Genomic DNA, 69,678 nt, shown 5'->3' on the forward strand with positions numbered 1-69,678 from the left:
AGGGCTCACTGGCTGGAAAGCCTTCCTTTGCCTCTTACCCTGGGACTCACGAGTCTTCTGATTTTTCCGATCCTGTTCTCGCCTCGGCAAAGTGTCACTACCCCCGTTCTAGCTCCCGCACGGGGGTGCTGTGCGGCATATTGCTCTCTGTGTAGAAGCGCGTCACTTACCGCCGTCCATGCAGATGTGCGTGTTGTTTTGGGAGCCGCACCTGGGTCTCGCCTGACCTCTGAGTCCCCGTTTTTGCTGAACGTTGACCTTTCTCAGCTCGTCTATCAGCTTCCCTGTCCTTCCCGGCCCTGACACCTGGGCAGGAGTTTCCGAAAATAAGTTCACTTTTGTCCATGGCTTATTTGTCTTGGGTTTTTAAACTAGTCCCAGTTACAGGCCTTTGGGGTGCGGTGTTATCATAGCAGCTAATCCCCTGCGAGCAGACGTGCTGGCTTGAAACTCAAGGGCCTCTGCCTGCAGCTGACGTGGCTCCCTCAACACCGTCCCCGGGAGAAGTCGGCCTGACCCTGCCTTCGGAGCTGGTGACCGAGGTGCCTGAGAGTATAGCTCACAGAGAACCAACCACAACAATAACAAAACCCACGGCACACGAGCAGCAAAGCAAGAGGCTTTACAACGTTTGCGTCTTCTTCCTCCAAACGCAGGCTCCCTCACTCTCCGTCCCTGTCAGGACAGGTAGGTGACGGAGTCCAGTTTGTTCTGAACTGTGGGGGCGTTAGAATTGCTGAGTCACAAGATCAGGTTTTAGACACGGGTTCTCTATTTCCACGCTTCCCTCTCTGACTCCACCACGAACTTCTCTGATTCTAGTCAGTTCAGGAGGTCAGCAGGCAGGCCAAGGTGGGAGGGACCAGGCCCTCAGCCCTCAGGATTCATGGGGACAAGGAAAAGGAGTTAATAGAAGTGGAAGAGATAGGGGGAAAGGGTGGAAGGACATCTTACTGAGAAAAGGAGGAAAAGTGGAGGGGAAAGAGTCAGGATGGAGTAGGAGGGAGGAATATAAGGGTCAGAGGAGAAGACCCCTTCTCCAGCCTCCTGTTGAGACAGAGCGGGAACAAATACTTCGGAGCAAAATCAGCCGTGCCTGCATGTCCTTGGTTGCTCCACGTGTGGCTCTAAGAAGCCAGTGAGTCCAGACTCCGTGGTCCCCGTTCTCTGCCGACACAAGAACCCAAAGCTGCTGGTCCTGTTCCAGCCAGCAGGGCGGTGCACCCGTCCTCTCCTTGAGATCTAGAGCGTCACGCACGTGCTGGGGGTTGAGGAAGGGCAGGGAAGCCCTGGAACGATGCCGGCAAAGGGGACTTCCGGTCCCTCTATGCAGGGAGAGGCTGCGATGGAGGGATGGGAGTTGAGACCATGGCGGCACAAGGCAAGGGTTAGGTCACTCACTTACTGGCTGAGGGGCTTCTAGGCAGTGCTCAGTGTTTTTTTAAGCTGTAAAACACACCTCCATCTTCGTGCCTACCTATGGTTATTGAGTAACGGCTGCAAACCCTACAGGGTCTTGTGTATCTTTGATGGCACTTCCCGTTGCCTTACGTTTAAACTAGAGGCCCGATGCATGAAATTCGTGCAACATTGGCCTTCCTTCCCCAGCTGCTGCCACCAGCTTCCCTCTGGCACCCAGGACCCAGACTTTTCTCTGGCACCCAGGACCCGGGCTTCCATCAGGCACCTGGGACCCAGGCTTCCATCAGGCACCTGGGACCCGGGCTTCCATCAGGCACCTGGGACCCAGGCTTCCCTTACAGCCCTAGCTTTATCTGAAAGGTCGTCCAGAAGGACGTCCAGAAGGATGTCTGGTCTAATTAGCATATTATGCTTTTATTATCCTAGACATTAGAATAACTTATCTTCCATAGTAGGTTATGTGCTCATGGAGGGCAAGACGCTTACAGACTCATCACCTGGCAGGGCACCTGGAATACAGCAGGTGTAACAGATACCTGCAAGCGAGAGCTACTAATTCAGTAACGAGGAAGGGAGGGGCTTTCTCTCAGCCATGCGGGGTCGCTCTCTAGAAACCAGAACGCGGGCCCTGGAGCGGGTCCGCTCCCAGTCAGGCTTGATGTGGCGAGTGTATTACTTCCCCAGAGACTGAGAAATACCTGGGGACCATTTGCACATCCCTGATTTTTTCATTGTCGATTAAGGAATAAACTCAATTTTAACCTATTTTTCGATTAAACATACTTTAGTATCTTAAGACAAATGAAAAAAATGAAATCTATACTGATCCTACTGTCAGGGAAGAAAAGTTTCTCCTCTATCCTTCCGGGTCCTTCCGGCTGGTTTAAGAATTCAGTTGACATGAGACAGACTAACTGGAGAAAGTAAAATTTAATTTCATACATATGGGAGTTCCACAAGAATATGGGGTCCCAGATAAGGTCAGGAAATCGGGGCTCATAAACTAGTCTGGACTAAGAAGAGGCAGGAGCCCGGACTTCCAAGGGGAAGAGGTAATTCACCGGGAGATAGAGAGACAAGTGTTTGGTAAGCAAATGCTCGCCGGGCGATGCAGAGACAGTGGGGCAGAGAGAGGACTTGCTCCAATGGGCCCTGCTAGGTTCCTTCCTGCCTGCTGCACCTAATTCATGTTACACTGTTGTTATCTTTGGTGAAGGGTCTCTTCTAAGAATAGGTCCCCCATCTAAATTCTTTTAGGTGGCCCTAACTGGTTTGGCTCAGTGGATAGAGCGTCGGCCCGCGGACTGAAGGGTCCCAGGTTTGATTCCGGTCAAGGGCAGCTGATCGATGTTTCTCTCTCATCGATGTTTCTAACGCTCTGTCCTTCTCTCTTCCTCTCTGTAAAAAAATCAATAAAATATATTTTTAAAATAATAATAATTAATAAATTCTTTTAGGCAATTAGGGGGCAGGTCAAAATTTCTTCTTGAGTCTTTGTTTCCTAAAAATAATAGCCTTGGATGATCCTTATGCCATGTTGGGTGGCAAAGTCCTGCTCCTTGATACCACTCAGTATAACGTAGAAAATTACACCACACACACACACACACACACACACACACACACGCACACACACACACACACACTGTGGTAATGTTAGTGTATGTGCAACACCATTCCACTTGCAGCAAATGGATATAAAAATAACCATAAACAATTTAAATGTAGAGTAGATGTAAGCTTATATTTTTAAATAGTTGCATTTCTCGTCTGGCTGAAAATACCATAATTTTCTAGTCATTCCGATGTTTGTTTGATATTTTAGTTGTTGCCAACTTTTCACTGTTAAGTAAACATTCTCTCTTGCATAAGAAATCATTATTTTTACTCTTTTTAAAAATCTGAAGCAATTTGTTGATTATGTTCCATGCCGGGCACTTTGCTTGCAGTGTGTCACTACCTGTTTACCGCCATGAGGTGTGTATTAAACCCCCCTGTCGCACAGAAAGACATGGAAACCCCAGGAGTCGGGAGCTTGGCTGAGGCACAGCAGGTGAACGCAGAGGGAGGGTTTGTTCTCCGATCTGCCTGACTCCCAGGCCCCTGTTCTTCCAAACACCCATCTCGTGGGAGCAGGACTGCAAGGTCAGAGCACTTCCTGGCTTAGGGCTCAGCCACTCTCTCCAGGCTGCTCTCCAAACGCCCTGTGCTGTTATTTAAAGGCCCACGCCACCCCCATAACATTGTCTGACTTCATTTTTTAAGCTAAGAAATTCAAGACCGAAGCCACTGTTTTTATTACCGCCTAGCACTGCTTTTACTCCGAATCCATCTTGAACTTGAGCGTGACCTGCCTGGAGCGGAGCGTCGATTCTATGACCTCTGCCCTGAGCGCTCCTGTCCCTGGGTCTCAGCCCTTCCTCAAGGGTGAGCACTGTGGTTTCCTGCCCTCCACCCCACAGTGGAGAGGAGTCACACCCCCTCCTTTGTTGACTGTGGCCCCTTCATGGCCTTCGTCGCTGAGAAACGTGGCAGAGCGTGCTCTGTGGGAATGAGAGACAGAGGGGCGCTCTGCTCCCCGGCTCCCTCCCTGCGTCGGCGGCAGTCCTGGGGCGAGTGTCTGGAGTAAAGAAGCGATCAACCAACACCAGGAGGTGCAACCACGAGAGCGGGGGCACTGGGAACATCCACAGAACCCGGGGCCACAGTCCACTCTTCCCGTTGGAAATTCAGGGTGACTTCCATGTCCATTGAGTGCATGGGAAGGGGTCAGAGAGCATGGGGCCCCTCCACGGGTTCCTCGCTGAGCGAGGCCCCTGGAGCCCCCGGCTTCTGCCCTCTGCTCCACCGGCCAGGCGGGCGCTGAGCGTTTGCTATTAGAACAGTCTCGCTGGCCGGCCCTGTGACGCCCTGCGGGTTCTACATGTGCTCACATACAACAGCCACACACGGCCGCTGCGGTCGCTCAGCCGGGGTGGAGTGGTATCTTGTTATTGAGGCTTGTCTGGGGTTTTCTCTTGCACCGGGCTCTGTTGTAAGCTTTGGAAACAAATGAACTGGTTTATCTCTGGTCCAAAGAGGATTTTCCCTGCCGCTGACCGTGCTGCTCAGTCAGAGCCTCGCGTCCGAATGCGCGAGTGTCCGCCGTGGAGGAGGGCCGTGTGCCCTGCGCGCGTCCCCGGCACTGGTGGCAGCCCTGGCCTGGCCTCACCAGGTGCTTCTCCTGTGAGGAGCGAGAGAGGGGCCGCCCTTAGAACAGAAAGCCCAGCTGCCATCTTCTGACTCCTGGGGCGTGAGAGGGCGATGGCGACGGCAGGGCGGACCCCTTCCCTGGGAGGAAGCCGGGACGCCTCCTCTTGCTGTTTCCTACAGAAACCCGAGGTGCTGGCAGCCCAGCGTCCCGCTCGCACTGGCGATAACAACGAGAACCACGCGGTCATGCGTGTACCAATTGTTACCATTTCCCACCCGCCCCTTTCCCGCGCCTGACAACAAAAAACCTGCGCTCCAAGCTGCCGCGGTGACCTCAGGCTTTACCCATCGCCTGTGTGTGAGTGCAGAGCTACTGGGACGATCCGTGGGCTTCATACATGCGCCTGTGGAAAGGGGTCTCTGTAGTGCGCTGGAGGGGGGGGGGGTGTCATGTGTCTGTGCAACCAGACGCCCCTTGCTACCCCACATCCATGATGCCATCAGTGGTGCACATGCGATGCTATCACACACGATTGCAGACATGAGATAATACGCCATGGCCATCTCCCAGCACTGATATACAGAGTGGCCAGATCGTTATGATCTTTGAACGCATAATAATCTGGCCACTCAGTGTGTGTGTGTGTGTGTGTGTGTGTGTGTGTGTGTGTGTGTGTGTGTTAGAGGCCCAGTGCATGAATTCGTGCATGGGTAGGGTCCAGCCAGCCTGGCCAGGAGGAGGGGACATGGGCAGTTGGCTGGCCTGCCTGAACTCCTGGTCAAGGGGACAATTTGCATATTAGCCTTTTATTATATAGGACTAGGGGCCCAGTGCATGAAATTCGTGCACTGGGGAGGGGTCCCTCAGCCCAGCCTGCCCCCTCTCACATACTGGGAGCCCTCAGGGGATGTCCTACTGATGGCTTAGGCCCTCTCCTTGTTGGGAGCGGACCTAAGTGCAGTCTGGTCTCCCTTTGCAGGAGGTGACCAGGCTGATCAGGGGAAGGTGCCAGCCCCATCACCTCGCTGCTGCAGCCACTGCCAGTCACCACAGCCACCAAGGTGTTTTCATCAACACGGACTCCAGTCCCTTCACCATGAAAAAATGACAACTTTCTTTAAGCATTTTCAAGATGTGTCTTTCATAGGATATGATATTTCTTTCTTTATTTTTCTTTTTATCCTCACCTGAGGATATGTTTCCATTGATTTTTTTCCCCTTCCCTCTGATCCCAGGCTCTGCCCCTGCCCAAGCCTAAAGCCTTTAGGCTTGGGAAGGCACCCCCACCCCCACCCCTCCAATGGCCAGCTGGGAGTGACCTGGGTGCCAAGGAGGTTCCTGGGACCCAGGTATGTATGCAAATTAACTGCCATCTTTGTTGGGTTAATTTACATACTCACTCTGATTGGCTGCGGGCATAGCAGAGGTATGGTCAATTTACATGTTTCTCTATTATTAGGTAAGATATACACTGAGTGGCCAGATTATTATGCGTTCAGAGATCATAATAATCTGGCCACTCAGTGTAGACGAGGGGCTATGCCACGTGCTTTCTGTGTAGCGTCTTGTGTACTTCCCACCAGCCCATGAGGTAGGCTCTGTGGTCATCCCTCTCATTTTCCTCATGGGCTCACTCAGCCACTGAGAGACTAATTAGCTTGTTACTACATGGTGGACCCAGGGTTTTAACCCAGACATCTTAATTCCAGAACACTTGCCCTTAATTGCTAGTCACACTGTCTGCCTTGAGGAAGTGAATGAATACCATAAGTTTAATATAATTGGAAAATGTGCTGTAAATGTCACGGATGTGCACATGTTTGCCAAGCTTCGGGAACCCATATGCTCAGGCTATGTATGTACATATTTGCATTGATCTCAAACAGGGCCCGTGATGGGTGCTAGGAATTCATGTGGTGTGTGCAGCGTGGGTGTGTGAGTGAGTTCTCAAATCTGGACAAAGATGCTGCCATTGAAGATCAAGATTGTTCCGCACGAGAGGAGAGGCAGGCGGAGGGTGGGCGAGCTGCCCTCCGCTCAGCCTGCTCCCGCGCAGTGACTCTTACCTGCGTGCCCTTGGCTGACCTCCCCAAGCCTCGCCTCTCTCAGTGGACAGCGGGGATAACGAATAGCGCATTAGATTGCTGAAGAGTCACTGAGGTCACACCTGGCTCATAGCAAGTGTGCAGCCACCGTGAGCTACTTTTATCAGGATCACACTGGACAGCGGTCTAATTTAGTTATAACTTCCCACCTAAGCATAGGACCTGTGCACAAACGTCTCTCTTTGCAACATCTCCCCTCGGAAAACAAATGGTTCCCGAACCTGCGCCCAGCACCGGCCCCTACGAGGTGCTTGGTGCCAGGAACATGGGACAGGCTCCTTCGTGTGAGCGGAACACGGGAGGACGCCGTCAGTGAAGCCGTCACGGGCGGCATGGAGGGGTTTCGCCTTCAGAAGTATGTGGTGGCCTCTGTAAATCTAAAACTGTCCTTTTGTAAATTTATTTTTCCATCACAGTTGACATACAATATATATTAGTTTGGGGGTTACGATGTATTGATACGACTGTTCTTCAAATAAAGTTTATTTTTTAAAGAGTGTGTGGTAAGCCCTAGCCGGTGTGGCTCAGTGGACAGAGTGTCAGCCTGCAGACTGAAGGGTCCCAGGTTCGATTCCGGTCAGGGGCACGGACCTTGGTTGCAGGCTCCTCCCCGGCCCAGGCCCTGGTCGGGGATCATGCAGGAGGCAGCCAATCGGTGTGTTTCTCTCACATCGATGCTTCTCTCTGTCTCTCCCTCTCCTCCACTCTCTAAAAACCACGGGAAGAGCATCCTCGGGTGAGGGTGAACAATAAAAAGGGAGCGTGAAGAGCGGCTCCGGCAGCAGCTGCCTAGGCCCCATCTCTCGCTCTCCTTTCACTCCCGGCCCGGCCCCCATGCTGCCTCTGATGGAGCCAGCGGTGCTCAGTGACATGAGGTGCCTGAGTCCCTCCCCTCCCCCGGGCCGGGCCAGTCCTGGGAGCAGGCCGGTGAGGGACTCTCAGTTAAGCAACAAGAGTCCGTGATAACGTGATTCTAGACCCCGCTCTCCCGTAACGCATGGGCTAGCTTCCTCTTTGCAGCACAGCAAACAGCCCGAGGAGCCCCTGAGCTAGTTCCTCGTCTGCAAAGTGGGGCGGCTTCCTCTCGGTTTTCCCGCTTTGAAACTGAAATGGGGGGAGCAGCCACTCGGGGAACAGAACGGTGGCTCAGTGTAGGGCTGTCAGCCTGGCAGGCGTCCTGCCACAGGCAAGGGTGGAAGAGAATGGTTGTTTTCCGGGGTGCAGGGAGCCCCGCAACCCAAGTGGCCGATTGCCCTGCGGGGGGCTGGGAAGTGGCTTGTCTGGAGGTCTTTGAAGGAGAGAATGGTTCATCTGGGGCCCTGGCCAGTAAGAGGAAGAGGGTTGATGGAACCGTTTTCTTTAGGGTGGAGAGCTAAGCAGCTGTTCCCAAATGCACTCTTGTTCCTCCGTGGGGTGCTCCCTGAAGAGCCACAGTCCCAACGCCCTCACCTGCGGAACCTGCGCTGTCGCTCGTCAGGAGCGCATGTACCGGGCAGAGGCCCGTCGGGGTGCCTCCGGGGCCCCCTGGGTGCAGGCTGCGTGCGCGATCACCCATCACCGGAGGGAGGAGTGGCCACGCCAGAGCTGGGCCTGAGGGCGCGGGGGGCGCAGGCCGACAGGCTCTCCGGGCCTCCCCCCCCCCCAGGGCACGGCGGCAGGAGCCCCTGGGTGCAGGCTGGGCGCGGACGGCACTGGCCGCCTCTCCTAACCTGGCCTGTCCTCCGGCTTCCCGTTCCTCACCCACTTCGTCCCCGTGGGACGGAGCTGGTGCCCCGGGCCCAGGGGCTTGGTGATAGGTGGCAGCGAAGGGTGGGACAGGAGCCCTGCCGTGGGGGCATCTCAGTCGGGGGAGGAGGACGTTGCCGGGTGATGTGGTGGAAGGTGCCAAGGGCGGTGCTAAAAGCGGTGCGGCCGTGCGCCCAGCGTGTTTCATCCTGGGAAGGACGGCTTCAGTGACCACGGAGGACATTCTCACAGGAAGGGAGGGGGTCATGGGGGACAAGGAGAGCAGCGAGAGCCTGTGGGGGAGCCGGGGAGCCTGTGGACCGGAAGTGCCCTCCGGAGCCCGCCGCTCTCCCCAGCTCGGTCTCTGCTGGAGCATCACTGCGGAGGGGAGCTGACTCTCTCTGGTTGGGGGCTAGCAGTCTGGCCGCTGGAGGAAGTGGCTGACTCTGAGAAGGCTGTGTGTGAGGGAGGGGGAGCGGAGGAGAGAACAGGAGGGAGGAGAAGGGGGAAGGGGCGGGGAGAGGGAGAAAGAGGCTCGTCATGTTCACCTCAATGAAGCCTTCGTGAACTTAGGATGCTGGGGGGCTCTGCCTGCAGGCCCGGGGGCCAATGCGTGCTGACTGGCTGCTCCTGGAGTGAAGCTGGGAGATGTAGTCATGGTGGATGGAGCGGAGATGTAGTCATGGTGGATGGAGCGGAGATGTAGTCATGGTGGATGGAGCGGAGATGTAGTCATGGTGGATGGAGCGGAGATGTAGTCATGGTGGATGGAGCGGAGATGTAGTCATGGTGGATGGAGCCCGATGTGCTGGCTCCAAGGTCCAAGGACTCCAGAGCCACCTTGCACAGAATGCGATCATGTGAGCAGACTTTGCCCTGCCTAGCAAGAGCTAAGCCACGCCTTACAGCATCCTGGACACAAGTCAGCGCTGCACTGGAAGCTAAATGAGAACCGGAGACCATAAGAAGCCACTTTTAAAGGCCGTTCAGGGCTTGCTAAGCCACTATTTCAGCAGGGGTGGCAAGCCTCATTTTAAGCGAACCCACCTGTAAGAGGCCCGCGGTCCCTCCACTGTGCGCTGGAGCACCGTGGGGACAGCCTGCGTGACAGGAGCCTCCTCCAGGCACCACCTGCAGAGCCCTGCCGACGCCCTCAGAGCTGCAGGCTGGCTTCCGAACAGGTAAGAGGGACTGGAAACACTTCGGTGCTCATTAGGAATTGGAACGACACCGCCTCTGTTTGTTGCAAATGAGAAGCCGCTTCGGTGGCCCGAGTGTGCCATAAAAAATATTTCTTGCAAGTATTTCTAGCAAGTGAGTTCTGCTAAATAACTGGGATAGCGTTTCTTTTTAAAATATTTAGAATTCAGTAGGAACCCCCAAGAAAGTTGATGTCAACTTTGTGGCATGTTTTACTTAAGGAACAAGTGAACACTGACTGGATTAAACAGGGAAACCAAGTGGATCCATTTGCAGAATCAGAATCCCAAATATTAGTTCATTTACCAAATTGCAAATCAAATTAAAGTCTTCACCAAAAGTGACAGAATCAGTTTGAATGGGACCGAAAATTATGGTTTACAGGAAATCAAGACAGACTCACACAGTGGAGTGGAGGAAACACTGGGTTTGGATTCAGAATACCTGGGTGTCAACATTCAAACCTGTAGAGAGTTTTTGTGAGTTTATCTGAGCCAACTGTCGACAATTGCCAGGAAGCAGACTCTCCAGGGATCGAGCTAATACTCCAGAGAACGGCAGTTTAGAACAGCGGTGCCAACCTTTCGGACCTCACGGACCACCAGTGGCCCTCGGACCACGGGTTGGCAACCGCCGGTTTAGAAGACGTAAGTGGGTTATATGAAATCCGTTGGTGATAGGTTAGGAGGCAAGAGAAAGCGAAGGGGGCGTCCCTCTGGGAATGGATCAAAGTAAAGTGATAAACACAGAGGTGGGTACAGTATAATTAACAGTCAACAATCCTATAGAATAAAAGGCTAATATGCAAATAGACCAAACAGTGGGGCAACCGGAACAACTGAACAATCAGTCACTATGACGTGCACTAACCACGGGGGGTGTGCGCAGAACATGGCGGGCGTCAGCAGGAGCAGGTGAGCGGGGGCGCCAGGCCAAGGCAGGGCACCAGTCACTGCCATGGGGCGAGCCTCTGGTGGTTACTGAAAACTCTTTGCTCCCGCCCACCGCGGTCCTGCAGGTGCTCGCACCTGCTGCTGGTGCTGGTGCCGGGGCCGCCACTCAAACCTACCGCCAGTGCTCGCACCCGCTGCTGGCGCTGGCCCCAACTGCTTGTCGGTGGCGGGAGCGGGGCTGCTGGCAGGCAGGGGACCGGGGGCCGTGGCGGGAGGGACTGGGCCAGGGCGTGGAGGATGGGCCAAGACCTGCCCTGTGCCCACTGCAGCCTCGCGGCCCACAGTTCCTTTCAAGGTGCACGGATTCGTGCACTGGGCCCCTGGTGATCAATAACAATAAGGGGATGTGTGGTCTCCATGATGCCTGTGCTTTGAGGGGTCCTTTAAAAGAAAATTACTTTGACATTTCAAAGGTATGTTATCCTCGATGCAAAAAGGCAGGCTTAATTAAGGTGCAAATTGACCTTTGCCAGGGGAGACTCCAGCCTAGGACAGGACTAGCCACCATAAACTGCTTTTAGCTAGAAAGTTTTAATTTCAGACCATCCTGTGTGGTTACTTTACTCTCTGGGTTCGTAGGCCACCACACAGGCCGCCCCTGAGCTTGCCAGGTTTAGTGTGCGGCCCCTTTTCATCCACGGGGATTTGAATCACATCTTGATGCCTAAAGTTCTTAATCAACCTGGGCCTCAGTTTCCTTACCTCTAAAATGGGGGAAATGACCCTTACCTGATAGGATTTTGATAAGATAGGATTTTAAATGAGAAAATGCAGTGCGTGGCTCAAGAAATTTTACCGAAGCAAATTTCCCTTTGGTTCAAGTCCTCGCTACTCTCTCAGCTTTGAACTGAAAGGCTGAGAGCGTGGGGTTGGTTATTGACAGATACACTCTCTGTGCACACGTTAGGTAACACTTAAATGCATTGGGGCAAGTTCCCACGGAAAGGAATTCTACTTGGGTAAAGCAAAAAGGCCTTTTCAGAGCAAGGAACCACCCAGTTATACCTTCTGTGCCAACCTCCAGGGTCCCATGTTGGGATTCGTCCCAGTGAGGTATTCGTGTCTGATTAGCTTCTTGCTCTGTGTGGGCTGACGAGGGAATTAGGTGCAGAAAGAATGTGTTCCCACCAAAGCAGGAGGAGTGTTCGGACTCCTGGTGCCATTTGACTTTTAATTATTCTTGGAGGTAGAATGAGGCAGGATAGAAAGGGAAAAATCCCACCAGCGGGGTGAGGAAGCAGGATCCCACCTCCTCTCGCCAGCACCGCACCCCCTCCGCGTGATCAAGGGCAACGGTTAATGGCAGGAACCCCTGGTGGTCCGTGGTCTTAGAAGTCACAACAAGGCTCCCTCCCAACCAGAGGTGGAGACAGAACTTGGAACCACAAAGCTTGGCGACAACACCCCACCCCACCCCCACCCCCACCGTGGGAACAGTAAAATCCCAAGAACTAATTAATTTCGTGAGCAACGCCCGCCCAGTTTGGCCCAGGCCCGCTGTGGGTGCTTTTCGCGTCTTTCACAGCTGCGCCTGCGCCCTGGCCTTCTTTCTCTCCACCTGAATGAAACTTGCTTTATTCTCACTCCGATTCGTCCTTGACCTCTTTCCTGGGCGAGTCAAGGACCTGGCGGCCCCTGACCCCTGCGGAGGCAGGGCCAGCCCGGGGCAGAGTGGCCCAGGAACAGAAATACGACTCCCACAAGGTGTCTCATTCACAGAAAGCAGTTTGAGTTCCAGCCTTATGACCTTGGTCCAAGGTTTATCTCGCCTGTGCCTCAGTTTCTCATCTGTGAACATGGGCGGGAATGGCTGGGAGAGGAATGGGCATTGGACTGCACACCCAGTGTTCCTCTCAGGCCTGTAATCCTCAGGACCGTCGATCGATCGCTCAGACAGGCCTCCAGCTCCAACAGGGTTAATAGTCTTCCGCTCACTTCAAGGGAGTGGTTGAAGGTGTGAACAATGAAGTGCTTTCTTTCCTGACAATCAAAGCAAGAAGGTCACTCAATGGTTAGTGACGTGTCATGTTTATGGGGCCATGAAGTTACTCAACGGGCGTCTTCCTCAAAGAATGTCACCTACTAAACTCGATTAATTGAATAAAAGTGTTCCTACGTGGAAAGGAACAATCTATGTTAATGAACCGTGTTTGTAAAACAAGGATTTTTATTCTATGATCATTCCAACTCATACATTTAAAGATAATCTGCATTTTCAAACACAAGGATCGCTTAAAGCAAATTGCTTAAACCTTTCCAGTTCATAAGCTCAGAGCTATAATGGAGACTCCAGGGCTCACTCAGCATAACCATCCTAAATCCCCGCTTCAGGTATTAAAATGCCCTCAGCCCGTGGGTGGAGGGGATTGTGAGGCCAGGCTCAGCTTCTGGGGGGGGGGGGGGGGCAGGCGCTGGGCTTGCAAACAGGACAGCTCAGAGCACAGCGGCGGGGGGGGGGCGGGGGTGGGGGGGACATGGGCTCTTCGTGAGAAACCGGAACATCGGCTGTGTGACTTCCACCGCCCAGAGCCCGCCAGACGCAGAATTGTACAGGAATGAACTATTGCCAGGTGCCCCCTCAGGTGCCAGAGCTCAGGTGAGAGGGAATGGCTGCCAGAGCTGGCTCCAGGGCCGCCACAGGAAATCCTCGCTGAGCCAGCCCTCTTGAGCTCCTTCCTGTGTCATAAGAAAACAGTTCTCATTTTTTTTGAAATGTAAAAACGAATCTCCCCCTGGTGCTTGGCACACTTGCTGTTTTACGTCATCAGCACAAACTGGGCAACGTTTACAATCCAGCGCTGCCCTCGGCGCTGAGGGAGGCCGGTCCTGCTCAGCCCGGGGGCGGTGGGAAGCCGGCCTGGGTCTGCTGGCCTGTGAAAGGCGGCCACTTGCCTGGCGTGAGGGAGGGGGTCTGGTCAGAAATAAAAGGCTCCATGGTGGCTCTGGACTCGAAAGGAATCATTTCCTACAGCTTTGGCGCCGTTCTCCGTGGCGAGTTCAGCTCCAGTTCCCACTCGGCGTCTGGGCCTCTGCATACAAAGCCCTTTATCCCCGCGAAGCCCTCCCTGTTCACGTGTGAGCTCAGTGAGTATCTGTGTAAGACAGTCCCGCGTCTCCGTTTTCTAGTCCGCACCCAGAACGCACAGTAGAGATAAGGCGATGGCCAGGCCGGCGCCGGGAAGCCTGTGCCCTGGTCCTGGAGCTCGGTGCTCCCCGGGAGGACTCCCTCCGGCACAGCGGGCTCTGGCGTGCCCTTTCCCGGCCTGGAGCAGAGCCTGCGCCGTGAATGCGTGCGGAGGGGCCCGTGGAAGAAGGTTTATAGTCGAAGTGATCTCTTGCTCTCATTTCTCACCCAACGGAACACCAAGATCCAGCGAACTGTTCCTGTTGTAATTCCCGGAACACCCGCACTCTTTGACACGTCTGTGTGCTGTCTGTTGGTGGTGAGCGCTCCTTGTCCCCCCGGTGTCCGGTGGGAGCGGGCTTCTTGCGATGTCCCAGGAAGAAGAACTCTCTGAGGCTCGCATGGGAGGATGAGTGCATTGTAGGAAGCTTTATTTCTGTGGAATTGAACCCTGAGCTCCCGAGGTGCCATTTCCCTCCGCCCCACCCAGGAGAACTTTGGTCTGTGCCTTCAGCAGGGCTAGGGTTACAGCCACGGCCGAGTCTCGTTCCAGGTTGGAGCAGCGTCCAGCCCGGCACCAGTGGGCTTACCTTGAGCTCCTGCTGCAGCCGCCAGTCCATTGCATGCAGGCCACATGCAGGGCCACATGGCTATGGAGGGGACACGGGCAGGAGCAAACCAAAGGAACCAGAGCTAGGAGCCGGGAGCCAAGAGGGCACACTTCTGTGGTTGGGGGATTATGTACCCCCCAATTTCCACAGGCTTGCAGAGGCCCTGCCCCCTCGAGTCCATGACCTCTGCTCCAGGTTTGACTGGCAGGTACCTTCCCTAATCACACCAACTTCACTTCGCATGCACCCATCTCCCCTTTGTGGGGCCCCTGCCCCAGGTGATTTGCAGGGAACGGCTGGTGGCTCCCTGGGGAGGGGGAGGTTGCAGCCTCCTGGTGAAGCTGCCCAGTGGCCAGGCCTGTGATGCCTGGCCTCCTTGCTCCTTCCGATTATGAATAACTCGCTAATTACAATGTGTCACTTGATGCGTGGTCCCTCTGCCAGGACACAGGCCCCCGAGCTCTCCCTGGAACACTCTGCTCACCTTGCTTGGAGCTGCCTCCTCCGGGAAGTCCTCCGGGCACACACTGCACCTGCCATGGCTTCCACTGAAGTGGACCTGCTTCCCCGCTGCAGCTCATGCGCTGGCTTTCTGCTTCTCCCTCCCTGCGCCTCCCCCCCCCCCCCCCCCGCCCCGTCCCCGGATTTGAAGCAACCGAGGCCACGGGCACCTCTGACAGGCATTTGAGAATTATTTTGTGAAATAAATGAACAGTTTTACCGAAACTTTCAAAAACCCTTTACAGTACCCAGTATTCTGGTTTGTGTGGAGTTAGGGCTTATGAAATACTTTTGATTGATTTGCTAGATTACCAGGTGCTACCACGCTTCAATTTTCTTAGCAGATACAGGCAGAATTTCATTGTGTCATAATCACACGGTTACATTTTGTTCATTTGAAACATACATCTACCAACAATAAAAGACACACACACACACACACACACACACACACACACACACTACTTTTCACATTCCCACTCCAGGTCCTAGAACAGAGTTTAGCATGCTGTTTGAGAGAAAATAGATGTCTCTCACTCATTTTACTGCCTGATTTCTGGAAAGAGCAGTGTAATTGTGCGGCCTCCATCTATTCACTTACCCTTCACTGCACAATGACTGCGTCCCTCCGGGAGTGGCTCTCAGAGGCTCAGTGACTTCATTACAAAATCGAGTGGAATTAGAGCAGGCGTCCGCCTGCCTGGCTTCGTCGCAGCGCTGGCACCATCTATCTGTTTGAGATGTGCTAAAATGGAGAAGCGTGAGTTTCAAAGTTTTAAAGACCCAGTTAAATGAGAGCACCTGTGTGAACGTGGGGCCAGTCACCTTAAACCTGTCGTCACCTCCAGCGGCACTTTCGGTGTCGGTTTGGGTGGTTGGCGGTCAGATGGGATTCTGTGTGTGAAGCACGAGTCCCCCCTCATCTTCCATCCTCGCTCCTTGGTTTCTTCCGACTGACACCCCTGAAGAACTCTCCGCCGGCGTTGCTCTGCCTTGTCCACCTCTCAGTCCACATTCTCCTCCTGCCCCTTTCAGATTGTCTCTGCCCTGACCTGCGTGCAGATAGCTGGTATTCCAAAAGTGTGGGCTGATTGACAGCGGCCGCTGAACTGGCTTTGAGGGTCCTGCCTTCGGCTTCTCCCGTACATGCCTCACACTGTCACCAGGACCCATGTTCTTCCATGCGGGTCAATCATGTCAGCCCCGCCCCCGCCAAAAAACAAAACAAAGCAAAAAACGAAACCTGAATAGCATCCCGTTGTCTAAAGAATAAAATCTAAGCTTGTAACACTCGGTGCGCTCTGACCTCCTGCCCAGCCTCATCCCCTGTGTCCTCCCGTGTGCCGGGACTTCTCTCCCTATGTTCCAAACCTCTCCGGGGGTTTTATCCCTCAGTGCCTGTACTCAAACTGTGCCTGTATTCCAGAATGCCCATTTCTTCATTTCCACTGAAATCCACACTGTCGGGCTCACATGCCAGTTGCTCCACACGCTGCCTGGACCAGCTCCTTCCCTCTGGCTCAGCTGTCCCTCCTCCTACCCGCGCCCTGGGGGCACTTCCCTTTGGCACTTAATTAACTGCTGCCAGGCTGCGCTGCGCTCACACGGGCCTCACTCGCTCTCTGTGCCGCGCCCGCCCGCACGCCGCACTCAGGAGCTCGCAGCACGCGCTAGCTTGGCAGCTCGGGGCATTCGCCTGAATTGAAATTCAGCGTGAGCAGCCGTGTTTCCCAGCAAGGGTCTTGTAAAGGAGCTTTAGTGAGGTGTAACCAGGACGGACACGGACAGCCCTTTGTGCCAGTGCTTCTCAGGGCAGGGCCCTGTTCTACCCTCACAGCCACCCGAGGAGGAAGGGAGACGGGCTGGCGAAATCCGCGGTCGCCAACCTTTCAGACCTCACGGACCACCAGTGGCCCGCGGACCACCGGTTGGCCACCGCCGAGTTAAATAACTTATCCCCAAGGCAGCACCAGCGCGCGGAGGAGGCTCTAAAACTCCCAGGGCGTGCACCTCAGTGGCCGGCTCTTCATTACAGTGGGACCTGCAGTAGCATCTGGGGCCTCTTCCGAGGAGAGCAGCAGGTACCCGGAGCCGCCGCCTGCTTCTAGGGTGTGCCGGGGACGGGGGAGCCGCTCAGCACGCCGGTGCCAGCCTGGCTGGCACAGACTGTCCTCGCACCATTAGAGGACACCCGTGATGTCGGTCTGCGCCTCGGTGTCCCGGTGTCAAGCACAGGGGCAGCCGAGTGTGTTGGGCAAACATTGTTCTTTGACTCCTACGGGTTTTGATGAGCAACAAACCAGGGAGGCGTATCGGTGACAGTCATCCTGGGGTGACGTCACTGCTCGCCCCGGCCCCTGCTGAAGGCCAGGGAAGCTCTGCCGACCTTGTGCACCCCCCTCCCTCCTTCCCCCGCTCCCCCCCCCTGCGAGGTCCCCGCGCCTCTGTCCTCAGGCGCTGCAGCAGCTCCCCTCTTCCTCGGAAGGAGGAGCTGGGCCCGTGGCAGTCCGCTGTGTTTTGTGTAAACTGTGTTTCCAGCACCTTCTACCTCCTCTAGCCACAGGAATGAATTCTGAGTTTCCCTCTGACTCCCCAGCAGCCCGCTCCTCCCTGGAAGGGAGATGCGGGGGAGGGGTTGAGGCGTCCACTCTCCAATATGCCCCTGCCCGTTCCTTGCCCATCAATCCCTGTATCTCTCTCTCACTATGCAAGATGTGAAAGCTGCTTGTGGGGGTCAGGGAGGTGCCTAGTATCCAGTCATCCAAATGTCTGGGGCCACAAACATGTCCGTTGAAATGAACTTTGTTTTAGGCATAAATGAACTGCTTTTTTTTTTTAGGAGAGAAAATCTGGGTCTTACAGACCCACAGTGATAGGGAGGGGCTGGGCCTTTAAGAGGAAGGCCTCCTGTCCTGCCTCTGACTAGACTCCAGGCCCCTTGAGCGGGTGCAGGGGAAGCCACTCCACCCGCCTGGGCACCCGTTCCAGGGCTCACCGGGCCTCCTCCCCCAAAGGTTTTGTCTGCGCTGACGCCCCACAGTGCGCGGCACACAAACTCACTTCCTCTCGCCCCACAGGAGAGCCAGAGGCCGCATCTGCCATCCTTCATTCGGGCTGAAGACAGTTAATAACACGGCTCCGCAGCACCCTTCCCACTTCCACCATGTTTCCCGCGTCCCCCCCCACCACCACCCGCCCCCCTCAACACCCCCCCCCCCCAGCAACAAGCTCCCCACACGGCTGCCCACTCGGCTTCTTTCCCGTGCCCGGGGGCCAGACCTTGGGATTGGCCATTCTGACGTGGTGGGACGCAGACTGCTGGGAGGGATCACTGCTGCTGGTGATCGCCTGCCCTTGGCATCCCCGGGCAGGCAGGTGGGGCGGGGGCCTGCCCGTCTCTCCCTCTCCCTTGGATGCGCACCCGGGACAAATCAAGCGTCACAGCTGTTACTTTCACTTCCGTCCCCCCTGGACGTTCCAGCTGAATAATGGCTGTGCGGCTCGTGGGCCTCCGGCAGGGAGAGACAGGTGCCGGGTGTCCTGTCTGCAGAAAAGGGAGCCTGAACAGCTGAGAATAAACAACAGTTGCCTGGTAATACGAACTCCTCGCATGTAAAGTCAGAGGCCCGGCGGCCGTGGGGGGAGGGGAGGCCGGGTTGTGCTGGCCACCACCTGTGTGGGAGGCCAGAGGTGAGGTCCGTTTCCCAGGGAACCAGGGAGCAGGCTGAGAGCCCAGTGTGGGGGCACGGGGGAGGGGGAGGCAGGGCTGAGATTCTGAAACAGTCGTAGAAACTCTTTGGTCCTGATCCCCTCACACCAGCTGCTTTGGGAAATAGTTTTTCAAAACTTTGCACGTCCGTGTTTGCAATCAAATAACTGATGTTACGTGGTGATGCAGCCACTGGACTCGGCTGGGAAATGCCGGGCTACGGGGACCTGCTTTCCAGAGCCCCGCACTGGCTGGGATTCGGGGTTCTACCTGCCTCAGAGGACCCGGCTCCGCGCTGGCGTTGCCTTTGAGTGTTGTTATGTACATCCTCGGTGAAGTCCTGCCTTCCTCCTGGGAGGGTCAGACACGCATGGAGGCCTTAGAGAAGCGTGAGGTGCTATTCAGACAAACCTACGGACCCTGGAGTCCAGCAGCGGACAAGCAGGGTGCCTGCGGTCCGAGCGCAGCGATGGCTCCCGGCTGCGGGCAGCTCTGCCCTGAGGTCCCTTCATCGCTGACTTGCTGGCGCCACGGTAACCAGTGAGCAGACACAGCGGGGCAGCGCGGAGGGTGTGTTCAGAACAGGTCTTAAGGGATGGAAAAGGTATGGGCGGAAGCGAAGAGGGCGTGCAGGTGGAGGTGAGCAAGGAGGGTGTCGGGTGGAGGCGCTCTGGGCAGCGCTCTCAGCCACGGAGGCCACGTCAGCTTCCGCTGGGAGGAGGCCTTCCCTCAGGCCACCCGAAACGCAGACGATCATTCTCAGCTGCGGCTGCCCGAGGCTGACGTTAACTCTCACAGGATCTAGGTCCAGAGTCTATCGTGGGTGGAAAAGTGGCTGAAGCGGGTGGGAAGGAGCTGGCGAGAGTTCTTCCTTTCAACAGGCATTTCACTCAGAGGGCTGGCCCGGCTCCGTGGGTGAGCGTCGACCTATGAACCAGGAGGTCACGGTTGAAGTCCTGGTCAGGGCACATGCCCGGGTTGCGGGCTCGATCTCCAGTGTGGGGCGTGCAGGAGGCAGCCGATCAATGATTCTCTCTCATCATTGATGTTTCTCTCTCTCTCTCCCTCCCCCTTCTTCTGCGAAATCAATAAAAAACATATTAAAAATAAATAAATAAGATCGGAGTGCTCACCGTGAACTTCAGTGGGGCCTGCTCCCCTGTGACCCTCCCTTCCCCCAAAGACCAGGGAACCTTTTGGCCCCTCTACTGTGGACCCTCCTCTCTCGTGTGTGTGTTGGGGCTTCCCGTGGAATGGTAGGATCCCAGCTTCCTGCTCTCCTTACGCACCCCCGTCTCCTCCCCAGGCAGCCGCCCTGACCTGGGAGGCCACCACGGCCCGGCAAAGCACTGTCCCTGGAGGACAGCCAGGCGCTGAGCCACCCCACGGGGCCTGGTGTCTCCGTTTCACTCGGGATCCTGGGGTCCTGACGTTTGCAGTTACAGCTCAGCCTCCTTGTCACTCCCGGAGCCGGAAGGAGTGTCCCGCTCCTGGCCAGGCCTGGCACCTGAGGGGACGGGGTTTCTCCTTTCTGCCGCATCCGGGAGCTAAAATAGAGCGACACTGAACACCCTCAGCGCCGTGGCCGGGTGTGGAGACTCGGAAATGAGATGGAGCTGACGTTTTGGGGAGTCGTTTATGGCTGGGCCTGGCCTTTGCGTTTTGGCCACAGCGTCTCTCTCCTGGGCACAAAGGACTCCCGTTTCGGCCGCCCCGGGAGGAGGTGCAGCGTCCGATGCCTTCACTCCACACGGTCACTGCAGGGCACACGGGCCCGGCCAGCCGCCACCTCGACGTCCTGCTGCACTGCAGGGACCTGTTTTCTCTCAGGAAGTTCTGTGACCTTCGGGGGGCGATTTCCCTCGGCTTTGGGGCCCTGTGAGATGATCCCCTGAACTTCATCCTGGCAGAGAGGCTGGGCACCGCCTCCCAGCCAGAAGCTGGCCTCCTGGGCGCAGAGGAGCGGTGAGCCGGCGTGTGGTTAATGGTGATTCTCCTGGGCGCCGCCTGGTCTGTTTGGACGCTCCTGTCTCTACTTCCTAGTGGGCTCTCCTTTGCAGGACTTGGTGGAGGGGCAGATGCGCTGCGCGGGGAGGGAGGAGAAAGGGCCGTGAGCCTCTGCCCTGGCGGTGTGGCTCGGTTGGTTGAGCATCTCCCCAGTCACCCCATGCATGAAGCGGTTCCCTGCTCGATTCCTGGTCAGGGCACCTGCCTGGGTTGTGGACTTGATCCCCAGTAGGGGGCCTGCAGGAGGCAGCCGGTGTTTCTCTCTCCCTCTCTCTCTTTCCCTCTAAAAATCAGTGGAAACACATTTTTTAACAAGTGGTCCGTTTTAGACTCAGTCCTGACAGCGCCAGTAGGGTGGATCACGTCTAGGGCCCATCTCCAGGGAGTGAGTGGGCAGCACAGCGTGGGGCACAACAGGACTAACCCACACTTTCTAGGGTACATGATGGGGGACATACTAGACTTCCTGTGGCCCAGTCCATCCCCTGGCAGGCGCATTTGGAATTGACTGATCCCCCAGGAATGCAAAGGGCGCCCCTCAGCTCCCTGGGCCCCGGGGCTTTGCCTCGGGGTGCTCGCCCCCTAATAGGGTTCTTGGCTTGGGCGGGGGCTACGGTATTGACAGGGTGGCTCAGGAAGGGCAGGGATCAGCCCCTTTCCTACTGGTCCTGTGTGCCCGTGTCTGTCAGACCCTGTGTCTGTCCTTCCTTGGCATGTCTGTCTGCTGTCTGTCTGTCCCCGGGAAGCAGCCTGCGTAACTGTCTCCCTTGGGCTCTGCCAGGCACCCTGTGCCCCGCCTGCACCCCAGGGAGTTGAAAGAAAGCACCTCGCTTAGGAGAAGAGAGCCAGGGAGCTGCCCCTCAACCCTGTGCCACGGGCGGCCTTGGCGCGTGAGGGCTGAATTCCTCCAGGATTTGTCCCTTCTGCTTGCCCGCGCTCCCCCCGCCCCCGGCCACACACACACACACACACACACACACACACGTGCCCTGTGTTCCCCCCGGACCCCCCTCCGGGAAATCAGGGGGAGAGATTTATGAGCGCTGCGGCCAGTCTGCCGCTCGGAGAAAGTTTGCTTGGAGACGATTGCATTAGCGGCCGGCGCGGCCTTCCCGGGCGTCCGTGTGCAGCTCCACCAGCGTCAGAGCCAGCGCTGGCCTTGCGGGACAGAGGTGACCTCCTCTCACCCCCTCGTCACCCCGCTCCTCCTCCTTTATTTTTATACAGCGTCTCGCTTCCTCTCTCTCCCCTCCTCCCTCCTCCGCCTCTTCCTCCCGCTCTGCCTCCTGCAGCGCCCAGCCCGCTCCGCCCGGCCCGCCGCGCGCGCACCGCTGAGAGTTTGCCGACCGCCCCCGGCCCGGCTGCCGAGTCCCGGAGGCACGACGCCCGCCCGCGCGGGAGCCGCGGAGGAAACCACCCCGCGGGCGCGGAGCCCCGAGGGCGGGCCGAGGACCCGCGGCAACTTAGACTCGGCGCCGCCGCCCTGCGCTCCCCCGCGGCTCCCGGAGGAACCGGTCTCCCCGCAGCTCAGCCCGCGCTGCCACGTGAGCGCCGAGCGCGCCGGGAGGGAGCGGCAGCCGGAGCGGCGGGACCCATGCCGGCGGCCAACCTGATGGAGAGCCTGCAGCCGCCCGCGCTGCAGGTGCCCGGGCCGCAGGGCGCGCCCGAGGGCAGCGCGGTCTGGTCCAGCGCGTCCACCCCCTCGCTCCGCCGCCGGCGCTTCAAGCTGCGCCGCGCGAGGAACGTGCTGGAGCGGAGCCTGGAGGCCGGGCTGGCGCGGGAGCTGCCCCTGCCCGGCGGCGAGGCCCCCGGCAAGGAGCTCCTGCAGCTGCCGGCCATCGAGATCACGCCCTCCAGCGACGAGGACACGCCGTGGTCCAACTGCTCCACACCCAGCGCGTCCCCGCGCCGAAAGCGCTTCCTCCTCCGCAAGTGGCTGCGGCTGCGGGAGCGGAAGGAGTTCGGCGAGAGCAGGTACGTCCAGGTCGCCGCCTCCTTCCCTACCTCCCCTCTCCCCCAGCCGGGCCCTGGGCACCCCGCGGAAACTTAGGGGGGATCAGAAGCCCTCACCCCACGGAGCCTCGGGCACCCAGGCGCCTGGCACCGGGCTGGCGGCACTTGAGCTTCCACTCTTGCCACCGTCTCCCCCGGGCCCAGGCGGGCAATGGCTGTAGTGCCGTCTGTCTGTCTGTCTGTCTGTCTCCCTGACACATTTGCCAGGGCTCCCCGCTGCATCATCTCCCTGATCCTCAGCAAAACGGGTAACAAACCACAGCAGGTGATACTGCTCCCCTCACGCCGTCACTGTGCGCCTCACTCTGATCCTCACACTCTGAGTTAGGGCCTCTTGCTCCCACTTCGCAGATGGAGACAGCAGGAGGGGAGAGGCCTGACGTGGCTTCCCCGTGGACTTGCATTTCTCCTATAATCTCCACTTCAGTTTTTATTGTTTTATTCGGGCAGCGGCAGGTTGCCTTTCTTGGGTGTTTAGACCTCTCGGCCTGCTCCATGCCACGGTGGTGTGTGCCCGGTCAGTGTGGCCTCTGAGGAGTGGGGTGTTCGCTTTCCCTGCACAGAGAATCCTATAGACCGGCTCTGCCCAGCCTTGCCGGAGCTGTGCTCAGCCAGCCCACCGCCTCCACTCGCTTTCAGACTCGGGCCCTGTCTCGGACAGGGTGTGCCCTGGTGCGGGGTACCTGAGCAGCCGGCCGCCTTCCCGGGACTCCTCCTCCCCACCCGGATGGTTTCCCTCCCCAGGGCTCAGCAAGCACTGACTGAACGTTCCTGCGAGCAGCCTGTCTGAGCTCAGGGTGCTGTGCTCCAGGAGGGAGTGGGGGAGGGCGGGGGAGGATGAGGGGCTGTGGAGGTTGAGAACCTGGGAGGAGCCTGGGATAAGAAATTAAGACGTGTGTGTTTCACTGCCTTGAAGAGATGGAAGCATGCGTGCCACGTGGTACCGATGGTACCAGAAAAGACAGGAGAAAGAAAGGAAGAAACTCAAACCACAAGTACAGATGGGCCGCAGGAAGCGTAGGGAAAGGACGAGGGGGGGGCCTGCCAGCAGGAACGGGAGGCGACCAGGACAGAGGGAAGAGCAGGTGAGCCAAGGAAAAGGGGAAAGTATGAACCAGAAAACGGCAGTAAGTACTCCTCTATCAACAAGTGACTAAAAGCTGAAATAAACCAACAAGCAGAACAGGAACAAGCTCATCCATGCAGAGAACATTCTGGGCGGCCAGCTGGGAGGGGGTGGAGAGTGGGTGGGAAGGTGAAGGGATGGAGAAGTACAAGTGGATGGCTGCAGGCTTGTCCTGGAGATGTACGAGCAGCACGGGGAACAGAGCCGTAATGCCCCAGGAGCTATGGATGGTGTCCGATGGGAACAGGGTTATTGGGATGATCACTTAGGAAGTCATATTCTGCCTCATCCCTGGGAGTACGCCTGAAACTAACACAATATTGTATGCGAACTGTAATTGAAAAATAAAAAATGATTTAAATAAAAAGTTAATACTAAAAAAAAAAAAAAGAGGGCGAGCCACGTGTCGTGGAGGGGACATGGCGGAACCAGCGGGTCACACGGATGAGCATGCTAAGCCGCCCAGGGTTTCTCTTTGCCTGGCACCGGGCCTGGAGGTGGTGGTCCCCGCGGATGCGGATGGAGAGCTTTGTTCCGGGGCTTTCTGTGGACCTGGGACCCCAGCCCTTTCTGTCTGGAACCACACGTCCGCTCCACATGTCCTCTCCACAGCAGAGGGAAGCGGGGCCCTCCTGGTGGGAACTAACCCTGAACTGAAATAGTTCATGTGTTTGCCAGCTCTCCCTTCAAATGTGAGAGACCCTAAAGGAGAGCCTGTTTTGGTCTTGCGATTTGGCCACGTAGGCTGAGGACAAAATACGGGGAAAGAGTCCTGCGCCGCTGGCCAGGCTGGGGGCGGGGGTGGATTTGGTTAGATTTGAGGAAGGGTCCCTGGTTTTGAGAATTGTCTAAGGATTCAGTTTAATCTTCATTTCTGTTGGAGTAGGGAAGGGTTTAAGACAGTTCTTTTAAATGGTGGCTTGTTGTAGTCGGAGAATGTATGCAGTTTGTATAAAAAGATAGACTGGATTCAAACCAAATTTGTTCAACTTAAATCTCTACTCTTAACCATTATTATACGGCCTCCTGTTGGAATCTATCTGGATTGTGGTTAAAACAAAACCCTATCTTTTTTAAAAATTTATTTTTTATTGATTTGAGAGAGAGAGAAACATTGGTTGGTTGCCTCCCAATGAGGAGCTCTGATCCTCAGATGGGTCCTCACAGCCTGACGGGGGGATTGAACCTGCAACCTTTTGGCTGTACAGGAAGATGCTCCAGACTCCCGAGCCAGTGGCCGGGGAAAAACCTGTCGTTTTTGGTGCTTGGAAATGGAAGGCTTCTCAGAAAGAAAAGAAGCAATCAAGTACGCATGCCCAGCAAGGGTCCCGGAGAAGGAGCTGGTGTTGAGAAGCAATAGAACTCAAGGAACATTGGTCTTAGCGTCAGGAGTCTAGGCTTCAACTTGAGTTCTGTCATTTATTAGCGGGGAGGCTTGGGCACCGCACTTGAAGGTGCGTTTCACCTTCTCCGTCTGTGGGGCCATCTGTCAGTTCATGGGAGGTCTTAAGAGTAAAACACGTGAAATGCTGTGTAAACTTGTCCCTGCTGTGCAGGGTGAAGGAGGGTTGTCCTGTCTGAGTGTGTCACATGGAGTGGCATGTGCCTGAGAGCAGGCGGCTATGTACTCTCCGTGCCTGGAGCCACGCCTGGGATCCTCACAGGATTAGGGGGATTAAGCATACCCGGCCCAGCCTGGCATCTTCCCTCTTCACGTCCCCACCCCAGGTCCCCCCTCCACACACACAGAGGAGCCCTGTTAGGCCTGCCGCGGTGTTCTCTCTGATCTGGGAGGAGGCAGGGCCCGAGAGGGCCACAGCTTGTGGGTTTTAACTGCTAAATTGAGCATAAAAGAGGATCAGGAGACCCCACTCCTCTCCTGAACCCCGAGAAGAAAGGAGTGGAGAAAATGGTGACGTATTAGTGCGGTTTGGGGACCCAAGGGTCCAGGAGCTCAGCACCGAAACGCTCCCAGTCCCACCTGGTCTGGCTCCTCTCCGCACCTTCATTTCCGGCATGCACTTGGCCCTGCTGTGACCCAGGGATATTGGCTGGTGAATAGATAGTAACGAGTGAGTGGATGATTCCTTGCTCTGCAGTGTCTGGAATGGAATTCTTTTTGTTCATGAGTCAGGGGAAATTTCCTTGAGATGAGTCCAGAGCTGAGGGAGCTGAGGTGTTTTTTCCCCTTTATTGAGATTCTAGTGGCCCAGTGCACGAAATTCTTGCACATTAAAAGGGGATTAATTAGAGGAAATACTTTAATATTGCTATTTGCCCTTTCTCTGTAATAGAAGTGTCAGAGATGAAAGAAAATTAGTAAAATATACATGAAAATCTTCCTCCTGTCAGAGTCTGGGGCGTGCTGCGGGACCCAGAGTCAAGTCCCTGCCCATCCACATGCATCTCAAAATTGTGTAAGACCCAGACCCAGCCGACCCCATCCCCATTGGGCGAGATCCAGACCCGGCCGGCCCCACCCCCGTCAAGCCCCACCAGGTGGGGGGCGTGGCCTGAGTTCCCCCAGCCTGGCGCCAGGGTGGGGGGTGCGGCCTGAGGTCCCCTGCCAAGCCCCATGGGGGCAGAGGGGGGCGCAGCCTCAGGTCCCTGCTGATTGCTCATTAAGGCTCGTTAGGGGAACTTGGCCTCTACTGTGGGCGCCGCCATCTTTGTGGCAGAGTGATGATCAATTTGCATATTCCCTCTTCATTATATAGGATAATTTACATACCGTGCAATTCACTCCCTTTTACAATATGCAACTCAGTGGTTTTTAATATATGTACAGACATGTGCAGCCATCACCACAGTGAACCTTAGAACACCTCCTTACCTTACCAACAACCTGTGCCCTTTAGATGTTACCCGCATCTCCAGATTCCTCATCCCCCCCCAACCCCCATCCCTAGGCAACCGGGAATCTCCTGTCTGTGGAACTGAGTTTTGAATGGGGACCCAATGCCTCTTAGTGAAAGCAGTTTGGGTATTTTGGCTTCAAGATGGAGATGGATGACAAGTGTGGTCTTGCTCGGGGATGTGGCAAGTGAGGGTGGGGAGGTGAGGGGCTGACAGGACAGGAATTATGCAGAGTTTGAATTTCCATCCGTCAGTCAGCCAACAAAGGCGCCCCGAGCTTCTGCAGGCAGGGTGCTGTACACACAGGTCAGCTCGTGGGCTCTGGGGCCCCGGAGATACATAACCTGAGTGGAATTTGAAGCAACTAATCGTGCTGTTCTGTGTGAACTGGGCGGCGAGTGGAGGCCACAGCTGTGCCCTGGGACTATGCTGCCACCGTGGCACTCGATGGCTCCCGTGTCTGCTGGCCGTGCCTCTGAGCCCTGCAGGCGCCGCCGAGGCGGTGAGGCCGGCAGGCTGTGAGGACCGCGGTGTGTCTCCGTGGCCCGTGGCCGGCAGGCTGCGAGGACCGTGCTGTGTCTCAGAGGCCCGTGGCCGGCAGGCTGCGAGGACCGTGCTGTGTCTCCGTGGCCCGTGGCCGGCAGGCTGCGAGGACCGACCTGAGGATCGGAGCTCCTCCGACTCGGGACCGTGGCAGGGTCGGAAGTGAGACGGAGCTGCATCTTCCAGGATGGCATCTGCACCCCCTGCAGGGGAGGGAAGCTGAGCAGGGGTGAAGACGTGGGAGAGGGTGCTGATGCGGGCGCCCAGGAGCGCTGCTCTGCTTCCCTCTCTCCAGCACCCTCTGTAGGACCCCATGGGCTCCATCTCCCGTTGGTGGGTCTGTCCCCGCTGCCGTGTAACCTGCCACGCCTGCTCACAGTCCAGCAGGCCAGCGGCTGGAGGGTCTTGTCTCCCTGGAGCCTCGGCTCAGGCTTAGCTACACCTCCGACCTCAGGGGGTGCCGCTTCGTGATTCCGCCCAGCCTGGCAGGCCCGGCTACCTGCCTGGTGCGGCCTCGCTGGAGGGTGGGCTTGCAGGAAATGCATACATGTCGTTGGTTATTTATCTCGGTTCTCCTCCCCCTCCTCTTACCTATAGAGCACATGTGCTTCCGGTTTCAGCTCAGTTTCCAGGGGAGGGGGACCGCGTGCTCTGCCCCTCAGCCGTGTGCCTGCCTGCCGGGCGTGAGAAGCACAGGAAGTGTGGGAGAGAAGAAACCTAACCCAAAGCATCAAACAAATGCTGGGGGAGCCGGTGATTTGCGAGCAGATTGAGCAATCAGTGCCGGGTAAGGTTCAACTAGCAAAATCCCCACCAGCCCCAGGGTTCCTTGAGGCCGGGGACTGGGCCTTACTTTGTGCCAAGTTTTCTGCTAAGCGCCCTAAATACACAATCACATTTAATCCTCACCACCACCCCGCAAGGTGGGTTTTAGGGCCGAGAATCCTGAAGTTCAGGGATAATTTGCTCCTGGCTGAACCAACAGCAGCAAGAATGAGATTTGAGCCAGACGCTATACCATTCCCCAGGGCCTGGCACTGCGCCGGTGTTTGCTCACCTGCAGGTGGAGGGGAGGTTCTGCAGGAAGGTGGAGCAAGGTCAGAGGGCAGGGTGGCCGCTGAAGGGGAAGCGTGGAGGAGGGTCGTGGCCACGCACCGCGCTGGAGGCAGCCACGGGCCTGGGCGGACTGGTCCTTGGGGAGCGGCTGGCCTCTGGCTGAGGGGGTGGACACAGAGAAGCAGAAATGGGCCCTGTGGACTCCTTCTCACTGGCAAGGTTCCTCCTGGCGTTGGTATCGAGCGTTTCCATGGTGGCTATGCACTCAGGGTGCCAATTACATGTCAGGCAGGAGACGAGACAGGCGATCCTGGGGCGTGTGAACAGGTGACAATCCTGCCTGCTCGGTCACTCTCTCCCGGGCGTTATCTGTGCGCCAGTTGCTGTGATGGTCACAGGTCATTGCTTCTGGGGTAGCTCTGCCGTTCTCGTTAAGGCGTCTGAACGGCTAGGCCGCTGCGGGGGAGTTTCCTTCCTGGCCCCAGTGCTCACCACGCCCGCCTGCCAGAGCAGAGCCGAGAGCCGGTGCTGCCGGTGGCTGTGCGCAGGGGGCTTTTCTGAGCCGGAGCCCCAGCCCGTGGTGACTCGCCAAGGGGCTGCTGGACCTGCTGTGAGGGCAGATACAGCTTTTACACATCTGTGGGGCCTGTGTGCGCCTGCCTTTAGAGCCGAGGCACCGTCCGGCTCAGAGCCGGGAGAGCTTCCCTTGGGTGCACCAGCGGAAACCGAAAGTGCCTTCAGGTGGGAGGGGGAGGCCGAGGGAGATGCTTCGAGCTGGCGAAGGAGACACGGGCAGTGGCCTGCCACCCCATCTGCACTGCGGGCGCCGTGTGCCACCCCGAGGCAGTCCTGCTCTCATTACTCTGTTTTCAGACCCCGTGTCTGGATTTCCGATTCAGAGGGCACAGGGCAGAGCCATCCCCAGCCGTGCGCAGCCAGGACCACTGAGGAGGCGGGAGGCGGGGACCACAGCCTTCACCCGGGGCCCTGCACGGTGCTTTGGGCAGATGAGGCGACCTTTGTCCATGTTCTGATCGGACGAGATGGAGAATGAAAACCATTGGCTCCGTCGTGGAGGCACAGCTGGTCGCGGCCTGGAACTGCGGCCTCTCTCCCAGTCTGGGCCAGTTTCTACCAGCACATCCCTGGAGCGCTGCCGTTCCTCTGAGGGCCCCCACGTCCACACAGCCACGCGGCTGCTCCCAGCCGGGGCCTCTTGCCCCGTCTGACCACAGAGTTTCCTCTTGCTGCTTCTGGTTAGCAAGTTCAGGCAGGAAACGAGGGCACTGAGTAAAGGGACAAACAAAACAAAACAAAACACAGCACAACACCACACAGCTCCCCACCAAAATCAACGAACAGCCGCCTGGTTTTCCCCTTTTCTGGAACCACGGAAACGGCCTTTGCCTGGGGCCTGGTGTGGGCATGGGTGGGTGGTAGCCTTGCGAAACGTGCCCCAGCGATTAGGAAAACACTGAGAGGCGGGCCGGTTAGGTGAGGGACACCCTTTTCAGTCTCTCCCAGGGTCTTCCAGCTCGATGATTAACGTAAATTTTTATGTTATAAAAGAGTGAACATTGTGCATGTAATAAAATAGCAAGTTAATACACAATTTTTGGATAGTGGGGAGGAGGAAAACAGTCGATCATTTTATCATGCTAACCCAACTAGCCTGTTCGGTGTTCCTCTCTCCCTGTTATTTGTTCTCACTCAGATTTCCTCCCTCCCTCCCTCTCTCTTCCTTCCTTCTTTCCTTCCTTCCTTCCCTCCTTCCTTCGTTATTCCTCACCCGAGGATATTTTTCCATTGATTTTTAGAGAGTGGAAGAGAGAGGGAAAGACAGAGAGAAATATTGACGTGAGAGAAACACATGGATTGGTTGCCTCCTGCGTAAGTCCCGACCAGGGCCTGAGCCGGGGAGGAGCCTGCATCCAGGCATGTGCCCTTGACTGGAATCAAACCCGGGACCCTTCGATCCGTAGGCCGACACTATCCACGGAGCCAAACCAGCTAGGGCTCAGATTTTCTTTTTAATTGAAGGACTTCTTTTCTTTTCCATCAACTGGTTCCTGCAGAAGGTCAGGGAGAGCGCAGGCCCGTGGGTGAGGAGTGGCAGGTCTGGAATAAGGAGCAAAGGAGTTTCTGGAACTGCTTGTGGAGGTGCCATCAGATTGGGATGCTTCTCCAGCGTGGGGAGCCCCTCCTCACAGCCGAAGCCACTTAGCCGCGGCCTCCCATTCTCCGTAACCCAGGCCTGTCCTGACCCCGCACCCTGCTCGGTCCGACGGGCCTCGTTCCCAGCTGGCTCAGGACGCTCCGACGCTCCTGGCCTTCCCGCTGATTCTCAGGCTGGACGGCGTGGCCGTGGGAGAGCTCTGCACCGGGGCTGCTCCGGAGCGCGGCTGGCCCTGGCGTGGTGACAGCGTGTGCTGTCTCTACGTCTGTAATGAGCCACGTGGTCCGGGCACGGGAACGTTTCCGTTAAGAAACAAACAGAAGACACACACGCTCCCGGGAAGGAGATCGCGCCCCCGGCCTTGATTACGTCCGCGTCTTCAAGCCGTGTGGTGAGAAAGCCCGACCTGGATCGCACCGAGTCCTGAAGTCCTCCAGGGTGCGGTCCGAACTCCTCCTCCTTTGTTTCGTCCTCGGCGTAGCGGAGAGGATAGCTGCTCACCGGGCTCTGGGACTATTCCTTAGCAGCCTCGGAACTGGTACCGCGGGCTGTCCCTTCCAGATTCTGAGGGAAGCCCTGGCTTCGTCCTGCCCACGTGGACTTCCCTGCTCTCCCAGCGGGGACTGTGCAGCCCTGTGGGCTTCCTGGAGGAATCGGCAGCCACACACGTGGAAGACAGAGCAAGTCTTAGGCGTGAGCGATAGGAACTGGCCTGCCCATTCAGAAAGCTCTCAGGAGTCCTCTCCCTCTCGGCGCTTCTTCGTGCTCGAATCGCTGCCCAGAACGTCTGTATCGCCGACACGCCTTGTCCTTAGCCTCGGAGAGTGGCGGGAGGTGCTAACTCGGAGCAGTCATTCTCATAGGGCACAGCACCGGCTGGTCCTTCGGGCACGGGGCGGGGCCGGGTGCCTGTCTTTTCAATATTGGGGTGCTTTGGTTTCTCACCCCAGGCCTTTGATTTCTCCTGCTCCTCCTCCCCCTCCTTCCCACTCCCTCTCTCTCTTCCTAAACCCACACACTCTCCTTAAAGGGCATTCTGTCCGCTCCCCTGGCTTGGATCATTCCTGAATGATGCTGACTCACCTGTATCTCAGACTCATCTCCTCTGAGCCTGAGGCCCATCCATCCAACGGGCGAATGGGCATTTCCACAGGAATGTGCTTCACAACCCAGCTGGCCCATCCCGCTTGAACCCAGCAGCTTCCCCTCCAAGACAGTCCCTCTCGCTCTGTTCCCTGCATTGAAATAGGGACCCGTCATGTCACAAGGCTTCCCTGCCTAGGAGGGCGTGTCCTTCACGTCTGTCCCATCTCCGGCCGCCAGCAGCCGGGTGTGGCTCGAGCACCGTCCTGTCCGTCTGACTGCCCCGCAGCCCTGCCCCCGGTTCCAGCCCGGCAGCGCTCTTCAGGGCCCCCTGCTCCCCCCTCCCCCCTCGTTCACCCACCACGTGCCCAGGACTTGGCCTCCCGCCAAAGCGACCTTTCAGCACCGTCCCTTCCCGGGTCTTCGCAGACACGCTCCCCCGTAGAGAATGAACTCCACGCTGTGACACGGACCCAGGGTGCCCCCCTCAGCCCTCCTCCTCCTCCGACCTGGCTTCCTCAGCCTCCCCCCGGACGCAGGCAGTCACTGCAGGTGTGTTCCTGACCTGGGATCGTTTGGTGACGCTGCACCCTTCCTGGCGGGCGAGATGTGAGGGCGGTCGCCGTACTCAGTTTTGTTTCATTTGCCAAGCTCTTGTCTGGAACGCAGCAGGAGCTCAGTAAATATGTGTTTAGGGAATGAACAAATAATCAAATGAATAAAGGATTTTCATGAAATCCTATTAGAGATCACTTTGCAAAGCAAGACGCCCTGTGGAAGCTGAATGACTGCACCTCGTCGTGTGCGTTTCTGTACGTCTGGACTGTTGGTATTGGATTGTCTGTCTGTGGTTGGCTTCCTTCATGCTTTTTTCTTTACGCCGCCCGTGGCTTCCATGAGACTAAAAATGCCCAGCGGTCCAAGACGCTAGTCCCCTAGGGGTGGTCTCCATGGAGAGTCGGACTTGGCGTGTTAGGTGGAGAGGGATCATCTGTCCCAAAACAAGGCCTCCGACTGCAGGACCTCATTGGGAGCAGCTCTGCGGCTGATGGCCGACCGGGGGGCGAGGGGAAGCGGGGGCGGGGAGGGGTACAGTCTGCACATGGTCTCAGCCCTTCCCACCTTTGAGGAACATGTTACTTGGGCACATCCCGTCGCTGAAAGGGACTTGGTTTGCTTTCCACACTTGGAAATGGGGAGCTGTGCAATGAGGTCTCGCCCCCGATGTGAAGAAGCGATGGATGGAGGGGCGCTGGGGCTGGCGGGGCGGCTGAGTCCTCCCCGGAGGGTGGGCCTCCGTGTCCTCAGGGCGGGCTTTCGGGCGCAGACGTGGTCCCTGCTCTGACCTGGCCCGGGACCCGGAGACGCGGGTGTTCGCTGACCTCGGCGCAGCTGTCGGCGCCAGAGCAGCTGTTCTGGGGTTTGGCTCTGTCTCCTCTTCCAGGGGAAGCCAGGCCGCAGGGTCGCCAGCCGGAGGGCCTCCGTGTGCCGTGTAAGGACAGCCGGGAAGCCGGCCACCGTGCCCCTCACGGAGCCCCGGAGCCGGGAGCCCGGGCGGAGGGCAGAGGAGGGGCACTGACCCTGGCCGCGGGGACTGGCAGGAGGCAGAGCCGGCGTCCGGTGCACACGGATGGAAGTCCTTCATCGTGGTCTCCTCATCCAGGAGCACTTGGCCCTTTTGAAAGTGACCTCCAGGCCTGGGCACCGAGTGTAATTACTCCTTGTGTTTGCCCAGCACTTACCACGACGCCTGGCACCCGGGCCTTCCCGGCCCGTGCCTGTGGCATGACGAGCCAGGCCTCCGTCTGTTCCGGCAGCCTGTGGGGCAGGGACAGTGAGCCTGCCCGCGGGCGCGGACGGAAATGGAAACCTGAAACGTGCCCGCGTTCACGGCCCTCGGGAAGGACGCTGGGCTGTGTCATTGGAGGGCAGACCCTTTCTGTACCGTACAGACCATGGGACATCCGACCCCCACTGAGGTTTCTGCGCACGTGCCGAGCTTGCCTGGCCTCTGCGCCTGATGGCTTTCCTTTCGTTCATTTATTGTCATTTCATTTGCTCAGCAGCAGAGTTGTGTTTATTACCCCAGCATCTATCAGGCAGTCCGTGCAGGTCGCACAAATGCACGTAAGTTCTAAAGCGTGACAAGTGACGAGGGGAGCGCGGTGCGGCGGCGGCGGCGGCGGCCCCGGGGAAGCCTCCTGGGCGCAGGGGGTGGCCATCTGTCCTGGGGGAGCAGAGCCGTTTCCGCTCAACATGCCGCCTCGTCCACTTGTTTCCCAGAACAGGCGGCGGCGGGCAGCGCTGGCGGGGGAGGCCCGCCCTGGCCTGGCACCTCCGGCATTTGCTTCTCTCCTGTCTGTCAGATGAAGGACCATTGAACTTCCTTTGGTTTGTGAAGTGACCCACGTCCCGCGTGGTTCAGGGTTCGGGCTCTGGAAGAGGGGCCGCACCGCACGCAAGTGACAGAGACGAGACAAACAATAATTTGGAAATATTGGGGGACCAGGCGGGAGCCCAGCTCAAGAGGAAGGACTCCGCTTGGGCTCCGGCCTCGCCATCCTTTTATTCAGTTTGGGACCCACCTACAGCCCTTAGGCAGGCGATTTCCAGTAACAGGCAGACTACCTTATCAGGAAGGACTTCCAGGACTGCCTGGTGGGGAAGTTGCTTCAGTGTACAGCCCTGACCTTGGCCAGAGCTCAAGGGTCGCCAGCCTTCCGGCCTCCTTGTCCACACCTCTCTGCTGGTGAAGACAGTGGGCAGATTCCCACATGGTTTTTCCAGGGGAAACTAAAGTGTTGTGTTTTACTAGCACTGTTCATGCTAAGGATCCAAAATTGAGGCTCTTTTGGTTTATTATCTGTACTTCTGAGCTCATTTCTCATGGCCCCCGAGCACCTAGGGCCTTGGAGCTCCCGCCCCCAGTTGCCTGCGAGGCTAAGGCCCTGTGGGTGCCGGGGCTGCTGGGAAAGAATGGACTTTCACTGTCGTAAGGAGCTCAGCTGGGCGCTGGGACGGGGAGCAGGAAGCAGCTGGCACCATGCAGGTAACTCAGAACACACCGGTTAAGTGGGTAGGTACCTGAGAATGAGCGAATGGTCGTTTAAAACAAATGCTGCATGTTTAATATATATTTAATATGTAGAGATATTACACGTGTGTGTGCGTGTGCATGTGTGCACTGTGTACATGTGTGTCGTGTGTGTGTGTGTGTGTGTGTGTGTGTTTAACCCTAGGGCAGCTGAGGTGCTCTTTGGCTATGGGATGGTGATGCAACTATTGTTAGCAAGAAATTTCACTTAGCCTCCTGAGTATGATATTTATCCTAATGTCAGCAGTTGGCTTAGATCCATCTGCCTCGGGGAGACCAAGACTCGGTCGGCGCGGTGCCAGGCGAGGACGAGCTGAGCCCCGCGGGGCTGGGGATGGTATCGAAGCCACGCGTGGCCACGGATGGAGTGTGAGGATGATTCAGGGCCGCTGAGGATCCGTAGTGCTCCTGCCTCTTCCGCGGTTGCTTACCTTGAACGATACGCTGAGAACCGCGCTGCCTCTCCCCGCTGTGTAGACGGCGGCTTCCCGGGGCTGCAGTGACTCATCTCCGGAGCGACTTCAGCTGCGTCCTGGGTCCTGGCGTGGAACCCCAGCCGCTGCCCTCAGGCTGCGGTGCATCCTCCTCTCCGCCGTGAACCGGAGCTGAGAACACGTGATCATGAGGGTGAGGCAGCGCAGTGCCTGAGGCCCAGAGGCACCCACCTCTGAGACTGCCTCACCTCCCTTTCCTTTGGGCCCGGGAAAGAGGGGTTCCACACGCTGACCCTGAGGGCCCACCTCGTGGGTCTGAGGGCAGGCGCGGGGCTGTGGTTTCGTCATCGCGTCATTGCTGAGTCGTTTGGGGTTGGCAGCCCAGGAGAGCAGAGCGGCCTGAGGGTGGCTGGGCGTCCTGTCCTGTCTCAGGGCGAGGCCTCGGGCACCTCAGCAGCAGGTGGCCAGAAAGCTTGGCCGAGTCGATGTGGCACTTGACCGTGTGTGGACGCGGCGTGGCGGAAACCCTCAGGCGGGTGCCCCCGGCTGCTGCCTCAGCCCGCCGGCTGCGTCTCCCGGCCCCAGGGCTCCCGGGAGGGTACATGACCGAAGTATTTGGTTAGGACTGTGTTTATTTCTTCTCACTGGGAAAAAAGTAACGTTTTCCTGGGCTACAGGGGGAATGAGTCGGGTGGGGTGGGGCTGGGCCTAAGGCAGGGCTGAAGTGGGGGAGCAGGAAGGACTCTGGGAAACAGTGCAGCTGGCAGTGGTCCCGGAGGCCCGGTGCCCCCACTCCCTTCATCTGTCTGCAGGGTTTCTGCCGCCCCCCCATGTGTCCACCCCTGCCGGGCGCGCCCGCCCCTCCTGCCCCGGGGCCTCTGCCCGGCCCCAGGGGGCACATGCCAGGCTTTCTGGGTCCTCCTTCCCTGCAGCACGCCGGCACGTCCAGTTTTAGGGGTTTGGTTTGTGTTCATGGAGGGGACCAGGCAGGTGGGGACGTTATCAGTTGGGAAGCACAGTCAGAGAACATCTGTCCTTATTCTTGAGCTTGACCTTCAGTCGGATGGAAGATAGATGCTTGCCGCTTTTTCTCGGGTCTCTAAAGCGTTCTTGCAGGAACTACCGGGTGTTTCTAGGAATTGGCTGACTCAGTCTCCTCCGGATTGGCTCCTGACCCGAGCGGCTTCCGCCAGAGCTGGCAGGGGATTCCAGTGACCTGCCCGTGGTGGCTTCATAAACCGTGTGTACGAAGAGGCCCTCGGGCACCCGTGTGGCTGATCTGCGCTGGCCTGCCCCCAGTCCCGCCCGCGCCTGAGGGGGTGGCGCCGGCCTCTTCGGTCACCAAAGCCTCCCCTCGGGCGTCAGGCCAGCTGTCACTGCCGCCTGGAGCCTCCCTCGGCCGGGCTCCAGCTGCGGGCGCCCTGCCTCTCCCGGCACGCTGCTCTGTCCGCTGGGCTCCAGCTGCGGCGCCCTGCCTCTCCCGGCACGCTGCTCTGTCCGCTGGGCTCCAGCTGCGGCGCCCTGCCTCTCCCGGCACGCTGCTCTGTCCGCTGGGCTCCAGCTGCGGCGCCCTGCCTCTCCCGGCACGCTGCTCTGTCCGCTGGGCTCCAGCTGCGGCGCCCTGCCTCTCCCGGCACGCTGCTCTGTCCGCTGGGCTGCCGATGGCCCCTCCCCAGCTGGGTGCTGGGCAGCTGGCATAGGCCGCTTTTCAGATGGTCAGAAACTTGTTTATTTCACCGTTTCACGCCTGGCCTTGCGGCCGTTCTTTGCAAACTGCCCCATCTCAGATCAGCGCCTGCTGACTGTCAGGGCAAACGCTTGTCCCTTTTGTCCCAAGGTCTGGCTGCACTGGGCGTCCAGGTGTGCTTGCTTCCTGGCCGCGGGCTGCCTCCTGCAGGGCGGAAGGGGGAGAGGACTTCAGCAGAACCGCTCAGGCTCTACCCAGCCCCTGGCCCCTGACTCAGGCCTCCCTTCGTCTTCTCACCGAGGTCCTTCCCGCCACCCACCCTTCCCAGCTCCCAGCGAACGCTGCGGCAGCATTGTCAGTGAAAGTCAGCATTCAGGGGCAGAAAACCGGGACCGAAATCTCACCCTTTGGCTCACCAACAAGTCGCTCTTATATGTCACGTGTTCCCTTGAGCCTTTACTTTTGTCATCTTTGCAATGGAGATCAGAATATATACATATGTGTGTGTATAAATGTGTGTGTATATCTATATACACCTAGTGGCCAGCTTATTATGATCTCTGAATGCATAATAATCTGTCCATTCAGTGTGTGTGTGTGTGTGTGTGTGTATACATATACATATATATATACATATACGTATACATACACATATACATACACACACACACACACACACACATACATACACATATATATATATATTAGAGGCCGGGTGCATGAATTCGTGCATGGGTGGGGTCAGGCCAGCCTGGCTAGGGGGAGGGGTCATGGGCAGTTGGCCGGCCTGCCTGCTGGTTGAACTCCTGGTCAAGGGGACAATTTGCATATTAGCTTTTTATTATATAGGATATACCCTGAGTAGCCAGATTATTATGCGTTCAGAGATCTTAGTAATCTGGCCACTCAGTGTATATAAAAGGCTAAGTGTCTGTCTGACCGGTAGCTATGATGCGCACTGGCCACCAGGGGGCAGATGCTCAATGCAGGAGCTGCCGTGACCCGCACTGGCCATTTACAAAGAAGCGGCACCAGGGACCTGGCACCAACAAACCAACACTCGGCTTCCCCCAAGTGGGACACAGGCCCCGCCACCACCCCGGAGCGTCAGCCCACCAAATCGCAGCCAATGTTGCCAAGCGCAAAATGCGGCCCACAGCCCAGCCCAGAAATGGTGGCTGTGGTTGCTGGGTAATGATGTCACATAGCAACGCCCGGCTTCCTCTCCCTAGCCACTAGCCTCCTTGCAGTTTCTTCAGCCCAGGAGCACGACTTGCTTTATAGCCAGGTGCAAACATTTTACACTTTAACCAAATGTCTGTGAAGCATTTTCCCGTGCCTCATCTCATTTGATTCTCACAGAAGTCCTGGAGTAGGTAGATAGGAGACTCGAGCCTGTCTATAGATGAGTCAAGTTCCACAGCCAACTGGAATTGGCCTCAGTTTCCTGGTCTGTAAAATGGATTAACTGTGTCCCACTGCCTTCGCTGAGCTTTGAGGGCCAGTTGAGATACTATATAAGGAAAATGAGGGAAGAAGTGAGAAAGAAAAGGAAGGACAAGCAACACAAAAGAAAGACTGGAAGGAACCTGTAAACCCATTGTCACTTAAATAGGGAATATAGTCAATAGTGTTGTAATGATGGTATGATGCCAGGTGGGTGCTGGAAATATCAGGGAACACTTTGTAAAGTATATGGTTTTCTAACCACTATTCTGTAACTAATATAAAACCTGAAACTAATACAAAATAATATTGAATGTAAAGAAATGAAAATAGGAGTGAAATTTTTATAAATTTCAAAGTTTAAATAAAGGCTGTAAAAGAAGAAAGGGGGAGAATAAAAATAGTCTTTTTCATTTTACCACTTCATTATCTTTTCAGTACATGAAAAAGACAGTTGTCTTTATATGGAGCTTTTATAAGTCATTATCTTTTCTAAGTCATTATCTCATTTGATGTTCAGGGCAACTTAAAGACAAGATAATTATTCCCTCCACTATTCAAAGAAAGGAAATCTTGGTGTCTGGCCCCAATGATTCAATCATAAAGTCCTTATTGTAAAGCAGGGTTAGTGAAAATTTCTGTGAAGGGTCATATCTACACTAATAAAAGCCTTGGGGGTGATCAGGCCAGCAGGGGAGGGCAGTTGGGGGCAATCAGGCTGGCAGGGGAGCAGTTAGGTGTCAATCAGGCCGGCAGGGGAGCGGTTAGGAGCCAGCGGTCCTGGATTGTGAGAGGGATGTCCAACTGCCGGTTTAGCAGGATTGGGCCTAAACCGGGCAGTCGGACATCCACTGAGGGATCCCAGATTGGAGAGGGTGCAGACCTGGCTGAGGGACCCCCCCCCCCATGCACAAATTTCGTGCACCGGGCCACTAGTGTGTGTGTGTGTGTATGTGTGTGTGTGTGTGTGTGTGTATGTATATATATATATATAAAAGGCTAAGTTGACTCGTGCATGCACCATACATATAAAGCTCTCGCTGGTGCCAATCGCACATGTGTGTTTCAATCCATCACTGTCTATCGTGAATTTAGTTGGCACTTCTATTATAGAGAAAGGGCGAGTAGCGATATTAAAATATTTCTTCTAAGTAATTTCCTTTCAATGTGCACAAATCCGTGCACCAGGACACTAGTGTGTATATAATCTGCTTTCTGACCGTGGAAGGAAGTTTGTGGAGCACTTAGTACCTGGGAGGCACTGTCTAGCTGTGAAGACAGCACGTATTAGCGTGCAGTGGCCTGAATACTCGGAGAAAAGCAGCGCTGTTTGCGCTAGAGGAGGTTTCTCTGATGTCGCCGATGTGCGGTGAAGGCGTGGGCAGAGCCACCATTACCACTGTGGTCCGCTCAGGCTCGGGTCTGTCGTGGCTCCGAGGGAGCCGAGCTGCGGGTCCAGGAGAATCCGTGAGAACCCCTGAATCAGGACATGAATGCGTCAGAGGGGGACAGCCAGGCTCTGGGGGGCACGGACTTAGGGGCCTGAGGGGGAGATGCCGTTGTTGAGGTGGGGCTGTGGGGTCACGGAGAAGAGGCGTTTAGGGTGGAGGGGACAGCATGTGCCACGCGGGAGGGGCACAGCGGCTCCGTGCCCCCGGGGCTCAGCCCAGGCCCGCAGGGGAAGGGGAAGGGGAAGGGGAAGCTGGTGGCATGTGGTGAGGCCTGGTGTGTGAGGCAAAGGTCTCTGGACTGTCATTTCTGAGAAAGCCACCAAAGGACTTCACCCAGGAAGAGCGTGTTGGTGCTTCAGAAGATAGCAGGTGGTGAGGCCTGTCCGTGTGCGGCGGCGGCCTCGCCCCTGCGCACAGCGCTGCCCAACTGAGTTCAGGCTCCTCGTGCTGACGTGGGAGCGCTCACACCCGGAATTCAGCAAGTGATATAAGGCAGCCCCTCTCCCCACGCTGGCGTTAAAAATGTGTCAGCACAGTTGGGGCTGTTGCAGTAGGCTAGGGCTTCCGTAGTTAGCAAGCTGGGCTGTGTGTCAAAAACCCTCAGATCCCACCCCACACCCCCGGGTCAGGATCGAGGGCAAGTGAGGGGCAGGAGCCTGCTCATAGCACGTTTCCGGGCGATTCCTAGGCAGCCAGTCTGGCCTGGCCTCTGGGTCCGGGCAGGGGGCGTGGGGTGGGGGGAGGCTGCTAGAAAGGGCGCATCAGAGGAGGAGCAGCGGGACTTGGGGACGGGTGGAGCGGGGGCGGGGAGCGAGCTCCCCCCACTCTTTCCAGTTTCCTTGTTGGACAGCTGAGCAGATGCTGGCGCAGGTAGCGGACAGCAGGGCAGGCTGTTTGGTAGAAGAGATGAGAGTGGCGGGGGGGGGGGGGGTAGTTTTCGACGTGAGGAGCCTGGGGAGGCCGGGTGTTGGCCACCCGGGAGGCAGCGGGGTTCGGGGACCTGGTGCTGTTGCAGCAGTCAGAGCTGCGGTGGAGGTTGGGGGTCAGCGAGCCCTGGTCTGGGTGAGACTGTGGGGACGGGGTGCTGAGGAGAGGAGGGGACTGTGGTCGGAGCTCTGGGCAAGCCTTCCAGGGGTCGGAGAGCAAGAAGCGCTGAGAAGAGACACAGCAGGAGGCAGTCTGTGTGTCTCTAAGTGTGAGCTTCCTCGGAAGGGGTCCTTAAGGGCTTCCAGAACCCCAACGCTGAGCAGGAACCACACGTGCGTTTTCTGTACTCGGACCACGTGAAGCGTGGCGTGTGTGTGGCTTGAATTCTGTCATCCCGGTGTGGAGAGGACGCCACCTGGCATTCCGAGTGGGAGGTGTGTGCCTTGCATTACACACACACATGCACACACACACGCACACGCACTCACGCACACACACGTGCACGCACACGCACACGCACACATGCATGTTAACCGGGAGACGGGCTGCGTGGCGTCAGTCATCGCTCACAGTGTGGCAGCTGGGAACCTGGGTGAAGGGCTGCTGCTGTGGAGGAAGTGGGGGCGTGTGGCAGCCAAACAGAGGCTCCCCTGTGCCCTGGGCAGCCCCGACTTGCCTGTGAGAGGAAATCAACGGAAAAGGAACCTACCTCCTCCTTTTGAGCGGTTTGGATACAGGGACCGGGATCAGGATGACTGTCCCAAGTGAGGCCTGGGGTTACCTGTGGACCAAGTGGCCTTTGCGAGCCTGCAGCTCCCAGCACCGCCCTGTCCACGGCCAGGGAAGCAAGGGGTGTCCTGAGGCAGGAGGGGCCCCGGGGCTGGGGGAGGGAGGGCCAGACTGGCCGGAGGCCCACTGCCCGGGTCCGACCGATTCCCAGAGCTGCCAGGTTCTGGGCGGCACCTCGGGCGCTCTGGCTGCCGGCTGAGTGAGGCTGACCACTGAGCGGCCTGGTCAGCTTGTGCTCACTCGCTCCCGAGGGCCTGAGCGTTCGCAGTGACGCTAGTAGATGGGAATAGAACACGCGGGGAGCTGGAACGCAGCGGCGAGTCCCTTTGGCTGAGGGCAGGTGAAGAGAGTTTGAGCTGAGAAGCTGTCCCTCTCCCTTCCTCTCTGAAGTCAATAAAAAATAAAAAAAGAACAGAGCCTTAGAGAGAATCATCCATTTTCCCCATCAAAGCTTGGTTATCTGTATCCGTGAGAGCCAAGGATTGGCATGGAAACGTAAAAGTCACGGACACTTCAGAAAGGAAGAGGCGAACGAAAGAGCTGGAGCTTCCAAACTTCCTGCAAACATTTACAGAAACGTCTCCTCGGAGAGCCACGCTCGCCTGCACGCTCCACGAGGCCCCGCGGGAGGCGCCGCTTCCTCTCTTGGCGTCGCCGAGGGTGCCCGGCTGTGGCACGGTGGGGCAGAGGAGGGCGGCGTCAGGGGGCAGTGCCGGCCCGGCTGTGGCACGGTGGGGCAGAGGAGGGCGGCGTCAGGGGGCAGTGCCGGCCCGGCTGTGGCACGGTGGGGCAGAGGAGGGCGGCGTCAGGGGGCAGTGCCGGCCCGGTAGCTTTCCGAACAGTGGCTGCCTTATCCGCAGGGTCGCGGCCGTCTAACTCGCGCTGGCATCCCCAGAGCACGGGCCTGGGGCGGGTCTGTTGGGAATAAACGAATCCCTGGCCCTTCGGGAATTGGTGCTGATGGGGCTTCCGAGGCCGGGCCGGCCCGATGCGCCCGGAGGCCCAGGGTGCTGCAGCGCCGCGGGTCAGAGACGCGGAGCATCCGCAGGCCCGCGTTACGGGGCGTGTGGCCTGGGCGTGGCTGAGAGCTCGCACAGGGTGGGTTCGGGAACAGCGACAGTGTCGGGTGGAAGCAGAGAGCCGGGAGGACAGGGCTGGAGATGTGGGCGTTCCTGTGTCAGGTGCGCTGCACACCCGGCCTGTGCCGGGCGCGGTGCCGGGCGCAGGAGTGACCAGCGGGTCTTGGCTCCCACAGAACCTGAGGGCTGAGTTTGGCTCGCTGGGCCCGGAGCTAAGCCCGGCCGGGGCGGTGGCGGGTGGGTGAGCACCAGCCTTCCGGTGGGAGCTCGGGGAGGTCTGACCGTGGAGCGGGCGGCCCTCAGGGTGGCTGCCTGAGAAGTGCTGCTTTCCAGGGTAATGGCAGTCAGGTTGTGAGAACTTGCTCAACGCCAGGCACCTCCCTGAGCATGCAGTGGGTTTGACTTATTTCCTTTTTCAGCCCCAGCGAAGGCGGTTCTTTTATCCCCGGGGGTGGAGGCGGGGGTAGGGAGGAGGGGGCAGGGAAGGTTTGTGTGCAGGCGGGGCCTGGGGCCTCAGGCACAGAAGGAGCAGAACAGCGAGGGCAGGGAGGAAGGGGGCGCCAGGCCGGGAGAGCGTGTTCAGACGGGGAGGCTGAGCGGCGGGGAGCTCTGGGGTGGGCGTGAGAGGTGTGGGGTCCGAGAAGGGCGCAGGAGCTCAGGGAAGGCCTGATGGCTGTCAGTGGGGAAGAGACGATCAAATCTGCGTTTCAGGAAGGTCATGACTGCGTCAGCGTGGAGACGGGAGTGGGGCCAGAGCCTCTGACGGCCGTCCCTGCGAGGCGTGCGGGAGCACGAGCTCGGACAGTGGTGTGGGGTGAGTGGGAGGTGGCGCCGAGGAGAGTAAAAAAGTAGAATTCGAATCTGCAGGACTTGGCGAGACACTGGCGTGGGGGCACAGTTCCATCTGGGCTTCCTCTGGGACACGCAAGGGAGCCCCGCCCCGTGCAGTGTGCGGTGATCGGCATGGGGCCACTACATTTGCGGGGCCTCTTACTCCCCAGCCTTCTGTGACGTCTACTTGTTCGGGCCCAGAACAGGTCTGGGAGGTGACTTACACGCTAGCGAGCATGTCACACTCGCGGCGGCAGGCCACATGCCCCTGCCAGCCGTGCGTTTGACGTGTTCGCGAAGCGGAGGCAGGGGTAGGGAGAGGCCACGGCCAGAGCTGGAGCTCAGTCCGGGGCTCGGCCTGGGACGCTCTGTCGCGGACAGCGGTGTTCCGCCCCGTCTAACGTGGAAGCGGATGCCGCATGCCGTTCCTGGTACGTGATATGTAACTAGGAACTGAATGTAATGAATTACACTTAAGTGGCCACGTCTGACTAGAGCCGCCTCCACTCGCGGCTCGGCTGGCTAATTGGGAACCGCCAGCGCGCCCACCACCACTGGAGCCTCGGGTGGCTCAGGGCCCGCGACGCAGTGCGGCGGGCTAGTCTCCTGCGGTCCCGGCTCATCTGAGGGTCCGGCAGGAGCTACACGCCCTCTCCCCTGAACGTGCAGTGAAACCTCGCCTGACAGACTGATTCGGGCGACGGGGTGTCCGTTAGAGCCGAAGGTTTGTGATGTAATAAAGTAGGTTTTCCAAATGCGTGTGTTAGAAAACGGACAAATTAGTTCGTTTACCTGTTTCTACTTATGTAGACACGTGTGTGTGATTAAAATTAAGTATGTAGGAAAATTTAATTTCACACGAAAGTCTTCTGTATGTATCCCTGTAATTTTAAATTTATACTGAATAGGTCTAGTGAACGCGTGCACTCACCAGTCACCGCAAATTAACAAATGCACAGGCTGGGCGGGGCTTAGTGCGCGTGGGAACGGGGGCAGGCAAGCGATAACCTGCCGCAGAAAGTCACACCACCGCCTAGGTTGTGGTGTGATCGTGTGCTAGCCATTCCCAGAACGTTGCTATGGGCGGTGGCTCTAGGATTTAAGTATGTAGACTGTACTTGTGGATATGTAGTATTTATTAGGTCGGTGAAGTTACTGCGATGTTTTCCCCCGAGTATGGCCTATTTGATAAAATTTCTTAAAAGTGACAGGGACCTGCCCTGCTGGTGTGAACTTCGGCCCACGCATAAAGGGTCTCGGTTTGATTCTGGTCAAGGACACGTACCTCGGTTGCAGGTTCAATCCCTGGCCCTGGTTCAGGATACGAGTGGGAGGCAGCCAATCGATGTGTTTCTCTCACATTGATGTTTCTCTCTCTGTCTCCCTCCCTTCTTTCCCTCTCTCTAAAAAAAATCAATGGAAAAAATATCCTTAGGTGAGAGTATAAAAATAATAACAGTGAATTAATAATTTAAAAAATAACCTGTTAATTTAATTATAAGCAAACCTTGGTTAAAAGTGTTTTAAAATCAACAGGGTGTTAATTTTCACATATGACATACGGGCCAGTAATTCTGTCCGTTATATCCGAAGTCCATTAAATCGAGTGGAAGTTGAGGGCTTACTGTGTAAACATGATTGCGGTTTCCTTCTAACTGAAGTCCCTGGGCATAAAGCTGGGAGAGGAAGGATCCCCATGGAAGACCCGCTCCTGCGCGGAGAGGGTGGTGCCGTGGACGGCAAGCAGAGTGAGGCTAAAGCGGGGGGACGGTCAGGGTCAGACCTGCCCGGGGTCCAGGAGGAGCAGGTGCACCGGTGGCCGCTGGCTTGGCGCTAGCAGGGCCCCGGCTGGTAAAACCAAGGAGCGGTGGGTGCGGCCAGGTGCGGCGGGCTGAGGAAGGGCTCGGCGGCGGGGAGCAGAGGCAGTGAGTGTGGCGGCCAGGGGTCTTCGTCCTGGTGCCACAGGATCACTGAGAGGCCTTTGAGGAATGCACGTGTCTGGGCAGGTTCAGACCTGGGAGGGGCCAAGGATGGCATCGTCCCTGATGCAGCCTTGATGGACGTTTGGCAGGAGGATATTCTTCCAATAAAATGCCCTGAGGGGTTGAGAAATAAAGGATTTGAGGGAGAGAGCTTTCTTTTCTTTCTTTCTTTTTTTTTTTTTTAAATAAGCTTTCATTGATTTTTAGAGAGAGAAACAGCCATTGGCTGCTTCCCGGTAAGCACCTGGCCAGGGACGGAACCTCCAACCTGGGCCTGGGCCCTGACCAGGAATCGGCTGGCGACCTTCCTGTGCACGGATGACGCTCAGCCAACTGAGCCACGTGCCAGGCTCGCTCACTCTTCCACTCTTTCCCCTACCTCCCTACTTCCTTCCATCCTTCCATCCTTCCTTCCGTCTGTCCGCCCTCCCTCCCTCCCGGACAGGGACGTGCTGTTTACAGGTAGAAGAACCGTTCAGTGGAGAAATGTTAATGAGTTGAGAGGTATTTCACTGGGATCTGAACCATCGAACCTTTGACCGGCTATGCACCTGGCGGGTTCCCACGGGAGCCGGGAAGCGGGGAGTCCTGCTGCCTTTGCAGACAGAGGGTCAGGCTCACCGAGCGCGCTTTTCTGAGCGGCTTTTGGAAACAGGCGTGTGTGTAAGGAGCTGCAGTCGTGGGCAGCGCCCCAAATCACGTCTGTTTACTTGCCTTCTATTATTGGGCTTTCCCGAGCTTGCCAGACGGCAAACAGAAACGGTTCTTTGTTCTCTGCTTCTCCGAGCCGCCTTTCTCCGCTGACACCTTCTCTGCTGACCCTGGCGGGATGGCCCGTCACTCGCAGGGCGTGTGGCTCCGCCCGCAAACCAGCCTCCCTCTGGGGTGACAGGGTGACCAGCGCTACGTTTCCGGCCACATGATCTCAACCTTTTACTACAGGGTCTCTTCTGTCACCTTCCTCCTGAGCATTCAGTGTGTTAAATCCTCATGTGCCAAACGGGACAGGGAGTGCGTGTGCCTGCCAGGGCCCGGCACTCTGTGGGTGGTTTCTGCCATTTCCAGTCCCCAGGGAGCCACCTAAGGCCGGGGATACGCCCACACCTGACACGTGGAGACGTTGACTGCTTGGCCCATTGTCACCCTAAGTAAGTGGCAGAGTCAGGACTAGAGCGCGTCTGTCTGACTCCAGATCCTGAACTCGGACACTGCGTGCTCACCACACAGTCCGCACAGGTTGTTCCGTCCCTCGGGGAGCAGGCTCAGCGGGTGCGTGACCCGCCAAGGTGCCAGCCCGTGAGAACCACGCGGGGGGGGGGGGGGTCAGGCGTGCCTGTCTCCATGCTAGTTCTGTGACATCCACTGCCTAAAATACTTCATTTCCTCCTTTTTACCCGTCAAAGGCATGTCCACCGAGGTGACTGAGTCTTTTGAAGCTTCCAGTTAGCGTGAGAGAATTGGTGCCGACATACTAGGTTGCTCTGATTGCGCCGAAAGCAGAGAGGCGTGCCCATGGCCTGCACAGCCTCAGTGCGGATGAGGGTACCGCTCCGTCAGGCCCTGGCGTACAGGTGCAGCCTGCCCGGCCCCAGCTGCTGTGCCGCCTCTCCAGGCCCCGGCGTGTGCGGGAGAAAGAGCTCTTTCTGGTGCGGGGCTCTGGCTCGGAGCAGGTGCCACGTCCTCTCCGGAGCAGCGACGCTACCTCTGGAGGCACCCGGACGCCTTCCCGAGCCTTTGAGCCTTCGCAGGGTCCTGGGCGGGGGAGGGGAGGGGGCCCGAGGACCGGGGTTACCCAGCCTGGCCGCCCAGCGTCCTGGCGGCTGGGGCTCTGCCCGTCCTCCCCGGTGGCCAGTTACCGTGACCTTCTAGGCCAAGCGCCAAGCCCCGGCTGCTGGCGAAGACCAAACCCAGGGTCCCGACTCGCTTTCCTTCAGCTCCTTTCCCTCAGGAATGTTCTGGAATTTAAGGAAGCGCGTCCCCGCCTCCGGAACACAGCGCGGTGTTCCCGAATTTATTGCTACGGTGATTTGAATCTGAAGCAGGATGGGATCGGGTCACCGACGTCCTCTCTGCCGTCTGGGGGCGCGGCGGTGCTCGAGAAGCCCCTTCCTGCCGGGGCTCAGCCGATGTCCGGCCCCTGGCGCCCGGGCTGAGTGTCCAGGTCCTTGTTGAGCGCGCATTGCAGGCTTTCCCGCAGCCATTCCCGCCGCAGTGCCGCGCTGCGCCGCCTCCACGCTCTCCTCGGCCTCCTGAGCCGATGGGCCGGACTGGACCTGTCTCGCCGGGGCCCTGGCTGGGGACGGGCCCTGCCCGCTGGCACCGTGTCCTCCCCTGCAGGTCCCGGGGCGGGGGCGGGGCGGGGGCGCGGTCATGACCCAGCCAGGGCCTGCAGCTCCTGAGGGAGCGCGAGGAGCCGCCTGTGCCCCGTCACTGTGCGTGTCCTGTGACTCGGGCCTCGTGAACCCCACGCCGTGTCCGCGTTCGGTCAGGACCGTCCACCTGCAGGCGGTGATGTGAGGGGGCGAGGGTGGCTGAGCCTGACATTCTGCTGAGCAACGTGATCGCGTGGGACTGCGTGGAGCGTGGGTGGCAGCCACTCACTGTTGACAGGTGAGTTCCAGCCCGGGCGAGAGGCCGCCCCTCCTGGCTGTGGAGGAGGGAGGCCCCGTGCTCCGGCGAGATCGATCGCCGTCCGGGGTTCACCTGCAGCCCCGCTGCTCGCGCTCGCCTCCCCACGGGCTCCCTGACAGCCCCCAGGGGAGTGTCCCAGCCTGCACCGGGGCCTCTCCGTGCGGCCGCATCGGGCGCCGTGCGCACTGTGCCTCCGGACGGGAGCTCTGCGCGCCCGTCTCAGCTCAGGGCCCGGCGCGTGGCAGCCGTTTGGGCATGACCTGCCGTCACCCTGCTCTGCTTGTCCTGTCCCAGCGTCAGTACGCACACCTTGCGGGACCGTCACCTGCCCAGGGGGGCGCTCCCTCTCTGCCCTGTGTCTCTGGAGCTGTCCGTGTTTACCTCGAAGAGCCATTGTCTCCTCCCGACACTGATCTGACGTCCCGATCGTCACTCCTGGAGAGCAGGGTCCTTCTCGGATCCGGAGTTTCCTTCCCAGCACCCACAGACCGTGCCTCAGGGTCCTGGCGTCTCCGTGCAGGCATGTGCGCAAGGCGCTGCTCACATGTCACACGCGTTCTTTCTTGATCCTCCAGTCGCTTTCCGGGTGGGAGCTGTCGTGAGCTGTCTCCACTGTGTAGGTGAGGAAACTGACGCCAAATAACTTGCTCCGGCTCGTAGGTAGGGAGGGCGGAGTTGGATCGCACCCCAGGCCGCGTGCTCCAGGCCCGGCCTCACCTGTGTTGGCGCTGCCCTTGCTGCACGCGCAGTGGCGTCGGGGAGACGCTGGTGGAAGGCGGGGGGGGGTGACGTTCTTCGTTACTTTGAACCAACAGCCGTTGAAGGGGGTGACTGTTGCCTGGTCTCTGCCTCTGAGCTCCTTTCCAAGCGGAGGGAGGGCCAGGAGGGGGGCCGGCCTGGGTCTTGGTTTTCTGCTTCCGGAAGAGCTGGGTGGTTGGTCTCCTTGAGGTTCTGGTTTGGACGGCGACAGTGCCATCTAGTGGCACAATGTGCTAACGTCAGTTCCGAATTCTGTTTCTGAAGCCCTGGGACATGGCCTTGAGTTCTGGGATCCCCTGTATTAGCTGAACTTCAGGTTCGAGGGCCAGGGAGGGTAGGTGCCCATTGTCGTCGGTGAAGTCAGGTTTGACCCCGGGAGGAGGCCACGCGCTGATCCTGCCGTATGGGGGGTGGGGGGAGCCCTGCCACTGGCTCCAGGCAGCTCCCCCCGCCCCTCCCCCCTGCCCCTCCCACCTGCTGGGCAGGCTGACCGCTGTTCCCCCCCTGAGGCTCACTCTGGGGCGTGTCTGCTTTGAAGGTGACCCGTGTTTTGGGCTGCCTGCTGTGGCACAGCACACCCCGCGCGGTGCAGGAGAGGGTGCCTGCTGCGTGCCGCAGCCAGTCCCGGTGCAGGGAACCGTGGGCCAGCTCCGTGTCTAACTGCGTCACAAGGAGCTGCAGGTCCGTGAGGCCTGGCAAAGGGGAAGCGGCGAGCAGCCCCGTCACAGTGAACAAGGGGCAGGAGGTGCTTCGTGGGGAGGAAGTGGGAGGTGCTGTATGCTCAGCTCTAGCCCAGCCACTGCAGGCTTCGTGGATGGCGCAGTTCTGCTGTCCGTGTTTGGAAATGTGATATAAATTGCTTCTAAGTTCTCTTACTTCTTGCTGGGAGAACAGAACCTAAGTGCATGGTAACCACAGCTGTGCCCACAGAGAGCCGTGTGCTCAGTGAGGGAGCAAGCGCGGCCCTGGGCAGGCCTCCCCGCAGCCCCGCTCAGGCTCCGTCCCCAAGATCGCCTCAGGACGCAGCGAGCCCAGTGCGCCCAGTAGCCCTGTGCGTCCAGTGAGCCCAGTGCGTCCAGTGAGCCCAGTGTGTCCAGTGAGCCCAGTGTGTCCAGTGAGCCCAGTGAGCCCAGTGCCCCCAGTGCGTCCAGTGCGTCCAGTGAGCCCAGTGCGCCCAGTGATCCCAGTGAGCCCAGTTCCCCCAGTGAGCCCAGTGCCCCCAGTGTGTCCAGTGAGCCCAGTGCATCCAGTGAGCCCAGTGCGCCCAGTGCCCCAGTGAGCCCAGTGCGTCCAATGAGCCCAGTGAACCCAGTGCCCCCAGTGAGCCCAGTGCCCCCAGTGAGCCCAGTGCATCCAGTGAGCCCAGTGCGCCCAGTGCCCCAGTGAGCCCAGTGCCCCCAGTAAGCCCAGTGCGCCCAGTGCCCCAAGTTTGTCCAGTGAGCCCAGTGCCCCCAGTGAGCCCAGTGAACCCAGTGCCCCCAGTGAGCACAGTGTGTCCAGTGCATCCAGTGAGCCCAGTGCGCCCAGTGCCCCAGTGAGCCCAGTGCCCCCAGTGTGTCCAGTGCGTCCAGTGCCCCCAGTGAGTCCAGTGAGCCCAGTGCCCCCAGTGAGCCCAGTGCGTCCAATGAGCCCAGAGAGCCCAGTGAACCCAGTGCCCCCAGTGACCCCAGTGCATCCAGTGAGCCCAGTGCATTCAGTGAGCCCAGTGAGCCCAGTGAGCTCAGTGCATTCAGTGAGCCCAGTGCGCCCAGTGAGCCCAGTGCCCCCAGTGCGTCCAGTGAGCCCAGTTCCCCCAGTGAGCCCAGTGCCCCCAGTGCGTCCAGTGAGCCCAGTGCGTCCAGTGAGCCCAGTGTGTCCAGTGAGCCCAGTGCTCCCAATGAGCTCAGTGCTCCCAGTGTGCCCAGTGAGCCCAGTGAGCCCAGTGTGCCCAGTGAGCCCAGTGCGCCCAGTGCGTCCAGTGAGCACAGTGAACCCAGTGCCCCCAGTGAGCCCAGTGCCCCCAGTGCGCCCAGTGCCCCAGTGAGCCCAGTGCGTCCAGTGAGCCCAGTGAACCCAGTGAACCCAGTGCGCCCAGTGCACCCAGTGAGCCCAGTGAACCCAGTGCCCCCAGTGAGCCCAGTGCCCCAGTGAGCCCAGTGCGTCCAGTGAGCCCAGTGAGCCCAGTGAGCCCAGTGCATTCAGTGAGCCCAGTGTGTCCAGTGAGCCCAGTGCGTCCAGTGAGCCCAGTGTGTCCAGTGAGCCCAGTGAGCCCAGTGCATTCAGTGAGCCCAGTGTGCCCAGTGAGCTCAGTGCATTCAGTGAGCCCAGTGCGCCCAGTGATCCCAGTGAGCCCAGTTCCCCCAGTGAGCCCAGTGCCCCCAGTGCGTCCAGTGAGCCCAGTGCGTCCAGTGAGCCCAGTGAGCCCAGTGAGCCCAGTGCCCCCAGTGAGCCCAGTGCATTCAGTGAGCCCAGTGCATTCAGTGAGCCCAGTGCCCCCAGTGAGCCCAGTGAGCCCAGTGCGTCCAGTGAGCCCAATGAGCCCAGTGCATTCAGTGAGCCCAGTGAGCCCAGTGTGTCCAGTGAGCCCAGTGCGTCCAGTGAGCCCAGTGTGTCCAGTGAGCCCAGTGTGTCCAGTGAGCCCAGTGCTCCCAATGAGCTCAGTGCTCCCAGTGTGCCCAGTGAGCCCAGTGCATTCAGTGAGCCCAGTGAGCCCAGTGCCCCCAGTGCGTCCAGTGCGTCCAGTGAGCCCAGTGCTCACAGTGTGCCCAGTGAGCCCAATGAGCCCAGTGCGTTCAGTGATCCCAGTGTTCCCAGTGAGCCCAGTGCTCCCAATGAGCTCAGTGCTCCCAGTGTGCCCAGTGAGCCCAGTGCATTCAGTGAGCCCAGTGAGCCCAGTGCCCCCAGTGCGTCCAGTGCGTCCAGTGAGCCCAGTGCTGTGTCTCCACCAGATTCGTCCTTTCTCATATCCACCGGTGCCAGTGCGCTCTGTGCACACGTACCCTGGGAACTTGTATTTCTACAGTTTGGTGACCCCCTTCTTTGTCCAGCTGCAGGCTGGTGGCTCCCCCAGGGGGAGAGAGGAGCTGGTCCCTAACAGTTCGCATCCTGTGTCTTTCCTTAGCAGCCAGCAGAGCAGCCAGCAGAGCAGCCACGAGGATGATGCCAGCAGGTTCCTGAGTCCCCAGGTGCAGGAAGAGAGGTAAGGGTGCTGGAGGGAGGTAAGGGCGCGGGAAGGGAGGTAAGGGCGAGGGGAGGGAGGTAAGGGCGAGGGGAGGGAGGTAAGGGCACTGGGAGGGAGGTAAGAGTGCTGGAGGGAGTTAAGGGCGAGGGGAGGGAGGTAAGGGCACTGGGAGGGAGTTAAGGGTGAGGGGAGGGAGGTAAGGGCACTGGGAGGGAGGTAAGGGCGAGGGGAGGGAGGTAAGGGCACTGGGAGGGAGGTAAGGGCGAGGGGAGGGAGGTAAGGGCGAGGGGAGGGAGGTAAGGGCGAGGGGAGGGAGGTAAGGGTGAGGGGAGGGAGGTAAGGGTGCTGGAGGGAGGTAAGGGCGAGGGGAGGGAGGTAAGGGCACTGGGAGGGAGGTAAGGGTGCTGGAGGGAGTTAAGGGCGAGGGGAGGGAGGTAAGGGTGCTGGAGGGAGGTAAGGGCGAGGGGAGGGAGTTAAGGGCGAGGGGAGGGAGGTAAGGGTGAGGGGAGAGAGGTAAGGGCGAGGGGAGGGAGGTAAGGGTGAGGGGAGGGAGGTAAGGGCACTGGGAGGGAGGTAAGGGTGCTGGATGGAGGTAAGGGCGAGGGGAGGGAGGTAAGGGCACTGGGAGGGAGGTAAGGGCGAGGGGAGGGAGGTAAGGGTGAGGGGAGGGAGGTAAGGGTGCTGGAGGGAGATAAGAGTGCTGGAGGGAGGTAAGGGCGAGGGGAGGGAGGTAAGGGTGCTGGAGGGAGGTAAGGGCGAGGGGAGGGAGGTAAGGGTGCTGGAGGGAGGTAAGGGTGCTGGAGGGAGGTAAGGGCGAGGGGAGGGAGGTAAGGGTGAGGGGAGGGAGGTAAGGGTGCTGGAGGGAGGTAAGGGCGCGGGAAGGGAGGTAAGGGCGAGGGGAGGGAGGTAAGGGCGAGGGGAGGGAGGTAAGGGCGAGGGGAGGGAGGTAAGGGCGCTGGAGGGAGGTGAGGGCGAGGGAAGGGTGAGGGGAGGGAGGTAAGGGTGAGGGGAGGGAGAGGATGGAGGAAGAGATGAGAGGGATGGGCTGAAACAGAGTAAGTGTTTAAGATGCTTCCGCCATGAGCCAGAACTGGGGAAACTGAGGAGTGGGAGATGCCAGGCCTCTGTGCTCAAAGACTGAGGAAGACAGAGACACCCCAGGAAGTGAGGGGGCACCTTGAAGGGTGAGCCTGGGGTCACGGGGAGAAGTCAGCATGTGGCAGCAGATGTATTGGGAAGACTTCGCGGTGGCCTTGGAGGTGAGGCGCACCTTGAAGGCTGGGCAGGGTGCTGGCGTGGAAGGGTATCTGTGGATCGTCGGCGTCAGGTTAATGGAGAACAAGGTCGGTGTACAGGGCACGGTGAGAACTCGGTGAAGAGGTGAGGTGAGACTCGGTAAGTCCCGGGCTGTGAGGACCAGCCAGCGTCGCCACAGCTGGGGCCTGGGAGTCAGGGACGGCTCTGGTGCGCCAGGTGAGCTGAGCCGAGAAGGCGAGGCCGTCTCGGCTGGCACACGGCTCTGCGTGGTCCGGCTCTCTTTACCATCCTGACCGAGAAACGCGTGAAAAGAGGACGTGCTTTTACTTCATTTGTCCAACTCACGGCAGACACGCAGCTGCGAGGGGATGGAGACAGCACGGCCGGTAGAATAAGATTTCGCGTTATTTCAGGTAGAACTGTGGGTAGAAACGGGGACTCACTTGTTTAAAGTAGATGTGCTGTTAGATACTGCCCATTTACGAATTTATATTCGTTTATTAAGCGGCAGATTGTTATGGGGAGCCAGCACAGTCGCCAGCAGTTTTGATAGGATTTCATGTGAAGAAGAATTTGTGGGGTTTCATTTACCACCAAATACAACACCAGTACCAGACGATGGTGGAGAGCCTGCGTTTCCTGGTGGAGGCCCAGAGGCAGGGGTTAAAAAGAGAGACACGTCCCCCGTACCTGCCCCAGTTTGACCGTGTCTGGTGGATCCACGTGGAAATGGAAATGGATCAATGAGAGCCCAGGAAAAAGGGATGAGGGTGGGAACGATGCCATCAGAGGATCGGCTGAAGGAAGGGTTTGGCCGGGAAACAGGACGGTTCGGGGTGACTTACTCAGCATCCGGAAGCCTAAGAAATAGGACCAGCGGGAGAAGTGGCCGCGAGAGGGGTTTCCGCTCAGGACACGGAGAACTCTGCGCGGTTAGGGAGGCCGCGCCCTGTGGGCAGCCGGGGAGCCTGTCCCAACGGATTCCGTCCTGGGCCGAGGTGCGGCCTGTACCCTGGTCTCCTCCGTGACAGCGGGTGTGAGTTCGCCCTCGCTCTCAGCTGTTTTGTGCTCATGATTGACCAAGGTTAACACCTGAGCTCATCAGTTTAGGCCGAGGCGTCCGGCGGCACGGCCCCCAAGGAGCCACGTCCGCGTTCCTGTGAAGACACTCAGTGATGGTCCGAGGCGTTCCCTCGGGCTTGAGCGTGGCCTACGCTGCGCTCTTTTCAAAACTTTCTGCGTCGCAGCAACCATGCCGTCAGCATCCCTGCACCACCCGTCCTGTGTGTGTGCCCACAGCTCCTAAAGGCACCCCCTTCCCTCCACGGCGGGCTGAGGCCTCCTGGGAGAGGGCACTCTCCAGGGCACTGCGCCTGCAGCACAGTGTCTGCTGTCCCCTTGCCCCTCGGGGTGGGTGACAGGCATCCCGGCCAGCTCCTTCTCTGCCCCCTCCTACAGAGCCTCCCATCCACAACCTCTGCCAGGAAAACCCTCCCCCGCTCCCGGACGGACGCTGAGCAGGGACTGCGTGTGCTCACCTGGCAGCCTGGGGAACGGGGGGCTGAGAGCAGAGGGCTGCTGCCCAGGTCCCGTGGGCCCTCCCTCCAGCTCTGGCTGCCGGTGCACCGTGCCCTTCTCAGCGAAGCCTTTTCCTCCGCGGAGAGAACACGTCCCCAGAGCACCCTTAATCACCAGCATCCGCGCAGCGCAGCCTGCACCCCGACCCCGGCCGTCTCTCTAACATGTTCCCACCCAATTCCGGGGGCTCAGACGCTGGTCTGTGATGTCCTGGCCTGAGCGAGTGTGACACCTGAGCGGGGGAGATTTCAGCCACGCGTGTGCGTGTGTGTGTGTGTGTGCGTGTGTGTGTGCGTGTGTGTGTGTGTGTGTGTGTGCGTGTGTGTGTGTGTGTGGCTCGGGCTCTCTGCTCTGAGCCTGTTTGACGGGCACTGTGCCCTGCTGGGTTCAGGCATTTCCCCGGCGGCCTTCCTGTTTCATCTCCTTTACCTTGGCCACTCCCCTGGCGGCAGGAGAGCGGTGATACTGTCAGGGAGCGAAGTGGCCAAGTCCGGGTAACAGGGTCGGTAACAGGGACCCTCTTCAGCGGCTGCTCCTGACTCTCCAAACCCTGTGGTCACTTAAAGATGAAGGACAGTTTCACAGGTCAGGCAAAACGCAATTATCATTGATTTTTTCTCTTTTAATAATCAAAACTTTAATCCTTCAGTGTGAGATGAACCTTAGCATTGATTTTTCTTGTTCCTGTGCCAGGGTCAGGTGGTTAGAATATTTAGAGCCAAAATCGCTGTCCCGCAGAAAGCTAAGAATGCCCGCATTACAGCAGAGGGGGCCGTCTCCCCGGGGCGTCCGGACTGAAGGCTTCTGGGAACTGTTCCTCACCCACACCAGTTTCTGCCGAAGGGAAAGCCTGAGGACTCGTGATGGGGCGGAGGGGAGGGGTGCAGGGAGGTAGGCGCTTCCCGAGCAGGTGTGCATCCGGGAGAAGGGCTGATTTCAGGAAAATAATCAGTTTATGGGATTGTGGGATTTGTCTCAGAGAAGGGAATAATCCCCTGGATTTCCAGTAGAAAGCAACATAGATCTAACTTCCTAAGGTATGTATACGTGTGTAATGGAACATGGGACATTGGTCCTTTTTATCCTTCTAGAGAGAGTCTGGGGTACACGTGAAAAACATGGGTTCCCAGAGTCAGCCCAAACTGGACCAGTTATTAGGGTTTCTCAAGGTGCCAGATTTTCATTTAGTGCATTCGCCCACTGGCAGGACCTGGCAGGCAAAGCCGGGACTGTAGGAAGGGAGCTGCTCTCCTGGGATGTTTTTGTAACAACCAGAGGCCCAGTGCACGAAATTAGTTCATGGTAAGGCCCCTCGGCCTGGCTGGGGATCCGGGCCCATCGGGGCCTTCCTTCATTCTGCACTGCCCCCTGGTGGTCAGCACATGTCATAATGAGCCATCGAACTCCGGTCTCCCCTTTGAATTCCTGAGGGGACACTTTGCATATTATATTAGCCTTTTATGTATGTTTCAACAGAGGAGGGAGCAGCGAGCCAGGAAGCCCTTAGGTGCAGGAGAGTTGAGTCCCGGGCGAGCAGGGGGTGCCGAGTGCAAGCGGGGCCTCGTGCATGATGCACAGTTCCCTCCTGCAGGCGTGCGAGCACATCCTGGGAGCCTGCTGGCGGCCAGGCGGCAGGAGGCAGAGGCTCGCTGCTCGGGGGGCTCTGTGATGGTCTGGAAAGAGGGAAAGGAAGCCTCGAGTCAGACCAGCTTGGTTTTGTGTACCTGCTTCCTTTCTTACTGTGCATTTTTATTTTTATTTATTTATTTTAATTTAATAAATCTTTATTGTTCAGATTATTACAATTGTTTCTCCTTTTTCCCCACCATATCTCCCCACCACCCGGTTCCCACCCCCCCTCTGCCCTTACCTCCCCGCGCTGTCCTTATCCATAGGTGTATGATTTTTGTCCTTACTGTGCATTTTTAAAGGCAACTCCCTTAGCCTTCCTCACCCGTTGGTTCCTCGTCTGGGGAAAGCCTTCCGTGTAAAGAATAAGTGAGAGCGCGTGTAAGTGCCTGGCGCCTGCTGGGGGTTTGGGCTCTCCTGGGATTTGCGCTCAGTTCTCAGCTGGTCTCCACTCTGTCCTTGAAGAAGCAGAGACAGAAAGAACGCAGAGAAGACTGAGCGTGCGCACAGTGTCGGGTAGAGAAAGCAGGAAAGATAGGTCAGGCGCGACGTGTCTCCTCGGGAGCCTTGTGGGAGGCATAGCTTCCTATAAGGAAGCAAGCAGAATGCAATGTGATGGCTGACATGTGGCATCAATAAAACTAAGGGATTTGTTCCTAATGTACCTGACCCTGTGCAATGGACCTTGCATACATTTTTTCCCCCTCTCCTTTTTTTAGAGAGAGAAGCATCTTTGTGAAGAAGAAACATTGATCGATGGCTCTTGTATGCCCCCTGTCAGGGATCGAACCCACAACCAGGGTATATGCCCTGACCGGGCAGCAAACCCGCAACCTTTTGGTGGAAGGGATGACGCTCTAACCACTGAGCCACCGGGCCAGGGGTTGCATGGACTTTTTTTTTTTCTTTTGGTATGCGTCAGCCTTTGTATTTCCTTTAAAAGAATACATTTAAGGTAATTTTTAATGTTAAATGTCCTGGGGACTTATCCGTTCTTAAAAATAACAATTCTTCTTGCTTTCAGCATCTGGAATAGTAGAGTTATTTCTGGTCCCTTTTAAGTATAATCCTCTCAACCACCCTATCAAATAGATGCTATTGTTATCTTCAGATTAGAATTTAGGAAACAGAGGCTCAGCAGAGTTAAGAAAGTTGCCCAACTTGTGTGTGTGTGTGTGTGTGTGTGTGTGTGCGCGCGCTCAGGAACTTTGCATAATATGGGGAATTCCCTGATTCTTGAATATTTAGCAGAGTTTTGTTTTGTTTTTAAATATATTTTTATTGATTTCAGAGAGGAAGGGCGAGAGATAGAAACATCAGTGAAGAGAGAGAATCATTGATCGGCTGCCTCCTGCACGCCCCCACTGGGGACGGAGCCCACAACTCGGGCCTGTGCCCTGACTGGAATCAAACCCGGGACCCTTCCGTCCACAGGCCGACGCCAGGGCTAGCAGAGTTTTTTAGCAAACCTTTAATAGGAAGTATCTCCTAGATGTAAGGCAGAGAGAAGAGATATAATAAAGTGGTTGATATATTTAACCACATCAGGAGAAAACTGTAGTTCCATTAAATTGTTTCTTATATACTCTGCTTATTTGTTAGAATGGTGTATATTACGTTGTTAATGAAAATTAATAAACAACTTAATTACAATAATAAAAAGAAACTTGCCCAAGAGAAGCTCAGGCGCCGTGCCTGGGGCGAGGTCGGGAGGCCTGGTGGGGGGCGCCCAGCGGAGAGCCTACCCCCCCCCCCCCCCCCCCGCGAGAGCCGCATCGCCAGGCGAGGGAAGCAGCTTGCTGAAGCCTGGCGGCTGGGAGAGCCAGGGCTCAGGAACAAGCACTTGGTATTGCTGCCCCTCTCGTCCCAGGAGGGGGTGGCGGGCAAGTGGCCAGAAGCAGGTGCCCATCAGGTCACATCCCGCCATGACAGAGCGGCTTCCTTACAGACGAGGGAGCCTGCGAGGCATTTTGAGGAAGGGGGTGCCCAGGTCCTCCCAGAGACTCTTGTGAGAAAAGCCGCTTTGGTCCAGTGTGGAAGGTGAACTTCCGAGGCAAACACGGGACAGACAGATCCGGGCGGAGACTGGCCCTGTGTTCCCACGCGCCCCCCATGTAACAGGTCCGCCGTGAACATCTAACCACTGCCTCTCCTTTCACGTGCTCACTTTCTAGTGAGGAGACGGATGGTAACACGTCCGTGAGAAAGCATCAAGTACTAACAAGTGCTGCAGAGAACACGGAAATGGTGACGCCACGGACTTGGGCGTTGTGAGACTGCCGAGAGCTGGCTGGGAAGGGCTGGCCGGACGGGGTGACATCTAAGTTGGGAGCAGATGGGCGAATTCCCGAATCATGGTCGGAAGGACAGAAGGCGGGGCCGTGGAGGAGGGTTCCTGAATGGGGGTAACGGACGTGCATCTGGGCGGGGGAGGTGTTGAGGGTGCGCCTCGGGTTTCTCGTTTGGGCGGCAAAGGAAAGGCAGCGTCGTCTCGACGTCCAGTGCCTGCCTGGGCTGTGCGGCTTCTCCTCCTCCTTAGCGTTTATTGAAATACCGGACAGAGCGGGAGGAATCTGAAGGGCAGGGGTGGTGGTGAGTCTAATTTAGACGTGGAGTCTGCACTGCCCAGAGAGCACGTGAGTAGGGAGATAACACTCTTGTGGGCGCTAAAACAAAATTAATACAGTTTTCTCCCATCTTTTAACTTCTGGGCCGGGCTAATAACTTAACAGAGACAGATTAAGAGGAAAAAATCAAGTGTTAATATATGAGCTGTGCGTGAAAATTCCAAAGACCGTGAGGCAACCTGGAGGATATATGACATGTTGGGCACAGGAGAAAGGGGGGAACAGGGTGTTAGGTTACAGAAGTGAGAAGGGGTGACTGAGAGGGATGTTGAGGAAGAGCAGAACACAGAGGCAGGGAAGTCGGAAGTCCTTGGAGGCAGCTCGGACAGGGGGCAGGGACACGGGCAGGGACGTCCTTGGGGGCAGCGCGGACAGGGGGCAGGGACACAGGGGGCAGCGCGGACACAGGGGCAGGGACACGGGCAGGGACGTCCTTGGGGGCAGCGCGGACAGGGGGCCCGGGCGTGCCGCTAACAGGCCTGCGGAAGCCTCCTGCTGCCACGCGTACTTCAGGTTAGGCGAAGGGAGCACCCTGAGACTGCCGTTCTGAAGCTGGTATTTTTATTTTCGTCTCTTGGGTAGAAAAGGGCGGGGCGGGCCAAGGGTTCCTCAAGGACCTTTTCTTCCTTAATCACCCGCTTACAGTGATCTCTCAGGAGGCACCTCTGTGCGGCTGCACGTGGCTTCCCTACACGGAGCAGCTGGCTGGACCTTTGAAGCTCAGGAGACGGGACTGAAACGACTCACTTGGACATGAGTCTGCAGTTAAGGCGATAGGCTTGGGGTCAGCAAAGTTCAAGCAGAGGCTGGGAGGGGGGAGGGAGGAATTTACTCTAGCCTGAAGCCAAGGAAGCTAGGGGATCGAAATATCAAGGAGACGCTCAGAAAGAAGAGGCAACAAGAAGGTGGGGTAGGTGAGATGAGAACTCAAAAGGACCTTCTGCAGGGCGATTCGGTCACGGTGACTGGCGAGCAGATGTAGGAGTTTATGAGGAGGAAGCGGAGATTGGGAAGGAGAGAACTGGAGACCCCCGGGGAGAAGGCTGGGTGATCGGGAGAATTCCCACAGCGCTGTGTGAGTCTCTGAGGTAGGAATGGGCAGGTCAGGGATGAGAATTTCATAGAGGATGTCCTTCATTTATTCACTCAACAAACGACCGATTATACACCATGTACTCATAGAGCTTTCAGTTTGCTGAGGTGACAGCAGAGTATATGACAGAAAACACGAACTCGGATACGTGCCCTGAAGAAAGGGAACCTGTTCCGTGAGGGCGTATCAACGAAATGGAACAGGACGGAAGCAGGCGGGGTGCGGTTGTAATGGTTGAACTAAGACCCAAGGAGTCTGAGGTGAGAAGGAAGCGGTGAGATGCGATGAGATGAGATGAGATGAGATGAGATGAGATGAGATGAGATGAGATGAGATGAGATGAGATGAGATGGGCAGGAGCTGTTGGCCATGACAAGGACTCGAGTCTAAGCTAAGAGCATCAAGAAGCCAGGGGGAGTCTTCAGAGGGGGGGAGGCAGTGCCGCTGGAGAGGGGCAGGGCCGAGCGGCCGGCCAGGAGTGTGTGTGTTCTTGACTTCGTGCAGGCAAGATTCACAGCACAAGTCCAGGCGGTTCTGAGAGCGCGTGTTAATGCCGGGGACGGAGCAACCAAGCGGGGCTTGGGGTAGAAGCAGCAGGGAGAGCCCCGGCGGGGCTGCTTGGCCCTAGAAACGGCGGGAAAGCAGTGAGCCACGCCGGGCTGCATGGGCTCACGGAGCAGTAACTGTCACCGTGACAGAAGCGAGCCACGGTGGAGAGGCAGAGAAAGGGGCCTGGAGACAGGCAGGGCGTGTGCTGGGAGGAGCTGCTGCTGCTCCCCTGGTTGCACGTCTCACCGGGACCCTGGAGCTGCAGAGGAAGAGAGCAGAGGTGCAGGCTGCGAGGGAGGCGGGTGGGGGGGGGGGAGACAGGCATGGACAGGCTCCGGAGGGAGCCCTGGAGGCGCTTTATCTGTTTCCTAGAGTTCAGAGGTCCCGGGAGGGTCTCAGTAGGACACGCATCAGCTTCCCAGGTGTGTCCTCTCAGGGTCGTGGTTTCCACTGATGGGTCAGTGCGAGGGGAGGGGTCACTGGTCATCTCATCTGGTCCTGACGTCAGCCCTGGCATCGCCGCATCTGGTTTTTCTGCTTTTCTGGGCCTGGAGCTGAAACGCAGCTGAGGCCTAAATGTCATCTCTAGTTTCATCAAAACTCTGTCTCCGGGCCAGCAGACCTGCGGCTTTGTTCCTGAGGTTGTTTGATCGGGATCAGAACCTCGTTGTCCTGCCAGGGCTGTGTGGGAGGCTGTTCTCGGCCCCTGTTCCTCCTCCGACGGGTCTGAAACCACGATAGAGATCTGCGGGGGGCGGAAAGGCCAGGGAGGGTCCGAGCCGCAGAGCCGGCGACGTGAAGGGGCAGGGGCTCTGAACCCCAGGACCAGGATGTGCTGTGGGAGGTGGGTCACGCTGGCTGAGGTCCTTGTTTTCCCAGGGTGCCCATCGCCGGGCCCCGGGACGTCCTGCCGGGTCCAGTGCCCCCCACTCCCTCCAGAGGCCGGCTCAGGTGTGCTCGCTGAGGAGACGACAGAGGCAGCCCTGCTGCAGGCAGAGACGGCTCGGCAGTTCGGAGGCCATCACAGTGGTCCGGGCGGAGGGGGCTGGCAGCTGGGAGTTGGGGCGGTGGCCATGAAAAAAGAAAAGGAGATGAACTGAAGCTATTCTTAGGGGATAAAACACCCATCGATCGGTGATGGCTTGGACCGCGGGTGTGAGACAGGGAAGGGGGGTCATCAGAGTTCGTCCCGAGATTCCAACGTGCTCAGCTGGGTAGCGCCCCCTGTTGGCAGGTGAGGAAGCAAGGTGTCGGGTGAGGCAAGGGGGGGTTGATCTAGATCACAGGGAAAGGACTTCCATTGCGTGGGCCGCGAAGGGTGGCTGCAGGCGAGTCCCTGGGTGGTGTGCGGAGGTGAGGAGGTCGCTTTCTGTGTGGCAGGGAATAAGGTCATCTCCTTGGACCAGGGAAGGCAATGGGAGACGTATGAGGTTTGGGTGTTTTTAATGTGGGGACTTCTTGTATCGCCTTTTCTCTGCCTAGCGTAAGTCTTCCTGGGACGCCCCCTCACTTCTGATTGGGACGGGGAGGGGAGCTGTGCCGGGCCAGGTGACAGGTGTGGGGGTGGGGGGCTGTGCTGGGACGGGGAGGGGAGCTGTGCCGGGCCAGGTGACAGGTGTGGGGGGGGGGGGAGCTGTGCCGGGCCAGGTGACAGGTGTGGGGGGGGGGGGCTGTGCTGGGACGGGGAGGCGAGCTGCGGGCCAGCTGACAGGCGTGGCGCCCTCTGTGGGTGACCCGCCCAGCACTTGCTCCGTGGTGCACGCTGTGGGTTACTGCTCGGCCTCCCCGCTAGCCCGCGAGCCCCTGGAGGACAGACACGGTGTCTGCTCAGTGGCATCCAGCGGGCGCGCCTGCAGGTGTGCGGAACCGGGTGAACACGTGGAGAAGCACGTTAGCGGCGCGGGCCCCAGGGCAGCCTCCGGAGCTGACGCAGGGCAGCACGCGGCGCTGCTTCACGGAGGTCCCGCCGCCGCCTGCCCAGCAGATGGAGAGGTCTCTTCATTTCCGCTGATTCTGCCCAGAACTCGTCCCAAAATAGCACATTTCCAGGGCGCTCCGGCTCCATCCACCTGCTTGGCCCCTGAAATCCCCACGGTCCCCGGACACCAGGTGACTGCCCTGTCAGCTCCCTCCCCACGAGGAAGGCGCCCCGCAGCCAGCCCCCCTTCCTGCACCAGCAGCTGACATCACCCGCAGGTGCAGCTCCGTCCTCCTCTCCGTCTGAGGACAAAGGAAGGAGGAAGCTCACCCAGGGCCCGAGCTGCCAGCTGTGGGCACGGCGGGGGGCTGTTCCTGGCTGTGGCTCGGGCTGAGGGCGGAGGGGATCCGGGGACCACAGAGCCTCGGGCTCCCCGCCTGCCCGGCCCTCCGCCTGCCGGTTTGTGCTGAACGCAGCACGGAGGGGCCCTGCCGTCCAGGCCCAGCGGCCATGTGGCGGGCCCTGCGCTGAGCCCAGCATGGTGCGCGGCCTGCGCCCCGAGCCCGCCTCCTGCAGCTCGGCCGTGCGGCAGGCCTGCCTCTGCCGCGTCTCTTCCCTGCGGAGGAGGCTGTTCTTTCTCCGAGCCAAGTAGGTGGGGGGCCCTGCCGATTGGGGCGCGAGGGAGTGGCCCGGGGCTGGTTGATTACCTGGGACTCCTGACCCAGACGGAAGTGCTTCTGGAGTTGGCTCCCCCGAGCGTGCGGGATTCTGTAGGCCTGGCCCAGGGCAGGCTCCCGAGGGGGCGAGAGTCGGTGATTGCTGCAAGAGGCCGAAGGGACACGGCTGGGGCCCTGGTGCTGGGCTGGGCCTCGTGTGTCCCCCAGGAGGGTGCGTGGCTGTCTGGTCCCTCCTGGCTGCGGGGCCTGACCTCCTCTGCCACGTAGCTCACTGCAGTTGGTGAGGAGCTTGGAGGTCCGCAGAGAAAGGTGCCGGAGAGGATGGCGCTCACCGGACGTGGGGCTGGTGTGTGGGTGTGTGTGTGGTGGGGGGGGGTGTGTGTGTGTGGGGGGGTGTGTGTGTTGTGGTGTGTGGGGGGGTGGGCGGTGTGGGGGGGGGGAGGGGAGATACTTCCCTTCTAGCACAGGGCCTGTCGGTGAGGCATTCGGGCTGGTAGCTCTGTGCCCACTCCTCGGGGCTCGCTCTGAACAGGGAGCTCGAGCAGGCGGCGGGGAGGCCGGGCACCCAGGCGTGGCGAGCTTGCCCTCACGTGGCCTGGCCGGGCAGGGCTGGTGCCGTGGCTCCTGCTGACGGTGCTGTCACCTGGCCTCTGTGCCCAGCGGGGGGGACGGGGCTGGAGGAGAAAGAGGGTCCAGCCCCTAGGGTCAGCGTTAACTGGCGGGCACTGGGGAGAGAGGGGCAGGTTGTGTTCGTTGTTTGGTGAGAGTGAAACAGCAGAGACAGAAGGAGAGATGGGCAGACGGAGTGAGGAGAGGAAGGAAGAGGCAGCGAGAGAGGCTAAGGGTTTCAGAGGGAGGGAGGGGCCACAGGTGGGTGCTGACTGGTCTTGATTCTCCCCCCTCCCCCCTCTCGTCTAACACACACGTGTGTGCATACAGGCAGAGATGCCATGTGTGTTTAGCCCCCAGGGGTGTTCTCCTGGCAGGAGTTTGGGGTGGGACGGAGACAGAGTCCTTATCTGAGGAGGTGACTTCTCTGGGCCTGACTCCCCAGGCTGAGCCTGCACCCAGCAGGCAGCGGGCAGCGGGCAGCACACAGCGGGCAGCACACAGCGGGCAGCACCCAGCGGGCAGCACACAGCGGGCAGCACACAGCACACAGCGGGCAGCACACAGCACACAGCGGGCAGCACACAGCACACAGCGGGCAGCACACAGCACACAGCGGGCAGCACACAGCACACAGCGGGCAGCACACAGCACACAGTGGGCAGCACACAGCACACAGCGGGCAGCACACAGCAGGCAGCACACAGCGGGCAGCACACAGCACACAGCGGGCAGCACACAGCACACAGCGGGCAGCACACAGCACACAGCGGGCAGCACACAGCACACAGCGGGCAGCACACAGCACACAGCGGGCAGCACACAGCACACAGCGGGCAGCACACAGCACACAGCGGGCAGCACACAGCACACAGCGGGCAGCACACAGCACACAGCGGGCAGCACACAGCACACAGCGGGCAGCACACAGCACACAGCGGGCAGCACACAGCACACAGCGGGCAGCACACAGCACACAGCGGGCAGCACACAGCACACAGCGGGCAGCACACAGCACACAGCGGGCAGCACACAGCACACAGCACACAGCGGGCAGCACACAGCACACAGCACACAGCGGGCAGCACACAGCACACAGCGGGCAGCACACAGCACACAGCGGGCAGCACACAGCGGGCAGCACACAGCACACAGCGGGCAGCACACAGCGGGCAGCACACAGCACACAGCGGGCAGCACACAGCACACAGCACACAGCACACAGCGGGCAGCACACAGCACACAGCGGGCAGCACACAGCACACAGCGGGCAGCACACAGCACACAGCGGGCAGCACACAGCACACAGTGGGCAGCACACAGCACACAGCGGGCAGCACACAGCAGGCAGCACACAGCGGGCAGCACACAGCGGGCAGCGGGCAGCACACAGCACACAGCACACAGCGGGCAGCACACAGCACACAGCGGGCAGCACACAGCGGGCAGCACACAGCACACAGCGGGCAGCACACAGCGGGCAGCACACAGCGGGCAGCACACAGCACACAGCGGGCAGCACACAGCACACAGCGGGCAGCACACAGCGGGCAGCACACAGCGGGCAGCACACAGCACACAGTGGGCAGCACACAGCACACAGCGGGCAGCACACAGCAGGCAGCACACAGCGGGCAGCACACAGCACACAGCGGGCAGCACACAGCACACAGCGGGCAGCACACAGCACACAGCGGGCAGCACACAGCACACAGCGGGCAGCACACAGCACACAGCGGGCAGCACACAGCACACAGCGGGCAGCACACAGCACACAGCGGGCAGCACACAGCACACAGCGGGCAGCACACAGCACACAGCGGGCAGCACACAGCACACAGCGGGCAGCACACAGCACACAGCGGGCAGCACACAGCACACAGCGGGCAGCACACAGCACACAGCGGGCAGCACACAGCACACAGCACACAGCGGGCAGCACACAGCACACAGCGGGCAGCACACAGCACACAGCGGGCAGCACACAGCACACAGCACACAGCGGGCAGCACACAGCACACAGCACACAGCGGGCAGCACACAGCACACAGCGGGCAGCACACAGCAGGCAGCACACAGCGGGCAGCACACAGCACACAGCGGGCAGCACACAGCACACAGCGGGCAGCACACAGCAGGCAGCACACAGTGGGCAGCACACAGCACACAGCGGGCAGCACACAGCACACAGCGGGCAGCACACAGCACACAGCGGGCAGCACACAGCACACAGCGGGCAGCACACAGCACACAGCGGGCAGCACACAGCACACAGCGGGCAGCACACAGCACACAGCGGGCAGCACACAGCACACAGCGGGCAGCACACAGCACACAGCACACAGCGGGCAGCACACAGCACACAGCGGGCAGCACACAGCACACAGCACACAGCGGGCAGCACACAGCACACAGCGGGCAGCACACAGCACACAGCACACAGCGGGCAGCACACAGCACACAGCGGGCAGCACACAGCACACAGCACACAGCGGGCAGCACACAGCACACAGCGGGCAGCACACAGCACACAGCGGGCAGCACACAGCACACAGCGGGCAGCACACAGCACACAGCGGGCAGCACACAGCACACAGCGGGCAGCACACAGCACACAGCGGGCAGCACACAGCACACAGTGGGCAGCACACAGCACACAGCGGGCAGCACACAGCAGGCAGCACACAGTGGGCAGCACACAGCACACAGCGGGCAGCACACAGCACACAGCGGGCAGCACACAGCACACAGCGGGCAGCACACAGCACACAGCACACAGCGGGCAGCACACAGCACACAGCGGGCAGCACACAGCACACAGCACACAGCGGGCAGCACACAGCACACAGCGGGCAGCACACAGCACACAGCGGGCAGCACACAGCACACAGCGGGCAGCACACAGCACACAGCGGGCAGCACACAGCACACAGCGGGCAGCACACAGCACACAGCGGGCAGCACACAGCACACAGCGGGCAGCACACAGCACACAGCACACAGCGGGCAGCACACAGCACACAGCACACAGCGGGCAGCACACAGCACACAGCGGGCAGCACACAGCACACAGCACACAGCGGGCAGCACACAGCACACAGCACACAGCGGGCAGCACACAGCACACAGTGGGCAGCACACAGCACACAGCGGGCAGCACACAGCACACAGCGGGCAGCACACAGCAGGCAGCACACAGTGGGCAGCACACAGCACACAGCGGGCAGCACACAGCACACAGCGGGCAGCACACAGCACACAGCGGGCAGCACACAGCACACAGCGGGCAGCACACAGCACACAGCGGGCAGCACACAGCACACAGCGGGCAGCACACAGCTCACAGCGGGCAGCACACAGCACACAGCGGGCAGCACACAGCACACAGCGGGCAGCACACAGCACACAGCACACAGCGGGCAGCACACAGCACACAGCGGGCAGCGGGCAGCACACAGCACACAGCGGGCAGCACACAGCACACAGCACACAGCACACAGCACACAGCACACAGCGGGCAGCACACAGCGGGCAGCACACAGCACACAGCACACAGCGGGCAGCACACAGCACACAGCACACAGCGGGCAGCACACAGCACACAGCGGGCAGCACACAGCACACAGCGGGCAGCACACAGCACACAGCGGGCAGCACACAGCACACAGCGGGCAGCACACAGCACACAGCGGGCAGCACACAGCACACAGCGGGCAGCACACAGCACACAGCGGGCAGCACACAGCACACAGCGGGCAGCACACAGCACACAGCGGGCAGCACACAGCAGGCAGCACACAGTGGGCAGCACACAGCACACAGCGGGCAGCACACAGCACACAGCGGGCAGCACACAGCGGGCAGCACACAGCACACAGCGGGCAGCACACAGCACACAGCGGGCAGCACACAGCACACAGCGGGCAGCACACAGCACACAGCGGGCAGCACACAGCACACAGCGGGCAGCACACAGCACACAGTGGGCAGCACACAGCACACAGCGGGCAGCACACAGCACACAGAGGGCAGCACACAGCACACAGAGGGCAGCACACAGCACACAGAGGGCAGCACACAGCGGGCAGCACACAGCGGGCAGCACACAGCACACAGCGGGCAGCACACAGCACACAGCGGGCAGCACACAGCACACAGCGGGCAGCACACAGCACACAGCGGGCAGCACACAGCACACAGCGGGCAGCACACAGCACACAGCGGGCAGCACACAGCACACAGCGGGCAGCACACAGCGGGCAGCACACAGCGGGCAGCGGGCAGGCGGTGACGCAGCCGGGGCTTCTCTGGCCCCGGGTGGCACACGGTCTGTCAGCTGTGGTGGTGGGGGACGTGGGAACGCCCAGAGGCCTGGTCTCTCACCACCTCCTGGCTGTGCCGCTTTCACAAAATCCCGGCATCCTCTCCGAACCTGTTTCCTTCCGTAAAAGCGGAGGTGACTGTGTTTCCTTTGTGGAGATCGTGGGGATCAAAATGCGATAAGATGGGAAAGGGGCCGCACAGGGGTCTGACGCTCTGGTTACTGTTGCCGGGGGGATGTGCGTGGGGGCAACGGCAGGCCGGTGGACGGACGCGAGCTCTCAGCCCCGAGGCGCCTGTAGGCGCAGACCTCGGTCTGGATTAGCCACGAGTGAGCCCGTGAGAGGCGACGTTGGACGACTCCTTGCTGCCAGGGGCAGCCCGTCGGGTGAAGTCCGGCCCTCACTTCCCAGCTTCCTTCCATCTCAGCGCTAACCGTGTTACAGCCGTGTCTGCTTGTTGACCTGGTTGTTGTCTGTGCCGCCCACTCGTCCCTAAACTTCAGAAGAGCAGTCTTTGCTTTGGTCCCTGCTGTGCACCCAGCACTTAGTTCAGAGCCTGGCACGTGGCAGGCTCAGGAAGTGTGAGCTGAGTGAGTATGAGCACAGGAATGGCTGCGGCCTTTGCCGGGGCCCTGGCACTGCGTGATCACGGGCCTCTGTGGCTGCCCACGCGGAGGGCCGCTCACCAGCCCTCCGCCTCTGCGAGCCTCCGACAGCGTCCTGGCCCTGGGATGGTCTGAACGGGCCACCCGCCCGGGGCCTCCTTTCTCGGACTCACACACTCATTTGCTCAGGGCAGCGGCTGTCAGCCCGTGGGCTGAAAACAACGTTACACCGCAGGACCTGACTCTCCCAGAGGCACCGACCTCTTTTCCCGTAGGTTGTCCGATAAAGCTGTTACAACAGCCAACACCACAATAGCCATCTGGTGGGAATGAATCCAAATTTACCTATTCCTTTTTTGTCTGCTTGGCAAAAAATATATTTTGGTGTGCCACGGAATCCTAGTAACTAGCTTATGCGTGCCACGAGGTGAGAAAGGTCGGGAATCGCTGGCGGGGCCAGCTTGGCCTTGGGGAAGACAGCACGTTGGTGTGGGGGTCAGAGAGGAGGGAGGCCTTACGTCAGGCGGGCGAGGCTCTGGCTTGGGGCAGGCGGAGGACACGCGGACGCCTGCCTCCTCCTCCCCTGGCCGGGTGGGCAGCTCTCTGCACCCCCCTCCTCCTCCCACTCCTCCCCTGGCCGGGTGGGCAGCTCTCTGCACCCCCCTCCTCCTCCCACTCCTCCCCTGGCCGGGTGGGCAGCTCTCTGCACCCCCCTCCTCCTCCCACTTTTCCCCTGGCCGGGTGGGCAGCTCTCTGCACTCCCCTCTTCCTCCCACTCCTCCCCTGGCCGGGTGGGCAGCTCTCTGCACCCCCCTCCTCCTCCCACTCCTCCCCTGGCCGGGTGGGCAGCTCTCTGCACCCACCTCATCCTCCCCTGGCCGGGCAGCTCCCTGCACCCGGTGGCCTCCCTGCCTCAGCAGAACAGCCTGCAGGTGTGGCGTCACCGCCCCGTTCTCCTGTCGCCGCACTTCTTGCCGGGAAGGGGGTTAATTCTAGCCCTGCAGAGGCGCTGCCCTGCCCGGCACAGCGAGCCGGGGACAACGGGCAGGCCGGCGGCACATCTCATTTCCCAGCTGCTCTGCTTCCTGCGGGAGCAGCCCTGCCCTGCCGGCTGGGTGAAGCGGCATGAGGGGCACCGCAG

The 69,678-nt window shown here is 58.8% G+C and overlaps 1 protein-coding gene across 1 annotated transcript; it reads left to right on the plus strand.

Moving 5' to 3' along the window:
* The first annotated feature begins 22,144 nt into the window (after positions 1–22,144).
* On the plus strand, positions 22,145–51,695 carry LOC114228861 (sialidase). The gene is made up of 4 exons (XM_054712839.1): positions 22,145–22,524; positions 50,067–50,532; positions 50,633–51,444; positions 51,614–51,695. Exons 1-4 carry the CDS (start codon positions 22,145–22,147, stop codon positions 51,693–51,695), a joined length of 1,740 nt encoding a protein of 579 aa, XP_054568814.1.
* The last annotated feature ends 17,983 nt before the right edge of the window (positions 51,696–69,678 follow it).

This window comes from Eptesicus fuscus, chromosome 23 (assembly GCF_027574615.1).
Source record: "Eptesicus fuscus isolate TK198812 chromosome 23, DD_ASM_mEF_20220401, whole genome shotgun sequence".
Taxonomy (NCBI): domain Eukaryota; kingdom Metazoa; phylum Chordata; class Mammalia; order Chiroptera; family Vespertilionidae; genus Eptesicus; species Eptesicus fuscus.

Excerpts from the sequence above, each read along its gene's own strand:
- LOC114228861 (XM_054712839.1), top strand. The coding sequence starts at position 22,145 with ATGCCGGCGGCCAACCTGATGGAGAGCCTGCAGCCGCCCGCGCTGCAG. Across the intron at positions 22,525-50,066 it reads AAGGAGTTCGGCGAGAGCAG|TGTGTCCAGTGCGTCCAGTG; the intron begins GTACGTCCAGGT and ends CAGTGCCCCCAG. Across the intron at positions 51,445-51,613 it reads GCTGTGTCTCCACCAGATTC|CAGCCAGCAGAGCAGCCAGC; the intron begins GTCCTTTCTCAT and ends GTCTTTCCTTAG.